The sequence below is a fragment of the Lepidothrix coronata genome, unplaced genomic scaffold, assembly GCF_001604755.1.
Source record: "Lepidothrix coronata isolate B3197 unplaced genomic scaffold, Lepidothrix_coronata-1.0 Scaffold160, whole genome shotgun sequence".
NCBI classification, from domain to species: Eukaryota; Metazoa; Chordata; class Aves; order Passeriformes; family Pipridae; genus Lepidothrix; species Lepidothrix coronata.
This window is the reverse complement of record NW_016690340.1, coordinates 234,428-305,486: the sequence shown is the minus strand read 5'-3', so window position 1 is coordinate 305,486 and position 71,059 is coordinate 234,428. Positions and strand designations below refer to the sequence as shown.

Sequence of the window (71,059 nt, the reverse complement as noted above, 5' to 3'; positions counted from 1 at the left end):
CTTTCAGGGAACAAATGGAGGTTGGAGATTTGGAGAGATACCTGCCAAAACAGGGGAGACACACAGCATCCAGCCCCACCTGAAGGGAACGGGAGGGCACAGTTCATTCCTGGTGCAGGTCCAGGGAAATGACATCCAGGATTAATTGGGATCTGTAGGAAAGAGGAGAAGACAAGGCCAGCCAGCAGAAGGGGCAAAGGGCATCCAGCTGTTTTTTTGGGGAGAGCTGCAATGGGGCAGGTACATGATGGTCTGTGTGTGGAGTGACTGTTTCTGCCACAGCCCATGGGGAACCCCCCTGGGTGGCTGCAGGAGGCTGTGGTGAGGATGGGCAACTGGTCCTGTTCCTGCTGGTGTGAGGTTGGCTGGCAGCATTGCCGTGGCAACTGGCAGCATCCCAGGAGGAGGAGGAAGAGGAGGAAGGGTAGGAAGAGCAAGCCAGCATATCCCACCATAGGGTCTGAACAGGGAAAATTTTGCACCAGGAGAGAAAAGAGCAGCATAAACCTGTGGGGATCCTGGGTGTGTGGTGCCTTTTGTCCCCTGGCCATGGTGGAGGCCCTCCTCCCTGGTGCAGCTCTCCTCCCTGACCAGCAATCCCAGTTTAGTTTCCATTAGATGTGACCATCTTCATACTCCATCTTATAACTCCAAACAATGCATTTTCCTGCTCCGCAGGGGCACCCAGGAAAAACTACCAGTTGGAGACCTTTGGGCACTGGGAGAGCTGGTGAGGAAGAAACACCCTGCTTTGGGTTATCTCATTTTACATTTACTTTTCAGGTGCCCAAGGAAGGGTTACAGTAGGGATACAGATTTCTTTGTCTGAGTAGTAAATCCACCAACTAAAGTGTTTCAGGAAATAAAGGATGATATGCTCTGAGTGCACAAACTCCTGTACACATCAAGCACATACATATGCACACAGCTACTCGTTTCAATGCATGGGGAAATTGAAATTGGTTTCATTTCTTAATGGAAAAATCTGTATTTAGACCCAGAAATGGCTTTCTACACCTTTTCATTAGAGCAGCCCTGATGACTCAGCTGGAGGAATTAAGCTCACCTGTAATTACATGCCTAATGAGAGGTATTGATTAACGAGGTGGGGTCAGGTAGCCCCTGTGTGGGGCAGGAGGGGCTGAGCACAGACCTCGGCATGGGGCAAAGCCCTGGAGAGGGGCCTGGGTGGGCAAGAGAAGTTATGCAAAATGGAAGGTGATACGAGGAGAGAGGACTTTGCCAGGAGGCTCAGCCAGGCTCTCTCTCTCCCAGAAATCAAGCTGTGAAAGCAGTGAGAAGCAGGTGTGAATGGTTTTCTGCCTGCCTCAGGATGGGGCTGGGATGGAAAGCTGGGGTGCTGCAGAGGAAGGGATATTTCTGCATTTAAAGTCTCTCCCTGCCTGCTGGCTCCAGGCCACCGGGGCTGAACACTCACAGTTTGTGCTGAAGTGTTGGAGAACTGAAAGGGCCTGAGGCTGTGCTGGCTGGTCCCTGGCACCTTGCATTTCAAATGCCTTCAAAGTGATGGATTTGATGCTTCCCCTTTTATTTATTACATTTTAAGCAGTTTTGCCAAGGGGGTAGCTCAAGAGAACAGGCAGCTTATTTTCCCGAGGATCCCAGGAGCTGGGCTGTTGTAGTTTCACTCATGGCACAGGCAGGACCCTGCCAACAGCTGTGCTGAAATGTGGGAGCAGAGAGGGGCCGGGGGAGGCCGGGGTGGGATGGGAGGAGGGGTCTGGGCTGGCTAAGGAGCAGGAGGAGGCAGGGAGTGGGAATCATTTGCTGTGCTTCCCTCCTGGCAGCCGGGCAGTTATTATCAACACGGCGCAGCTGTAAATGTTCTCTGAGCGGCAGGGACCTGGGAGCTGAGAGTGCAGCTCAGCTGAGTGTGTTATTGGATTATCAGCTGATTAGAGCTGTTAAGAGCCCACTCTTGAATAATCAACATGGTGCTTTTTGGCTGCTGTGTACCGGTAGGAGGGGAAAGGAGGCAGAGCAGTAGCCTGGCTGATGCTGATTCATGAGCAAGCCCTGATGCTGCCATCAGCTGCCCTGCTTGGTGGTGACCTGTGCTGCCCACCTTGCCCAGAGCCCAGCTGTCCAAGCTCCATACAGCTGCAGAGGTTCTTCCTCTTTCCCTGACACAGGGTTCAAGCCACAGGGGGAGGATCTGGAGAGCACTGACCCCTTTGGGGAGATGCCCATGCAGGGCTGTGCCCACTTGTGTTGGGCTTGTTCCTCCTAGACCAAGTCCCCAGTGTGTTGGAGACTGTGGCTGAGTGTGGTCCTGGAGAAGGGATGTCCAGGTCTTGTGTGTGGTGATGGAAGAGCTGAATCCTTTGACTAAACTAATAGAATGGGAGGGGATCTGAGTGTCCTGTTGCAGAAGGGACTCACAAGGCAGAGTAGGGGACAGGGAGACTTTTCCAGTGACATAAGTGAGGTAAAAAGCTTAGAATGAGCTTGCTGTGATGCACTGTAATGGATTTCTGCTGAGACAAGGCAAGACAGAGGCGCAGGGATAGAGCAGAATTAACAAAGTTTAGGCTGGGAGCATTTTAAATGAACACAACACAGTGTTCCCTTTCCTCTGCCTCTCCTTTGTACTGACAACAGCAGCATTTGAGTGATAGACAGAGAAACAGCAACATGCCTGCTGGCCTTTCTTTCTCTTTCTTTCCCCCTTATTTCTATTTTTTCAAGGTTGGTTTGCCCTGCTACTGAGTCACAGTTTCCCCTGGAGAAGCTTCCTACAGCCACCTTGCAGTAGGAGTCATCTTGCTCTCCTTTGATGTGTATTTTTGTTCCCTGGAGCTGAGTCCTTCTGATGGTCTTTGGCCTGGAGATCACAATTCACCAGCAACTTCGTGGACTGTATTTTTCCCTTCATTCACAGTGCTCCTGTCCCCAGTAAAATCAATGGTGTGACACCTGTGTGAGGGGAGAATTTGATATTACAAGGAATAATAAATCACAAGCTTATCAACCGTACCCTGGTATTCAGGGGTACTGAGAGATAAAGATGGAGAATATCCCTCTCTCCAAACCCTCCTCTGCTCTCTCTGCCTCTAAGCTCTAGATGTTTCCCGTGGGATATATTTTTTGAGTTTACCGAACAGTGAAACCAAACATGTTACAGGCTCAAAAGAACTGGTCTCAAGTTCATGCACAAAAGGCTGTGAAGAAGAAAAATTTTTAACAAGAGTGGGGGATAAGGGAGAAGGAAGAGAAGCCATGGCTTAGATAACGTGATTTATACATGTTATAGTGTATAGTGCAATTCAGGGAAGGGAGAGTGTCCTAAACAGAAAGTGCAACCTGTCAAAGAAGGCTCAGGCTGAAGACTTCTGTGTCCAAGTTTCTTAGAATCATACAGTCACAGAATCCTAGAATGGTTTGGGTTGGAAGGGACCTTCAAGATCATCCTGTTCCACCCCCTGCCATGGGCAGAGACACCTTCCACTAGACCAGGTCGCTCCAAGCCCTGTCCAACATGGCCTTGAACACTTCCAGGGATGGGGCAACCTGATCTTATTCAAAAAGCAAAATCCAGACAGCAGAACTGGAGAACCTTCAAGATGGGTAGACCTTGGCAGACCTCCAGGGAAGTGAGAGGAATGAGGCAGCTCTTGAAACCCCGACATGGTTTCCTTTGGGATCAGTACTCATCTCTGCAGCTCACTTATGGGGCTGTGCTTGTCCATCTCACCTTCCACATTCAGTGGAGCCTCTTAGGAACAGAGAAGTCAGAGGAGACATGCAGGACCACACAGAGAGCTGTGTGCTAGGGCAAAGATCCATGCCTGGCTAAATTCATACCTTCCATGGGAAAGCACTTCTCTCAATAGGGACTTTCTGCCACTATTGCACCACACAGACTGATCCTTCTACCTTCTTTTTTTCCTGTCCAGCGCCAGGACAAGGAGTAATGGATGTTAACTAAAACACCCGTAGTTCCACCTCAACATGAGGAAGATCTTCTTTCCATGGAGGGTGGCAGAGCACTGGAACAGCTGCCCAGGGAGGTTGTGGAGTCTCCTTTTCTGGAGACATCCCAAACCCACCTGGATGCGTTTCTATGTCCCCTGCTCCGGGTGACCCTGCCTTGATGAGGACTTGGACTGGATGATCTCCAGAGGTCCCTTCTAACCTTAACTAGTCTGTGACTCTGCTGGATGACTGAAAGTCTCCATCAGCTGAGCCTGATCCAGTCTTCAGCATCTTCATTCTCCAAGGTCCTTTTGCAGACACTCACCAACAGGTGTCTGTCACAGCCAGAGCCCCCTCCCCACGTCTGCACTGCACAGAGCCCAGGGAAGCAAAGCAGGATCTGGCTGTGCTGCTCAGGAACACGGACCCTTTCCATTATACAATAATTAAATTGCCTGTAATTATGTTCTTGACAGTGAAATGCAAGCAGTAAATGATCCTCACATTCTGCGCTCCCTCCCTCTTCCCAGGACACCACCACCCCCCCTCCAGCTGCCCCTCCCCTCTAAATGCTGAATTATTTTACAGTTGATAGTTCCTTAGATTTGCCGACCTTTAAAAGCTGAACACTACATGCCCGTTGAATTTTAATCAATTTATTTTTTTCGACTGGAAATGTCAGACTTCTGTACGGAATTACTTGGTGCCGGCTGATGTGACAAAGACTCAAAGTTCAGCATCTGAAGGCGCGGAGGAGCAGCGAGTTGCGTGCATTAGCACAGATAATTTGCAGGATGTGAAAATGAGAGCAGGAGTGAGGGAGCATATATTTTTCATTAGCTTTGGTTTAGAGGGTTCGGGAACCTGCATTTATTTCATCCGGCGAACTCTGGCCTCATTAAATCCAGACGGTGGCCGGTAATGACTGGAAGTAAGAAGCTGCGAAGGCCACTAAAGGGCAGGAGGTAAAGGGAGTTCATCGTGGAGCGTGGAGGGGACCTTGGTGGGAGAGCAGCAAACTCTGCTGTGCCCACTCTGTGGTACCGAGCGTGCCACAGGAGGGATGAGGTGCCCAAACCATTTGTCAGCCTCCACTGGTGCAGTTCATTAGAACAGGTTCCAGCACACGCTTCACTCTGGTCCTGGAGACCCTGGGTGTGACCTGAAGAGCCCAGCAAAGGTTTCACCTGCTGTGCCAGCCTTTCTCTGCCTAAGCAGATTAACCTTCTCATTAGCACCGAGCTTGGCTGGCATTACCTGGAAGGATTACACATTTCCCAGCTGGAGCCAAGCCCACATGCAAAGGAGGGAAGAGGCTTAATTGTAAACAGAGTCCTGCAGACTGAGTCCTGCTGCTGGGGTAGCCCATGGCAGTGAGTGTACACGCCAGTGAGGAGCCTTCTTATCTGTACTGGGGTTTTCTGGCTTTGGCATTGCATTTGTGAGCAGTAGCTCCAGCAATGCTGGGGGCTCTCTGCCTCCCTTCTGAGCAGGGAGTTTCTCTACCATCAGTGGCTGGGACGCTCCACATCAGTCCTGCCTTGCGTCACCTACTTCCCCACTATCAGTCATTCAGGCATAAGTTATCACCTTCTGGTTTCCTTCTGTCAGCAGCCTCTGGTGTTTCCCTGCAGTGTTGTGGTCTGCTCCAATCCCGGGCCGTGACAGCCCTACAAACATGTTTCTGTCCTATTAAAATTTAATTCCGTCTTTGGAATAGAGACTTCTCATCACACACAACCGGAAGGATAAATGTTTGCTAAGGTGACAAGGATTGAGTATATTTAATCTTCCTTCCTTCTCTTTAAAAAACTGTGCCCGTCGTTGCCTCTTGGCACAGGTACATTAAAATCAATAATGAACCTTACAAACAGATCTGTGATAAAATATGGTCTTTCCTTCTCCACCGAGCTGTAACAAGCAGCTTTCTCAAAACCATGCACGTACTTGTGTGCAGCAAAAATAATGTGGGGACTGCGTGTTGGTCCAAGGAAAGTTCCAGGAGACTGGGTAGGTTGAGGTGCTTCAAACCCAAATGTCCTGCCAGTGGCACAAACCACATGTACTTAGAGATGCAACTTTTTGGCTAACATGAAGGGTCATTCTTTGTGTGTCCTAATCTTAGACCATCTCTGAAGCTTTGCAATCTGCTCTGTGAGGCCGGGGCCAAGAAAGCTTTGGTCTGACACAGCACCACTGATCCTTTATTATGCCTTCGTTTGCCTGAGATGGATTTTAATTGGAAAATGCCTGTGGGTGGACGTCAGTTCTTTCTTGAGGATGAACCAGGTTAGATGAATTCCTAGCTGGGACAAGTCTAATGCAGAACTGACACAAGGTGAGACACAGGACTGTCACCCAAAGTGTGATGGGGTCTATCAAACTATTATTTACACCAGCCTTGCTCTGATCCAGGCTGAGGCAGACTTGAACCTGTGTTTACCTTGTCTTAGGTAACTCTGCTGATCACAAATACATTGATTCATCTGATGGAACTTGTTATTTGTGCCTTTCCTCTTAGGTTCAGTCCATAAAACTTTGAGATATCATTTTTACCCTGAAGAAGATAAAAAACTTCTTTGAATCTTGAGTTTTGCAAGAAAGAGAACCATTCCCGCTGTGTAGCTTTTTTATTTAGCTTAGAGGTCCCGCTTCTCAAATCCTCCTGTATGAAAAGCCCTCAAAGAAGACAGGGAGCCTATGGAAACCAGCCCAGCCCCAGCTTACTAACTATTCATCAGTCTTCCCTTTAAAGGAGGCAAATGTTGTTATCCTCTTTGCCAAAAGGGAGTGTGAACACATCTGCTCCTCCACCCACCCTCTTGGCACCCCCTCCCAGTGCAAACTCCCACAGCTCACCCTCTGTCACAGCTCCACAGCCCACTACCAATGCCTGTGTTCAAGCAAGGTCTTGCTCTTCGTTTACAGCCCTCTCAGTCGCTCAGATGGTCCCTTCCCTGGCCTTTTGCAGCCTCCCTTTGTTTCAGGTTAAGCAAATGTCAGGCTCATTTGGCAGTTCCTTGCCCCTCCTTGCTGTGCCTCAGCCATTAGTGGTCCTCTCAGTGCTGCAGGAGGCTGACATTTACATGGAGCCAGGCAGGAGATAACAGCAGTTCTGTTGGGCTCTGCTAATCACCAGTTATGTCCAGCCTCAGAAAGGAGCTCAGGTAGCCAAGGCTTATTTTCCTCATTTCTTCTTTTCCTCTCTTTCACGTTCTCACATTCCCATCTGTCTCTGTCTGGTCCTCCCCCCTCCTGCCCCATCACCACTTATCTACTGCCTATGCTGCTAAGGGGTCATTCAATGAAATACAAGTTAAAATAAAAAACCAATTCCATGAAATACAAGTTAAATTTTGGAGATGAGATTAGAATTGTCTGATTTTCTTTTTCCTCCATGCATGATCATCCCTCCCAACTCTCCCCACCCTTTTTGAACCCAGTGAGGAAGATGCCAAAGCCCATTGGCAGAGCTGATGATGAGCAGGGTCTGGGTGTGGGATCAGCCCTGCTCATCTGGGAGATCCTGGGACAAGCTGCCTGTCAGGGGTGAGGTAAACTCAGTAAAGAAAGCAGGTTCTGCCCATTGCATTTTTCTAGTCCAAACACAACATCAAACTGTAAAAAAGACCTGACATTTCCCCTTACTGGAGAATTTTGTGTATATGGGGTTGTTTGACAAGGAGATGGATTAGGTGGCATCTAGAGGTCTGTTCACCCCGAATTTTCTATGGTGCTGCAAGGCTGACATTTCAGGATCAGACCAAGACTGAAGCAGTGGTGTCTGCAGGGCTCTACTAATCACAAACTTCACCCAGATTTGAAAATGAGTTTTGACCAGAGCTATTGATTTCCCTCTCTGCTTTGCTTCTCCAGTGTGTATGCATATGTGTGTGTTTGCAATTTTAACCTGAAATACTGGAAGGCACCACGCCCTCCTCTTCCTGACTTCCCTGCACCTCCCGTTTGAAGCCCCAATAAGGGACTTCATTAAAAAAAAGCAAACTGCAGCAGTCAGGAAGTGCAAGGGGAGGAGAAATCAGAAGAACTGATGAGGACAGCAAGTGTTTGAAAGCTGAAGAAGAGGAGGAGCTGTGGCAGATGTTGCAGATGTTGACAGCTGTTGCTCAGTGCGTGGGTGTCACATCAGCCCACCCCTACAGAGAAGAACAAGCCCACAGATTAAGCCTTTGTGCTGTCCTGTTCTATTTTAGTTGACACCTCTCCCCAGGCCTGTCTGTCCTGTTCTCAGAGTCATCATCCACCACAGTCAGTGCCTGTGCTCCATTCTCTGCTCTGGCTCTCACTGCTGTGTCCGGTGACTGTCAGCCAGCTGTGAACAACTGGGGAAAACCATCTTTATTCATATGACTGAAGTCCTTTAAAAACATGAAATCAATCCAGTCTGTGTTTTGTGTATTAAAAAAAAAAAACAAACCACTTGTTTTGTAGCCTCTCTCTTTTCCCTCCTTGAAATTTGCTTGTTTTCCTGGAATGACACTTTGCTCCATCATCAGAAAGGGAGTGCTGACATATATTCTTCCTTCTCCATATTATACTTCTCCCTGTTAAGTTGTCTTTTGCCAGCCTCCAGCAGGTTTTCTCTGAGGTATCAGGATATTCTGAAGCTCCCCCCTGCAGAAGCAACTTTCCCCTCTGGCCCCAGCCTTACCCATCACACCAAAAATCACCTTAATCCTTCTGGTGCCTTCCTTCCCCTTCTTCTCCCACTTGACCAAAGGTTAGTAAGGGTTTAAAAAGGAAGGGTTTGTATAGGCAGAAGTTAAAGGCCAGGGGTCCCTCTAACCTTAAATCTACCCCATATTTAAATTCATTATTCTCTCTTTATTCTTTCAGTCACTGAGTATTTTCTCCCTGGGACCTTCACCTTATCCTGTATGTAACACTGGACCCTTTTGACAGAGGACTTGTGAATTGTAACATAGGAGACTGTATTCTGTAGGACAGTCATTTCAGTTTGTGCAGACAGTGATCTTTTCTCTTTTGATCTGGACTCCTCTGTGACCCCTTTGATCCAACTTTTTTTCCCACTCCTGCTTCCAAAAGTCAGAAGAAGAAAGTGAAAACCCCCCAGCCCCTGTAGCTACAAAGGTGTGACCCTCTCACCACAAACTCTCCAGCAGCCACCACATGCAAATTTTTATAGCCCATCAACAGAAGGATCTCAAGGCCAAATGGAAATTGAGCAGCTGCTTGAATCGCTTGAGGGGAAAGAAATCCATTCAAAGAGAGTTATTGTTATTATTTTAAACATTCAAATGAATGACCCAATCGATTTCAGGCCTCTTTGTTCTGTGAGCCCTCGCCAGGAATCGCTGAGTGCTCCAGCTGCAGGACTGGCAGCTCTGCCTTGGGGAATGCAAAGCACGGCTGCAAGTGCAGCTTCTCACCCCCTCCAGCCCCTCTGGGGTTGTCATCTCCCTGATCTCCTGTCCTTCCCAGGCCATGGCATTCAGAGGACTTCAGCAGGGTAATGTATTTCCCTGAAAATCCCTCTGCACTGGGTGCAGGGGGAAGAGTCCTGGGAAGTCAGAGCAGAGTACAGCCCTTATCACACTCATGCGGCTCTAAAAAAACCTTTTATGTAGAGAGGCAGAAACAAGTAGGTCACCAGAGGGACTTCTCCTCAGCCCATGATAGCAGAGTCATCTGTATGCTGCTGTGTCTCATATTGGCTTTGCATAATGTGACTAATTGATGGATTTTCATAGTGTGTGACTAGCACTGGACTGGACTTCAGTGCATTTCCACTTTGAAGACTCTAACTAGAGACCCTCAGCTTAATTTTAGTAATCAATTCTCCAACTAGGGCAAGGCTAAGCCGGCCACCCACCTCTTGCAAAGCCACATGTGCCACTCCTCATCTTTATTCTCCTTCTTAGTCCCTTGACCGCTGACCTCAGCAGCAGCAATCAGCCTCTCTGGCCCTGTCATTATCCCTGCTGTAATGATGAAATAATAGCTTGCTGCTTCAGGCTCTCCATCAGGATTGTCCCGAGTGCAGATGGCCTGGAGCGCTGTCCAAGCGAGGGGAAGTGCCAGGGGATGTATCCACTGGCTGCAGGAGCATCTGCAGGCTCAGTGGTCCAGCTCAAATGTCCTTCCTCAATGGCACTTCTGCACACCCCTCGGGGACAGAGCTGCCAGCGGGGTTCCAGATGCCATGTGTATCTCTGAGAGTGCAGGTCCATTCCCTCCCTCTCTGTCCCACAGGAAAGTCACCCTGAATGTGTTTATCAATTTTTTTGGTGAGGTGTAGGATCCTCATCAGGAGTCAGTCCACCTTCCATGCACTGCCCTTGGAAAAACTACTTTTTCTCTCTGTACAGCTGTTTACCTGTCTTATCTTTTCTATGTGTGTCGGTCTTATTAGTGCTGACTGCAAACTTCGTTAAGACTGAGGTTGTCTACTCGAAGTATTTGCATAACACTTATCATGAGAAGACATTCAGCTCCTATATTAGCTGTGTGAGTGTCTGGCTGTATAAGCTGCAAGAACAGGGCACTGCAGGGCATCACACACTGCCCTCTGTTTTGGATAGGGCCTTTCTACAGAGTTCAGCACCTGGAAGGTCCTCGTTTCCACCTGGAAGGACCTTGTTTCCACTTCTTTCCAGGCTCCATAGAGTTGGCATCCCCTGCAAAATTCGAACTAACTTCCCTGCCCAGCCACCTCTTGTTTGTTTGTTATTTTAATCTTCCTCCCCAGTCCACAGTGTGAAGAGAAAGGGCTGATTGACAGCTTAACTGTTTCAAATCAATAGAAAGAGCACTTGGAGATTAAAGCAATTTAAACAAGGTGTTTATGTGGAGCTAAAACTGCACTTGAAGGAAACAAGCAAAGGAGCTGAAGGAAGTGGGTCAGGTGCAGACACAGGGAACCTGCCCGAGCAGAGGTAAGATTACAGCAATAGGCTGGGCTGGCTTTTCATCACAAAGAGATCACTGCTTTCCATAAAAGAGGCCTAATCTCGAAATTGCTTTAGCTTTCGACTGATTGTTCCATCGATTTAGACACAGGGGCCCTGCCCCTCCTTCTGTCCGGATGCTCTAATCTCTGGCACATCTCTCTCTTTCAGGTCCCGAGCCGCTGTTGTTGTCACGGGGCTGTACAAACATCCCTCCCAGGGAAGCACCGTCCGCACCTCGGAGAGGTGACTGTTCTCTTTGCTGGGCTGGAGAACAGGGGCAAACCCCAGCAGTGCTGTGTCTCCTGCCTCTGGCTGATGGAGTACCTCAGGGGCAACTCTGAAACCATTGCAAAGATCCCATTACGTTTTTTAATCAATGCAAAGGCCCTGTCCCCTTGCTAAATTGCTTGATCTCCTCCCCTTCCCAGGCTTTTAGGTAATTGCTGTAGATGAGCACTACTGCATATCAAGGAGAGCTGAGCCAGGGCTATTGATCAATCCAAATGTGCTGTTGGCATGGCTTAGAGGAGCTTTACTAACTTACCCCAGGGGCAGATCAGGTTTTTTTTAGGCAAATCAAGCAAGTTTCATGTTCTTACTGCTTTGCATAGCCCTAATGAGGTGGTAATTGAATCCTTCCTTCCCTGTCACCCGATGTATGATGGCAATATTTTGTCCTAGGAAGTGCCAATCTTTCTCCAATGGCCATAGAAAAAGTCCTGGCAGTTGGTTTATACTATGTGCTTGATTTCTGGACAGCTGAAGTTTGGGGGGCAGGATCCCACTGAGTCTCCCATAAGGGAGCAACACCATATTGAAGTAAATCAGTCAGTTCTCCCTGCATTGACTGAGGATCTGACAATCCTGCAGGAGATGCACAGGAAACCTGCTCCAGAAAGCTGGAACTGGAGAGTGAACAGGTGCTTGGGGAAGCTCGGTGTAAAGGGCAGGAAAATCTGTAATTACAAAATCTTCAGTAGATCTGCAGGTGTAGAACAGCAAAACCTCCTGTCCTCCAATCCAGACACAGAGGTTGTCAGCTTTTGGGGCCACCAGAGAAGACACAAGTCTTCAGGCCAGTTTTACAGCAACCAGGCTGTCCTGGAGCAATTCCCTATTTCTCTCAGTCTCAGGGAGGTATAGTCAGGTCCTAAGTTTTTAGCACGGACTTGAGAGCAGAGTGAGTGGTAAAATTACTGTTTACTTTCTGTGTCACCGGAAACACGCAGTGGGATTCTGCCTCTCTGGCTTCCCAAGAGCATCAGGTAGAAACATCTGCTCCTTTGGTGGGTTAACAGAGAGTGTTTTCAAGGCCACCACAGCACTGATGTACCCTCCTCCTAAGTGTTTGTTATTTTCTTGGTGATAAGTGTCCAGCTGAGATAGTGGCTCAGCTGGTGCCACAGGAGCTGTCACAGCTCCGTGCAGTTGCTGTGCCTGACAAAGGCAGAGCCCACCTGGACGACGTGGTGCTTGCACTGGAGCTGTGTTTTTTGGCTCTTCAGCTCCATGTCAAGCTTTTCAGATGTCCTGCCCTGTACTCTAGGCAGTGCTTGCTCTGAGGCACAGCGAGAATATCTCATGGATTTTCTGGGAGCATGGGCCCTTGCACCTTGGTGTGGGACATGACCAAGGCCAGGTTGGATGAGGCTTTGAACCCCGTGGTTTAGTGGAAGGTGTCCCTGCCCATGGCAGAGAGCTGGAATGAGATCACCTTTAGGTCCCTTCCAACCCAAACCTGTCTGTGATTCTACGATTCAGGTGACTGGAGCAGTTTGGAAGAGTTCAGATTCATCCTGCCACAGATACAAAGAGCTTTACTGCTTTGTGAGTCCAGTTTATGATCTCTGAGTCAGGGATCATGATAATTACTTGACACAGCATCATTTTGAATGTGTTTTACTGGAAGTCCTGCCTGGTGCCTGACCCAGGCGTTTGAAGCAGTCAGTTTGCTCTGCAGGGAGGGGACGGTGGCCTGAGGGTGAAGGGACAGAGCTTTTGGAGATGATTAATTATAAGGAGCTTTATTTAACCAGAGGCTGAAGGTCTGAGTGTCGGTTGCCATGTAGAGTCCAGAGTCACCCAGGCACTGGCAGGGAGGCACAAGCTGTGAAACAAAGCCTCAGCACGGCCTGTCACTGGTGGAAGGTGTCCAGCTGAAGCAGTGCCAGCTTGGGCTCCTGCCATGCAGGGTCCAGTCTGGCAGCTCCTCTGTGCTGTGCAGACAGGGTTTGGCTGGGGACCCTGGGGTGCACACAAGCACAGCTTGTGGGTTTACGACTCTGGATCAGTCTGACAAGGGGACCCTGTGGCTGCAGATCCGTTCATCCACAGCAGCAGGCACTGGGAGCAAGATCTATCCAAATCAACCCAGGAGAGCATGAGTTATACTCTTGAAAAGCTGGCTTTGCCCCACACACCCTGCTTTTCATTTGCTGGCAGGTGTTGGCCATGCAGGTTGCTCGGAGGACAGGGGAGTTTTGCATGGGGACAGTGAAAATTTGGGATTAATTCAGCATCAGCTTCTACAAGAACACCAGCCTCCCGTGGGCTACTCCCTCTGAAATGGGCTGGGAGCTTCCTGGAAATGGGGAGAGAAAAGCATCACATTTGCAGCTTTAACCCCCCTTCCCTGAGGCGTGTGTTGTAAATCCTGGGTCTGTGCCATTCCTCCCTACCCACCCAGAGCCCCAGCACATACATTATCTGCCAGCTGACAGATTCAGCAGTGACAGATTAGTTGAGCTGGAGAAAGGCCATTTGGACCCTGGGACGCTGGTGGAAGAGTCCAACATCCAACAGCAGAGAGGTGTGTGTTCCTCTGGAAATCCCAGTGGAGCCACAAAACCCAGGGAAGCAAGAAAGGAGCCAGGGGATGGATAAAGGACATTTTACTTCAGGCTCTGAGCTGGCTTCTCCTGCCTAAGGCCTTTTTGGTGGCTTGAAGGCTAATCTCTCACCTGGGAAATGGTCTCCAGCACATCCCCACTACTTGGCATCCGACAGTGTTTCCCCACAAATACAGGCAGTAGGATGGCACAGCAAGTTTTCAGCCGTGCAGGGCAGGAAATAACTCACCCTGCACTACTGTGAGCCCATTCCCCACATCCATCATGCTGGCAAAGGCTTCCTCCTGGAAACAGGGAAGCTGTAGGGAGGTGCAAGTGTGGCTGCACAGGTTGGGAGCAATGTTAGGGAGATGTGAGAGCAAAGCAAGGGCAGCTCTGACCCCTCAGAGGATGCATTTGCATTGCCAGCCACTCATCTGTGCCAGTTTGAACCCACTGAGCACTTGGGCCATGAGTTTTGTGTGCTCATGGCATACAAAATATTTTGCATTTCACTGTGTTGCTTGTAAAAAGAAAAATGATTATGTTGGAGCTACAGGATGGATGTCTTCAGCAACATGCTGAATAAATACTGTGCCTTATTTATGAGACTTTAATTCTCCACCAAATTAGAATCTGACTAAAACATGAATCTATTCCCCAGTTCCTGGCACAATACAGAAAACAATGCCTGTTTAAATGCAGATTAATTCAATTTTTGAATGTAAAGACAGGTGGAAAAGGCACTGAATTCCCATGTGTGTCTAATTCTTAGGACTGTGACATTCTTAGGAATGTGACATTCTTAGGAATGTCTCCATTTAGCTGCTGGGGAAAAGGTGCAGCTTAGCACCTGAAGGTGCAGATGAAACATAGACCAAGGGAGATGGAGATACCCAACAAAGTGCCCTATTTCCTCACTGTGTGTGCCACATCCACGACATCTTTCCTGGACTCAAATATGCCCTCCTGTCATAGCCTTCCTCACCCAAACATGAGGAGCTGCTTGTGTAGACAGCAGGGGCATGACCTTGGGAATGAAACACCGTGGTTCTCCCTGGGAAAAAGCAGGCTGTGAAAGGAGCTCCAGATTTCCCAGCTCATCTATCTCATGGATCTGTGAAAATCTAGAGGGTGAAAGGTTGTACAGGCTGCTCCTGGTGCTCTTTGTATCCATGGAAATACAGTTCCCTCGGACTTGCTTTTAGGAAGCTCAGGAAGTGTTGCCTGATGTGGGGCTGATCCCCATGGGGAGGGTGCCCTGCTGAATACCCATCTCAAAATGGGGCCCATGGGGTCTGTGAAATGTCAACCACAGAGGAGCCTCTGTAGGAAGAGGGACTATCAGTTGAAGGCCACCAAGTGCCACTGCTGGCCAGTCCCAGCGGAGAGGGAGGAGATCTGTGTGCAGGGAATGGGGTGGCTGTTGCATTCCAGGGTGCAGGGAACAAGGATTTCCTTAAGCCAATGAAGAAGTGTGGCCTCAGAGCCTGCAGGGAAACACAGTGTTGTTCAGTAAACTGAAGTTCTGCACTGGTGTCCCACTGCACTGCTGAGCCCCTGCACACCTTATGGCGGCTGCCAGCAGGCACTTCCAGGGGTGGTGGCAATCACCCAGCCTAATACAGCTCCCAGGAGTGTGAAAGGTGATGGGAGAAGATGGAGAAATTTCTTTCCTAAGGCTATTCTTTCTGTGCATTCTGAAGTTTGAGATTTCCATTCCCCCATTCACAGGTATAATCACATGCTCTTAATGGCTGTAAAATTACAGAGCTCTTTCTTAACTCCAGCTACAGCACATCACTCTCTGACCTCCTGCAGCAGTGAATTACATGAACTGACTACACAGTACATCAGCTCTGGTGGGTTCTTTTTCTTTTGACCTGTATTAAATTTGCCTAACCATTAATCTAATCGAATAAGACCACAGTTTCCATATTATGATTCTAAGGCAAGAAGAGCAATAAATTCTTTTTCACTAAGGCTCTCATAATTCTAAAATACTCCTGCCATTAACATCCCTCCCCAGGCTAAGTACCTTCTGAGAGTTCCTGCCACATGGGGTAGTCAGAGATAAACCCCATTTAGGCCTTCAGTTACTTTTGTTTCCCTTCAATTTTTCAATCTCAATTAAACATTGACATCTTCCCCAGTGTGAAATGACCCAGAGCACACTGCACTAAAGTCTAAGTATATCCAGGTTTGGCCAAATATTTTCTTCAACTTCTGGGAGACATTAGCAGAAGCTCTTTACCTGATAATGAAAATTTGAATCCAAACTCCCAAAGATCAAGTTTCTTTTTGTCCCCTGAAGCAGTCAAGCTGTCCTGTGACTGTTCTCCAATATCCTCAAGCCTGGAGAAACATTTGAAAGCCCCTTTGCTGTCATAATTTTGATGATCCAAGGTGATCCAATCAATAAAGACTTACTTTAAGTTGAATATGTTGCTAGAGCCCAGGAACTATCCTGGATGTTTCACCTCTTTGGAGTATCAAAGCCAACAGGTTTCAGGAAGCAGACCCTTCCCCTTGTTGGTGAATAACACATTGAAAAGACTATTCCTGGTATAATATTAAACACAGTGCATCTTTCCTTTTGTTCATCACACTCTTCCTTGGATTTTATAACCTTTGCTGATCTCAGACCTCTCATATCCTGTCTGGTCACTGCTCTGCCTCAGTCAGCAAACCCCAACTGCACCACTATCAGATCTCCTAAAAGCCTTTTTGAAGGGGGAAATCCAGACCAGTCTCTGCAATGACACTGCCCTGAGATTGCAGAGGATCTCAGAGCAATCTTAAAAGGCAGCAGAGCATCATTAGCTGTGTTTCACAGATGGCAAGCACAGGGAAGGAAATGATTTATTTGAAGTCATACCTCAAGGCGGAGATAGAGGCAGGAAAGGAGCCCAGGAGTCCTGACTTCCAGTTCCATTAGAGAGTGTAAGTGGAAACCACCAGAGTGCTTACAAGGCTCTCCAGGTACAGGGAACTCCAAGGCTGCTCTGGCAGACCTGGCTGCTGGCCAGCTGGAGAAAGAGAGCACATATGGGGCCCAGCTGAGATAAATGAAATCCTCTCCTGGGAGTCTCAGGCTTAATTGGCTGGTTTATGACCAAGTCAGCTCACAAAAATCTCAGGCCACATCCCTTTGCTGCAGCTGAGCAGGTTGTGAAGTCCAAACCAAGTCCCATTAACACTGCTTGAGCCTCCAGAGACCCTCTTTCTGGTTTGTGCTTAGCAAAATGTGTCCCTTCTTCCATGAGATTAGCCTTTTTTTTCTTTTCTTCTTTTTTTCTTTTCTTCTTTTTTTCTTTCCTTTTTTTTTCTTCCCTATGAACTCATTTCAGTGGCAAGGGAAACAACCAAGAAGAGATTTTTTTGGGGCCATGAGCCTTCTGTGTGGATAAATACAAACATGTTCTCCCAACAGTCCCCCTGCATACACCTTCCATGCCAGCTCCAGGTCCTCAACAGAGACCTACACTCCAGGCTGGTTCTGAAAAGCTCTGTCAAGAAACCTGCTGTCCCCTACCAGATGTGACCAAGAACATGACACATGCACATGGTTTGCTTTTCTCTGTCCATTTGCTTTTCAATACTGGCATCACTTTCGCTTTGTTTATAAATCTCCTTCTTCTCCTTCAATGTCCCCTCTTCTCCTTCTCTCTCTCCCTCTCCCCTCCTCTCCTGGGCTAAGCCATAACATCTCTGTGCCCAGGCAGTTTGGCAAGGGGAGCTGTACAAATGAATTAAGGGGGGTCATGAAGTTTGAGGTATTTTAGTGGCATAATTACAGTCCTTGAGGACCTGGGTTGAGTGCTGGGATCCATCACCAAGCAGAGCAGCTGCTCCAATTCAAGGGGTGGCTGTGGCTACCAGAGTGAATGTCCAACAGGGATGACAATGGAGTCAGGATAAGGTCCAGAAAAACAACAGTCAGGATGAAAAGATCTCCCTGGAGACAGTTGTTCTGACTGATATGCACCAGCCCTTGCTTAATGCAGAGCCCTGTGGCCTTATAATTGCACAAGGTGGTGGCAAAAGGGACAAGGAAGCTCAAATCATTTCAGGGGAGGCACAAGCCTTCATGGCTGGAGAGAGGCAGGAGGATACACCCGCAGCAGGAGCTGTGTGGCACGGGAAGGAACTACAACACTGAGCAGAGGAAAGCAAATATCCGACATGCAACACCCTTGGGGATCAGTCTGTGCTTCCACCATCATGATCCCTCCCTGTCACTATCCTGGGAGATAACCTTGTGCCACCCTCCCTTCTCGTGTGTCTCAGCTAAAGGCAAACTGCAACCCTGCCAGTGGAGACACATCCCGCTTATGCCTTGCTGTAATGCAGCTCCCAGCCTAAAAATCCCACTGAAGACAGACCTCTGACTGGCAATGAAGATGTGTTTCAATTTTTTTTTGTTTCCTTTCCTCATTTTCAGGGCTGCAAGTGGCAAATCAAAACTTTTCTCCAGCGCGGAAACGCAACCTGCAGAGTTTGGTGATGGAAAGGGCAGAGCAGGGCCCTGCTCCCACAGTTTGTTTCTTGTTTTTTTTTTTTCTCTGAAAGTGCCTTGAGTGTTTTAGACTTTTGCTGTTGTCAAAGGTGGCAGACAGGGCAGTGCTGTTATTTTGCTGAGGGAGAGGAATAGAAATAAAAATAATAACCATGTGCCTTCACTGTGACTCGGAGTCGTGGGAGGGAGCACAGAATAAAGGAGGACCCAGGACCTTGTCTGCTGCCACCCCATGTGAATTCAGGGGGTTTTGTAGCATTTTAAATATCAAATACCACCTCAGGTAGTCTGGTGAAGCCTGATACTTCCCTGTCAGGCACCCAGATATGAGAGGAGGTCCTCCCTCTGCACGGGTTTGGGTTGTATTTTGGAAATGGTTAATCACTTGGTGTTACTTTTTTTTTCTTTTTTTTTTTTTCTTTTTTTTTCCCCCAAGGTTCCTAATCCAAATGCTTTGGCACCTCTAGAAATGATACTCTGAGGATTTGCTTTGTCTGGCAACACAGATACCTCCAGCAGTGAGCTATTTCCTCTTCTTTTGTAGACAGGGGAGAGAAACAGATACCTCTGGGGTGCAATTCATCCCGTGCTGGTGTCCAGAGCACGTGAAATGAATCATGCCCTTGACTTGCCTCTTGCATCCATGGACTGGAAAAGGCAGCCCTGTGCAACAAAACCAGACAAACAGCACTGTGGACATCCAGAATGAAGAAAGGAGACTCTCTGGGCACTTCATGAGAGACACTCCTTAAAGAAAGCAACCAGGAAGGATTATTTGGGAAAGGTTACCCAGCTTTGTGCAGATAGTCTGTATACCATTCCCCTCTTCTTTAGCTGTTAACTGGCATGGGAGAAGTTCCAGAGAAGTAAAATGGTTCCATAAGCTGAGGGGATACAGCCCCTGAAACAACTGAGGCGTGAATACAAGTCAGACCAGGATAAGGAGAAATGGTTCCCTGCCTGCTGGTGGAAGACACAGGGAAAAAAGAGAAGGTATTTCATTCTGAGGTTTTCCTTTTACACCTGCAATGACAGGGACTGGCCTTGCTAGCCAGGAGGAGCACTGACATTGCTGTGCTCCCAGGCAGGGCTCTTTTCCCTTGAGTTTTTCCCAGTACTCTGGCACAGAGGCTCAGACTCCCAGCACATCACCTTTTTTGGGGGGCTGGGGGGCGGGAGGCAATCTTGCCTCAAAGGGTGCCCTACTTGGCTTGGGCTGCAGGTCTCCTCCACCCCATCCTCACAGGATGAGAGGAGACACTTGGCTGCTCTTCCACTGGCCTCAGGATGGAGCCAGAGCAGCGCCTGGCCGAGGAGTGCCAGGGGACCCCACCTGCCAGGGAAGGGGCGTGAGCATCCATGCGGCTCGCTGTAATTTCTCTAATGGCTTTCTTTGGCTTGATAGATATTGAAGGAAGCTTGTTGCCCGGGCAATTTCCATGGAGAGATAATAAGAGATCATTTTCAAGTGAGCAAAACTTTAATGGCACATTCTGGTAATGAGGCAGCAAGGAGAGTAATGACCAGAGACCTCAGAGTGCGAGCACGTCGTGAGAGGGGGGAGAACTCTCAGTTCACTGCTCAAGGCAGGCTTCTGAGGCCTGATCTGTGTCCCCTTGAATTCAGCCTGGTGTGCTGCTGACTACAGGGAGAGGAAGATTAAGACCCCAGTGCTGGTAATGGGGCTGGATGGTTCCACAGAGATGCCTCAGTGAATTCAGTGGGGGAGCAGGAAGACTCTGGTGGGGCTCAGGCACCAAATGCTCCAACATTTTCCTTCAGCAGAAGGTAATTTGGAGAAAAAAGTCGAAGGAGAGCTGGATACTCCTGTGCACAATCATGTGCTTTCCCTCTGAAACCAATGGGAAATATTTTAGCCTCTGTGTTTCAAGGCACCATGTTCCTAGATGGGAGGGAAGGGTGTGTAGCAGAGGGTGAAGGTCCTGTCTTGTTTAAGCTCTTTGTTCTGTGACAGGCATCTTCAGACATTCTTAGGAAGCAGATCTAAAATTCAGGGATGGTGGTAACAGCAGAGGGTTGAAAGGCAGAGATCAAGGGGCCATGGATAAGGAAAGACAATGATAAAGGAAGACTAAAAAAAGCACTTATTCCCTTCAGCTTTTGTATCCAAGGAGGAACTGTACCTGTTCCTCTGGCCAATTATGTGAGTGTAAATATGGAACACAGCAACCAGTATAAACATAAAAGCCACTTGTGAATTAGGAGAGCAAACTGTGCCCATGTTAGACCTGTGCAAAGTCACAGAGTGAGAAAGACCACAGGCTGCCTACGGTGCAGGGTTGTGTTTTCTAGTCAGTTCTGAATCTCAGATAAATCAAGGAAAATTTGCCCAGGAATTAAACTACAGAAGAGGCTGTGGATGTCCTGCCTCCTCCTGGAGGTATGAAGCACTGTCACGCCTCTCAGTTCCTCGAATTCATCTCTGCAGCTTGGTTTTGGCATCACTTTTAAGGAGGGCTCTCAATCAGCTGCTTCTTAAGGGCAGCCAAGGCCAGTTGCTGTTTACCTGCTCTCAAAAGAAGGAAGGTGAAGGGTCTGCTTTGCTCCAGCCTCGTTAACAGTTGTTTCATTAATCACAGCTTCCCCTTCAAAACCAGAGACAGTCTGTCCAATTAACATTAAAGCTCTGGCAGTTGCTTGTGACGGTGGGGAACTTTGCAACCATCACTATAAGTCTCACATTTTTAAAGCTGCTCACAAACAAACCAGCCTGGTCTCACCTTGTTAATACCCTGTTTGCATAAGGCCAGCCTCCTTTCTATTCACTTTTATGATGAAGCCCAGCCCAGCCCAGATCCCACTGTGCTTCTCCCACATACCTCTGTCCATCACATCCCACCACGCCCCTGGGATTATACAGGCAGCTCCTTTCCTCTGGATTACATCCCCAGCCAGGCTCTAACACTGGACTGCACCTGAACTGAGCTCCGTGGAGCCACAGGTCAGAAAGAATCAGCATATTAAAGTGGAGGTCCAGCAGAAAATGTGATGAATAATGTCTTGTCTCATAATGCCACATGAGCAGAGAACAGTAGAAGTAGGAAGGTGCAGAGAAAAAGTTACCCAGTTAACTCCAAGCCTCTCAGTCTAACCTTGACTCGAGATTTCAAAGTGAATTTTGAAGGAAAGAACAATTAAATACGCAGAGATAAAGGGGAAATGAGATAAGATGCAACATGGGTTTACGAAATGTAGATTGTGTCAGACGAACATGATAGCTTTGTTTTGATAAGATACCTGATTTTCTAGACAAAGGAAATGCTGCTGATCTCCTTTATCTAGACTTCAGTAAGGTATCTGATAGGTGCCATGTGGGAAATTATTAGTGAAGCTGGAGGAAAGAAGGATTAGTAAACTGTAAGGTGAGGTGCAACTCTCTGGAGGGAATTTACCGAACGAGTTTCTCACAGAACAGTTTGGGAACTGATCTTTTCTTCTTGCGGATGATCTTGGCAATGAAAGCAGGATCCTGAGGCTAAAATCGTCCAGTGACACAGAAATGGAGGTTTTGACAATGCAGGGAAGAACGAGAATACAAGTCTGAAAGAACTAAGTGACCTTGAGAATCAGAATAATGGAAATGAGAGGGAAAACAGAAAGTTTGAGATGACAGGGCATGAATGTGAAGATTTGTGATAGCCTCAGATGTAATATAGGAGATGATGAGCTGGAAATGGTCGAGGGCTGTGTGGTCCAAGTGACTGCAGATTGACTGAGATGCCAGGTAAAGAAAGTCAAATGCTATTCCTGGATGTATCAGGAGGGGTATTTCAGCAAATATAGAAAAAAAATATGGTGTCATTGGCTGTTTCTGGCTTCTTAAGGTCAGGATGGATGCTTAACCTTGCATGAATGCAGAGGAAGGCTGGAAGATGATATGGAAGGTGGAAAACAGAGCACAGAGAGGAGAACAGAAGAGGTAGCAACAACATGTTTAATTTAGTAAAATGCACATTGACATGGGAGAAGTTCCAGAGAAGTAAAATGGCTCCATAAGCTGAGGGGATACAGCCCCTGAAACAACTGGGGCATGAATATGAGTCAGACCAGGGGCAGGAGAAATGGTTCCCTGCCTGCTGGTGGAAGACACAGGTACAAAAGAGGAGGTGTTGAAGTCTGAGGTTTTCCTTTTACACCTGCAGTGACAAGGACTGGCCCTGCTAGCCAGGAGGAGCACTGACGTTGCTGTGCTCCCAGGCAGGGCTCTTTTCCCTTGAGTTTTTCCCAGTGCTCCGAACAGCTTTCTCATTCCTTGTGCTCCTGAGAATCACTTCAGGCTCCTGACAGAGAGTCAGAACATCTGCGTGGGAAACTGAAGTGATGATTGCAGCACACATAGGAAAATCTCAAGTCTAGTGTGCCCAGAACAGGTGACAAAATCAGGAAAAACAGGTCAGGAGAGGAGTTAGCACAGTGTAAGAACACAAACTATCTGTCCAGGGTCCTGGTGATCTGCTTGCTATCCTGTGCTATCCCACTTTTACTGCTCTGTGTTAGCACTTCTTGCCACTTTTCCCCTTCCTTACATCAACATATGAGACAATCCCCTCTGTATTTTGCTGTCTGAAGCCGCCTAAAGTGTGTAAGCTGGAATTTGGAACCTGGTGTGCTGATACAATTTGCGCAGTGCCTGTTTTCCCCTCTCTGTCTGTTGCTCCTGTATTAAAGTCATTTTAACTAGAATAAGCTCTTTTCTTTTGCTTTCTGTTTGCCTCATTTTCAGGCCTTTTGTGAAACTGGGACAAGTGCTTTCTGATGAACTGACTATGGATTTGAGGAGCTCGCTGGGAAGGCTATTTACTGGGTGGGTATGAACTGGGCTTAAATCTAAAGGAACTGTTAATGCCTTGTCTGGCACAGGGCTATCACACGTGTCACAGCTTTGATTATTGCTTCCTGCCATGCTGGGAGGTCAATGTGAGACGAAAGAAGATTGGGAAACAGTCAGATTTGAGCAATCAAGGTGATATGTCCCTGGATGGGGCTGGGAGGGAGAGAGGGGAAGGCTTTGGTGAGCCTGCAGGTTTTTCTTCTCAGCTCTGGCGGAGCAGAACACATGCTGTAATTCCATGTAGATGCTGGTATCGTGGGGAGAAAGCTGTTTAAGGAAATTCTTGCAAAGTTTTTCTCCCCTGCTGTGCTGATTACATTAGCAGGTGCCAGCCATTGGGGAACCTGTTGGGCCCTGAGGAAGGAAGAAACACGAGCTGTGGTTTAGGGACTGTCAGTGACTTGTTGACTATTAAAAAATGCTACCTCTCCTGTATGTGAGGGGATTGAGGGCTGGATTGTGCCTTGGACATGGGTCTGCCTGTCTGTCTACCCCATTTCTTTAACTTACATGCAGGGGAAGCTTGTCCTTGTGATGTACGTGCTCCCCTGTATGTTGGGAACTCGGCTAAATCATAATTATCCCTTACTTTCCCTATCTGCAGCTCCTGGCTCTTTTAGCCTGAGTTATTTTTATGCACAGCACAGGAGAGAGTCTGATGGGCAGGACTGGGACTGGGGGTGATGGTTTAGCTTCAAAGGGGATGTGGACAAGCAGTTACAGCAAGCAGCAAGGGGCACCTTTGCTCCTTATGTTGTGTTCTCGTGCTTTGCCAGTTGCCCCAGGTGATGATTGAGTGTCCACAGAGTGGCTCACACACTCTCCTGGATCCACCCTTGCCATACCTCCTAAAAAATGCCATAATCTGTATTTGTCAGAACGGGCACAGGCAGTGAGAGTGGTCCAAAGTCAATATTTACAGCTGTAAAAAGCATTCAGGAGATTTTAGCATTTAGTGCTTGAATCAACATGGCACAAGATTTGGGTTATCTGATCCCTGTGTCTGATCCCTGTATCTGATCCCTGTGACAAGGAGCGTCCTTGTCCCACTCCATCAAAGCTGAAAGCACAGGTAGTTTCCTGATGGCTTCTGTGTTACCAAATTCTTCCCCTGCCCCTCTCCTTGCCCCAGCAGCTCAGGAGCAGGTCTGTAAGGGGAAGACAGCTCTGCTACAGAACAAGTCCTCTTTCAGAGGCATATGTAGAGTACCAGGCTTTCTCTCCCTGGGTGTGTCAAGTCCTTCTCCCCTTCCTACGGGATCCCCATGTTGGCAGGAGGATGGTGAAACTCCGAGTGTCAGTGCTTGTCCCCTTCAGAAAAGGTCAATGCCCAGCACTTGAGGGCTGTGGCACCACGACCTTTTCAAAGCTTGCACAGATGGCAGTGGCTCTGCAGAGAAAGGCCAGGGCAGGAGGGCAGCTGGCAGCCTCTCTAGCAGTCTGTTTTTGTGGCAAAACGTACAAGTCTCCCAGACACGAACACACTTATGGACAGCTCCTCAGCTGCTCTGAGCTGGTTGACAGCCAGTGACTTCAGTGGTGCTGCAGTGCTTGAACCAGCATTCAGCCAACCCTTCTCCTTCTATTTGCACGATGCTCCTCTGATCCTGAGTGAATATGAGTCAGCAGTGTCCTGGCAGCCCGAGGGGCTGAATGTGTCGTGGGGGTCATCAGGGCCAGCATCACCAGCTGGGTGAGGGAGGGGATTGTCTGGATCTGCTCTGCACTGGGGTGACTTCACCTCGAGTCCCAGGGGCAGTTTTGGCCACCACAATATAAGAAAGAACTAAAGCTGTTGGAGAGTGTCCAAAGGAGAGACTCAGAGATGGTGAAAGGTCTGGAGGGGCCATGTAAGTAGCAGCTGAGGTCATTTGGTTTGTTCAGCCTGGAGAAGAGGGGACTGAGATCAGACCTCGTTGGGGTCTGCAGCTTCCTCACGAGGGGCAGCTCCCATCTCTGATCTCTGTGGCCAGTGACAGGACCCAAGGGAATGGATGGAGCTATACCAGGGGAGGTTTAGGCTGGATATTTGGAAATATCCACCAGAGGGTGGTTGGGCACTGAACAGGCTCCCCAGGGCAGTGGTCACGGCCCCAAGGCTGACAGAGCTCCAGGAGGGTTTGGACAACACTCCCAGAGACAGGATGGGATTGTTTGAGTGTCCTGTGCAGGGCCAGGAGCTGGACTGGACAATCTTTGTAGGTCCCTTCCAGCTCAGGATATTCTGTGACTCTCTGCCCTCTGTGAGATCACTTGACACATTTTCTAATCATGCTCCAAGAGTCTGACTTTGCCCTGCCTGGTGCTTAGAGGGTCCTTCCCCCACGCAGGAGAGGTAACAAATGGAGCCATTTCTGCTCTCTCCACCTGGACTATCCAGTTTTATTATCCATCCTGCACACAGCTGACCCAGGCAAGAGGCTATAGAGCAGAAGGGAGAGGTTTAGCTGCCTGCTGTTGAGTGCCCTGCATGAGGCCACTGCTGGGGAGCACGAAGAGAGGTCAGAACTGAACTTGTAGGTGATGCACAGTGCTGGCTCTCTCAAAAAGATGCTCTGCTAACTTATTTATGCCTTGATATGAAGGCAAAAGTTAAATTATATTTGCTCTTCAGAACCTGTATACATCTCTCTCTGGGGATAAGAATTATCTTCCTCTTGTATCGGTATTGCAAAAACAGGCTGCAGGTGTATGGTTCAGAAAAGAAAAAAAAATAAATTCTCTTGGCCAGGGTCCTAGCAGCCACATTTTTCATGTGATTTTTGGATGTCTGGGTTTCAGGGTGAGATATGAAATTCTTTGCTAACTGTGTGAACTCAGGGAAACGCTTGTGTCCACCCCACAGGTTCAGAGCAAGGCTCGTGCTCGGATGCACAGCAGAAATGGGACCCAGATCCAGAGCTTTTCCAGAGGTGAGGAGAATAGATAAAGCAGACCCCCTGCCCTCTAGAGAGCACACATGGGTAAAATCACCTTACTGGCTAAATGAGATGAAGCATGAAGTAGGTTTAATGTGTGTGTTACATTCTTGTTAATAACAATATCTAATTGAGGCATCTGGCGACAACTTAATGGGCAGAAAAGCAAAAAATCAAGAGGGCTTTATTGAATTTTTCTTTCAACTCCAGCTCTTCAGGTTTGAATGAATCCATCATTGAAGACAGAGCCTTGTTTGTCTGATTCCCTCTTCAGCATAGCAGTGTAAGTTGTAGGTTTATTGTCTAGGAACTATCCCTTAAATTAAACTCGTCATTCTTATGAAGATGATTGCTTGAAGGGGAGATTAACCTTTACAGTGTGATGATGGAAGCTGTTGTTCATTTCAAGAGCCTGTGAAGACTGTTGGGAGCTGGAAGTTATGGAAACTGGACTGGGATTTGGCAACATAGATGAGAGGGGGAATGGAGCTTGTCTTTGATGGGGCTCCTCTCACTGATTTCATTGTGGAGTTACTATGTAGATATTAAAAAAGTGTCCATTTAAAAAGCCTAAGTCTTATTTGTATGTGTGTCTCGTGCAATAAGATCCCTATCCCTGCCTAGGAACTTTATGTGGTCCTAAATCAAAGAGGGGTGATTTATCAATAGCAGATAAATCTGATTTAGTTTTGTTTGTTACATGCTGTGCATTCCCTTTCCTCCTGCTGTTGGCTTGTAGAAGAGGAAACCATGTTGTCCACAGCCTCTTGCGCAGGAAAATCCCTTTGGATTATTCTTCCCATTATCTTTTAGTAAGGAAGACACAAAAGCTGTGACCATCAATATTACAAGCCCCTCAGACTGTGTCTGCACTGCAATCCTAAAGGATAACCTGGCTCATGCAGACAGAGCAGAGCTGGGTGTGCCCTCAGGGAGGGAAGCAGTTCTTCCAGGACAGCGAATCCCAACCCTCCCAAAAGGTGGTATGATGCCAGCAAGGACACCATAGCAGCCCTGACTGAACAGTTCTGTGTGAAATGACACTAAGTTGTTTTCAAGCTCTTCTGTATGTGATTGATCTCCTGTAACAGGACGTACAATTAGCCAGCAGCTCTGCTATTAATAACTATCCCCGAGAATGAGGATGAAATGAATTAGTGTCTCTGTGGATTATTGCCTTTTTCCATCTGACACTCCTCTAGATGAATGACACGGAACAAAAAGGGAATTTTAAGAGTATATAATTGAGTGTGTATTAGGGTTTATGAAGAGATTCCTACAATAACTGTCATGTTCCACCTGACGGAGTAGCTGTTATGTGAACATGCCAAAGAACCACTTTCCTTGCTGTGATCTTTGTTCTCACATGCTTTGCCTGCATTATCTGAAAATCTCCTTTAGCTGATGCCACTGAATGCAGCCTGAGTAATGACTTGAGTGCAAAATAAGGACAGGAATAAAGAATGAGGTGAACACTTACTGTCAGAGGCCTCAAATTGGGCACCAAAGCGAAAGGGGGCCCACTGTTTCAGAGGCAGGTAGCTTCTGCTGCTTCCACCAGTGACAGATTCTCTGGAAATCAGGACACATTGATTTATATCCTGTTGGAAACGTAAGATCCAGGTGCCACTGTGCTAGGCACTGTCAAACCTCTGCTCCAAAGGGGACAGCTATATCAGCAGAGGAAGCACTGGAAAGAAAAGGAGAGCATGGAGGGATGAAGTGACTTGCTTTGTTTGTCACAGTCAAGCTGCTGGCAGAGCCAGGAGAGGGGCTCTCTGGGATGGGTATCCCAGATCCTTAACTGGAGAGTCCTGGCAGGGTTGTCCTGCTGGATGAATGCCAGCGTGAGGAAATGGGATTCCTCAGAAATGAAAACTTACCTCCGGTTTTAAACACGGTTTTGTGGAGGGTGGAGCAAGGTGGAAACGGAGCCTTTTTGTGCCAGTTACTGGCCTTTGCTGAGGGTGTGCTGGGAACCTGTGACACCAGGACTGCACTGCTGCCCTGCTGCCTGTGATACCCAATGACAGCAAAAGCTGTGGGGTCTCTGAGACCATCCCGTGGCAGTGGGAGAAGGGGGAAATTTGTTTTCACACTCTTAGAGGCTTTGTTTTGTGTCACTTGCTGCTCTGACCTTCAACAGAGATATTTGCTGCTCTTAGCTAAACATTAGCAATATATCTTGGCTCTGCTGAGTTGAAATCCTATTGGGATTCGGTGGTGTTGGGGTGCTGTCATTGGAGAAAAGGTGCAGTTTGCAGGTGATCAGGTTTCTCTGCAGCCTGAGAGCAGGGATGACTAACACAGGCTCAGATCCTTCCTGGCACTGCAGTTACAGCTGAACTGCTGACACCTGCCCATGGACATTCACCTGAGATGGTTTGCAGGTCACCCTGCCTTTGCAGCAGCAGCCAGCCCTCGTATCCTTTCACGTCCAACACCTCTCTTTGTATCCCAGCTCTCCCTCCCCATCACCAGCCCCGACATTTTTCCATTGCTACCCTGGGTTTTTCCATCCTATTTTCTTTCTCTGGCCTCGCTTTCTTTTTCCTCCCTCTGTTTTTCAGTTTGGCTTGTCACACACACACAGAATCGCACACTCAATCCTCCCAGAGCTGCAGACCTGCCAGCAGATCTTGGAATGTGGTGGGGCTGAGGGATGCCCTGTCACCTTCTGCCCCTCCACGTCCCCCCCCAGCCCTATTCCCCACCGATGTATTGTGAAGGACAGGTAACCTCAGCCAGGAAGATGGATGCCACAATTACAGTCCCCCTTTCAGCAGCTCTTTCCCCTTGTTCCTTCCTGATGGAAATCGTGGGCAAGAAAAATCTATTATTACTCTCCAAATCATATCAAATATTTATCAGGGTAATTCTCTAGTTATCACCACCGATTGCAAGCCTCCGTCACGTACTAAATCTTGTTAGTGTCATCTCTGGGAACGTGTCTCGTCTGTCTCCTCAGCCGAGTGCTGCATAAACCAGGTTGCCCCAGGGGAACTTGGCTTATGGAAAAGCAGTGGAGAAGGAGGAGGAGGAGGAGGAGGAGGAGGAGATCAAAGATGGGCACAGGCTCCCCAAATCCCCCTTCTCCCAGGACACGAGATGGGTTCTGTTCAGGACGGGGCTATGGGCAGAGCAGGCAGGTTGTCTGTGGGAAGGGGAGGTCTGCTGGGCCACACTGGCTGATCTGATGTGCCAGGTGATGTGGAGATCAGCTCATTCCTAACCAGAAACAATCTGAAATAGGCCAGGCTCAAAAAGACAAGTGTATTAACGTGCCCAGGAGTTACCCAGGGCTATATGGGAAGTCAGTGGCAGAGGCCAGAACAGAGCTCAAGGTCTCTGGCTCTAAAGCTACTGGCTTAATTACATGATTATTCCTTTTGGAGCTCTATGGCTGGTTTGAAACAGCACTGTCCTGGGGGTCCTGTAAGTCAGGGCAACCTTGACATCTCTGCTGGCCGTGCCAAGGACCCTCCCCTTCCCCCCGCTGTGTGCAGGACTAGCAAATGCAGCCACTCTGGCTGGGATTTTTTTGTTGTTGTTGGCACCAATATGTTTCCAGATTGTACCTATTTTTAAACTCTTTATTGGGTCAGATCTGGACAGCTTGGAGACTTCAGCTCTTCCCTCTCTCTACCCCTGTGCACACAACTTATTGCTGCAAAGGGAAGAAATGAGCAGCGAATTCCTTCTGCCAGAACCAATCAATCTGGCACCTGTCATCAGCATCACAGCAGCTATAAAATATTTAATTTCTTAATGATGAATTGGCAGATTGGTTAAAAAAGACAACAAGGAAACAAAGAAAAGGAAACAGACACTCACAATCTGCAGTCGCACTCTTTGCCAGGCTGAGCCTTTGGAGCCGATAGCAGGAATGTGATTTTCCACCCGAGCTACCTGACAGTGCTGTCTATTCATAAAGCCCTGCTGGTTGTTTTGGGGATGTTCCTGCTCAGTCACTGGGCCCTTGACTTGCCATTTGAGGGTCTCACCACTGATTCCTGGTAAAACTCAGCCTTCAGAGGAGGATTTTTTTTTTTTCAGGAAACAGAAGAACAGCTTCTCAGTGGCACAGATCTCACCTCCCTCAGTGCTGTACACTGGTACAAAAAGGAAAAAGAATGCCCAGGCTGGGTCAGAGCACAAGTGCATCCAGCCAGGTATTCTGTCTCCAGCAGTGACCCACACTGCAAGCTTTGGGACATGTATAGGAATAGTTCAATCATAAAGTGCTGTTTCTCTAGCAGCCTCCAGCAATCTGCAGCTCAGGGAGATCTTTGTGTTTTCTAGCTCTGACTAGAACTTTCTTCCACAAGCTTGCCTAGTCAGTTTTTAAAGTTATGCAAAATTTGAGCATCCACAAAAGTCTTCACTCAAATACTCCCATAGTTCTCTTGTGTGAAGCTGAATATCTGAATTTGTTTTCAGCATACTACCTACTAATTTAACTCGGTGCTCCCAGTTCTTGCATTAAAAAGACAGTGAAAAATCATTCTCTCTTCACCTCCCATCCCTTGGACATGTTTGGCTCACAAAACAGGGAGAGGCAGAGAGATGCCTGGGCTAATGGAGACCAGGATTGGGAAGTCTGAGTGGACAGTCTGATTTCACAGGGTATGTCAGCTGGAGTGTGCCCACAGACACCTTCTGCCTCTGGTTCCTGCAGCTGTGAGCTTGGAGGGGAGCCAGAGACCTGTATTATGTCCTGTTTGCAAATGCATAGGGTGATGCTGGTGGGAGTCACCAATTCAGCTGATGAAGCTGCAGTAGAAAGGGGATTGCACAGAAAGCAAGACCCTCTGCTGAAGTTATAGGAATTACTTGCAGAACCAAAAAATCACATCCCTGTCCCCACATCAATTTAAATCCATTCCTCTGGCACCTCAGTAAATCTTGTAAATACAAACAAGAAAACTGCCTGGTCAAAGAGTTTCTTTTACTGTAGCCTGGTTTTGTGGGCTTTAATGCAAATGCTGTGATATTTGGAGATGGTTTTTTTGTTCTATTAACTTCTAAGTCTCGTTATTGGGACCTTTTAATCACACGAGAGTCGCCAGGTTTCACTAAAGCACGTACAGACTTTCAGCCACCACCAGAAAAACCTGGAAATCAGTTCCACAGGCTCGCAACACCCTCCCAAACCCCAGGGGGGAAACGAAGAGGAAGAGAAGGGTTTTTTTTTTCCACTCGCCACCATTTATTATTTTTAAGTCGGTCTCATGGCTGGTGGTGACGCTCCTCCGTGGCGTGACCACACCCACACTGTTCCCCCGGGCTCGGGGAGCGCTGGGGAGCTTGGCAGACGTCAGTGGGTGGCTGGCAGCTCTCGTGTGGAACCTTCGTGCTTCCTCCTCTGCCTCTCCCCCGGCAGCGTTTGGGGATCCAGAGCTCCAGAGGAGCTGCTGGTGGTGGGATGGCAGCGACCAACAGGGTGTTGCAGCACCCGGCTCACTTTACCAGGGGATACCTGGCAGAGCCCCCAAGCTCTGCCCTGGTGATTTCTTTTAGCCCTCCTGCAGACACCCGGTGTAAATACGCAAAACAAATCCTCCCATTTGTACGGGAAGGGCTTAACTCGCTTTCCAGAGGGGTCAGTGGGATTAGGAGCAGTGCCCATCTCAGGGAGCTGGTAGGGGGTGGCAAACTGTCACCTCGGACCTGCCCCCTCCCCGCAGGGTGGGTCTGCTCCAGGGCAGAGCAGGTTTTGTCCAGCCCCTTTGCAAATTCTCCAAACCACAGAAGGATGTTTCTGTTGTGCTGGGCTGGCTGCTTCGGCACGGGGATAAGATGAAATCAAAGGACAGTACTTTCCTGTCAGACAGCTCTTTTCCCTGTTCACTCTGAATCTCTGTCTTCTGCAGATGGTGTTTAAAGTGAAGTTTGCTCCACTGATCCTGGCTAATATCTCTTTGGAAGTTCTGGATGGAAAACATCCTGCTTATCTGTAAGCAAAGCTGTTTTTTCTCTGCCTCAAGGGCCAAAACGTTGCAACAGGCTTGGCCCTTGAGGGACTAATGGATGCTGAGCAGTGAGGCTGCCTGCTGCCTGTCCAGGTATGGGAAGATCCTGAAAAGACACACCTTTTACCCACTGTGCCACCAGCTGCAGGCTTTTTGGGTATGGAGGGGGTGATTAGAAAAGCAGCAATGCAACAGCCCCGAGCTGACTGCAGCACAGTGAGTCTGAAGAGGCATCGCTCTCCCATCTATGAAAATAGACACCACTGCCAGCAAAAAACCTGGGAACTGTGACTCACAGTGGGGGAAGGAAAAGGGACAGGGCTGATCAGTAGCTAGACACCCACATCAGGAGAGCATCTAAGCAAAACCAGTTGCATCCCACCGTTGTCAGAGTGATTAAACATATGCTGGAGTAGAGAAGGGACTGAGAGAATAGTTGGCCGTGGGAAGTTTTTGGCACATGGTAACGGTGTCTGTGGGATGGATGGTGTCAGAGTCCTCTCTACCACCTAAAGCTTTTCCATAAAGCTCTAACAAGGAGCATGAGGTTAAAGAGATTCTCTCTTGCTGCCCAAAATCAGCCCTGGACACTGGTCTGAGGGTGTCACTCTGCCCTTGACTCCTTGCCAGCCACGCTTGGCTGGAAACCTTCCTCCAGATGGAGCACACTAGGAAAGGTGTGGAAATGCAAAGCAATGTAAGTGTATGAACACCTCTAATTTTGCTTATGTTTTTGCTGTCATTTAGACTGCTATAAAGTGAATATAAAATACTGTGATTTCACTCTAATAATGTTTTTTTCATTCACCTACACTGGCATACATTTCCTCCGAGCAGAAAGTTTTGTAAGAATCTGGTTCAGGCAGATCTCTTCTTTTATTATTTGATTGCAAAGAACCTACTTTCTGCCAAATATCTATTTTTTTTCTCATTAAAAAGTGCTAACTGAAGGTGGCCAGCCAAAGCCACGTGTTGCAGTGAAGGCAGAGCTGCGGTGTGAGAGGGAACCAGGAATATATTGGGTGATGAGGTGGCAGCATCACCAAAGCTAATTATAACACGTTCAGTTCCTTGTTAGTTGGATTAAAAAGGTCAAATTTTCTGCAAAAACAAATTTTTCTGTGACAGCAGAAGGGTTTTGGCTGAGTTTCTCCAGGGGAACACTGTCCCTGCTGGACTACCTCACCCAGAGCATGTAGTGGGGTGGTCATTCACCCCTCTGCCCTCTCCTTCCCGGATAACCTGGCTGAGGATGCAGCAGTAAAGCCTAAAAAAGCAGCTTCTCATAAAAACAACCCCCTCATCCACCCACCTCAGTGGGCTAGTTTCATCAGCTCCCAGGATTTCACCCCAGCCCAGGGAGTATACCCTGAGTGATTGGGGTTTTCTTGCATTATCTCATTTTTTTCCCTTTCAATTGGTCATTTCTTACATGTAATAGCTCATTTTTTGCCTTGCAGAATTTTCTTTCATTAGGCTCCAAGGCTTGCTTGTACACCTTGCTGCATGTCTGGTACTTAGGGGGAAAGAAGGCCAGAGCTGTGAGGGGCAGGATGAATCAGCAAAGCTTTGGGATGGAAAGCTGGCAGCAGAGAAATGGGAGAAAACACGAGGATTGAAGAAGGGTTTCATTTGGAGGGCAGCCTGGAGAAGAGGAGACTGAGGTCAGACCTCTTTGGGGTCTGCATGTTCCTCATGAGGGGATGAGGGGCAGCAGAGGGACAGGGACTGCTCTCTTCACTCTCATGACCATGGACAGCACCCAGGGAATGGCTGGAGCTGTGTCAGGGCAGGGTCAGGTTGGATCTCAGGAAAAGGTTCTCCCCTCAGAGGGTGGTTGGGCACTGACCAGGCTCCCCAGGGCAGTGGGCACAGCACCAAGGCTGCCAGAGCTCCAGGAGTGTGTGGACAACGCTCTGAGGGCCAGGGTGGGATTGTTGGGGTGTCTGTGCAGGGCCAGGATTTGGACTCAATGATCCTGATGTGTCCCTTCCAGCTCAGGATGTTTTATGATTCTATGAATCTAGGACAGGAGTTGGGACCTGCCATGGCTGAAGCAGGGGTTATTAAGCAGCAAGAAGGGCCTGCTAGGAAATCTCCAGGATGGGGAATTTTCCACGTGAAATAGAGGGGGAAATCCCCATTTCCCACCCAGTGGCTTCTTTTGCTGAGAGATCCTTGTTGACTCCCCTCTGAGATCTCCGTAGTCTTCAACATCCCTGTAGGACATGGGGCTGATTTCAGCCCTGTGCTGAAGGACATCGGCTGCTAAAACATTTGGTCACCCAGAGCATCGCGACCCAGGGCTGCCCTGTCCCCTGCTCGTGCCGCAGTGGTGGCCACGGGACTTCCCGCAGCTGGGCGGTCAGTGCCGGGACCTGGGACATGCCACCTCCGGGGACACCGAGGTTTTGCTCGCCGGCCCCTCTGCCTCCTCGGAGCCTGCAGGCTGTGGCAGCCGGAGCGTGTGTGCAGCGCGCACCTACAGCACATGATGGCACTGCAGGACCGCAGAACGCTCGGCTCCTTCAGCTCCGCTGCGCTCTTTAACCCCTTCTCAGCGGCGAAGCTGCTGCGGGTGCGGTGGCTTTCCAGGGAAAAGGTGCGACGGGAAGCTTGGGGGACAGCGATGCCCAGTGCTCTGCCGTCCCCAACTGGGGCAAAGCCTTGAGTCCGAGGTGCTGGCAGCTGGAATCACTGGAATCACCTCATCTCCCTGGGACCAGAGGAGACACAAGTACTTGTAGTGCAGCAGAGCGGACCCGAGAGTGTGGTGGTGAGCTGGCATCTGCCAAAATGCACAGCGGGCTCTTCCTCACAGCTGTACGTGGTGGGGTCCCTGCTCTTGGCATGCCTGAGACCATTCCTTTCCTTCCCAAAAGGGACTGGCTGTTTTTAGCCGGAACAGGTCAGTCTAGGGCTAATTTGGGCAGGAGCCCCTGGAAGCCACATGCCCCAAATTCATCCACCACTGATCTCTTCACGCCCTGGGCTTGCTCAGACCCCGTTGCTGCCACATCTCTGGCTTCTCCTCCTGAGCTCCCACAGGCAGAGAGATGGTCTCCAAATGCAGGCTGGTCGGAATTTAGCCCTGCTGCAGGTCTTGCATGATAATATCCTGTTGGCTGCCGGCTGGGGTTTGGAACAGAGAGAGGAAATTTGTTGGTTTGCCTGTTCCTGAAGTTACAGATCCTCCAGCCAAAAACCAGGGAGCGCCGCAGGGATGAACAGAAAGGCTGCAACAGCATTTCCATATAGCACAGGCTTTTTCCTGAAATAATCCCTGCAGGAGAGAAAATATATGGAAGTGACATTCCCGGTATTTATCTGTTCTTATCTACAAAGATTTGAAGAGGTATAAATGCAGCAAGTTCTGCCCAAATTATTGCCAGATCGAAAACAGTGTGATCTCCTTCATAGAGATTGTCTGGAATTGTCTGGGGGGCACCAGGTGGATGGCTCTGGTTTTCCTCCTCCTGTTGTCTCCATAAGAAAAAATACTCTATAGGGCTTTTCCACAAGCAAGTAAACATATATCCAGGACAAAAAGCTCAGAATCATGACAGGAGGGGAAAAAAAACCTATTCCAAGAGAGGAAAAGGACAGAGGGGGTTTGGATCCTGCAGCTCTCATCTGTATCTCTGGATGGAGCACTCTTTACTTAGTATCTCTCTGTTGCAAATGCAGCTGATTGATTTCCTTTCTGTTTCTTCTTTTGCAGTTGTTTATTTTAATAAAGATAGATTTATTTTATTTGGAAACCTGAGGCAAAATGTTCCTGTGTCTCCACCCACCCTTCTGGCACTAAGCACTGATGGTTATTTCAGTGGTTATAATTTGATTTCTCCTTCTCCTGCTGGGTTGATGTGAGAGAAACAATATTTAGAGAAGCTGATTTGTTTTTTCCTTGGGTAGGGGAGACAGAGGCTGGGAGTGGTGTGGGAAGATGGAAAGAAAATCAGCAAGAGTCCACTCACATTTTCTAGGCATTTTTTCCCCAAGTTTGCAATCTCTGATGGACAAAAATCACAGTATAGCTCAACTAATCCAAAGGGACTCATCATAGCTGCTCTCTGCCAATGATTTTAGGTTTGTAGCCTGAGCTGTGATAATTTCCATTTTGCAAGTGGGGAAACTGAGGCACGGAGTAGTAAATTGGTCCTTTTCCCTTTGGATCACCTGTGCAGCCAAAACCAGCATCAGGCACAGGCACTAAGGGCTGATTTCCAAGCCCAGCATATAGTGAGCTCACACAACCCAGAGCACACCTTCAGCACCACTCAGCTCTCAACTAAACTTAGACAAAAAGAGGTTTTCACTAATGCTTTGCAGCCAGGCCCTGAGCAGCAGATTTTCAAAATAGTTCAGCTTCTCCTCAACTCTTGGAGTTTCCTAAGGAAAAGCTCCTGCATTTTGCTGAGAGGAATGTTTTTTTGGCAAAGAAAAAAAAAATCTAACCCTTCATTTCCAGACGCAGAATAAAAACTTCTTTATCAATTTTTTCTACTTTTTTTAAGGAACATCATCCTTCTATTTCCTTTTGTCTTTGATTTTTCTGGCTTCTAGGAACAGGGCTAGTGATTGCTTCTGTGCATAGCTGAAGATAATAACTTTGCTAAATAATTTTTTTCTCTCTTTTAAAGTATACATCAAGATTTCCTGCTGCACAGTTTATGTTTCCTGCTGTGGAGACAAATACTTTAATTAAAATGGGAGGAAAAAAATCATGCAGGAAAAAAAAAAGCTTCTGTGAAAAGAGTCCTAAAAGGCTTGAAATGAGCAAATAAACCCTTTGGCAGCCAGGATGCATTTTGTATATATGTGTGTATATATATATATATATATATATATATATATGTATGTATATTTGGGACTGTTTTGCTTGATGCAAGGAGGGAGGTGTTGGTGAAAGCCAGGCTTTGAGAAGGACCTTTTTTGAGAAAAGGTCTCAAAGTGCTTGACCTACACCTCCTGTTCCAGTCCTGGTGCAGGATAGACGGAATAGCTTGGTTTTCAATAATTGTATTGAGAATAAGAAGAAAACAGGATCTTCTACCTACCTTAGCCCTGCCTCTTTCCTTCACTTTAGAGAAAAACATTAAATTAATCCCCTGTGGTTGCTGTATTTGATTATGGGACTCCTTGTGCCTGTTCTCCTTCCCTGAGCTTTAGCTTGTCCCCAGGGGAAGCACAGCAGCAGCAAAACAGTCAGAAACTCCTAAATGTGCCAGGCTGATCCTAACTCCAAGGATAGATGAGAAGGATGGGAAGTTCCAAGTGCAAAATTACTGCTCAGACCTGAAGATTTTCTCCCTGTCTAGTTAGAGGCTGAAAGCATCACATCTGGTTTTGAATGCAAAGTTTGACAGAGCAGGAGAAAGGGAAACCCTGTTTATAAGGGAAAGCACAGCCTTGTCTGCAGGAAAAACAATAAGAGGACTCTTTCCTTGTATTTTTAAGGAAAGGAAGCAGCCTGTGAAGGGCACTCACTCAATCCACTACCATTCCTACTGTAGGTCTGCAGCCAGCAGAGATGGGTCAGCTCTCTCTGTGCCCATCTTAAGATATTTCTTAAACATCTGATAAGATATTTCTGAAACACTCCCAATATCCTTCCCTTAAAGTACATCCATCCACCCAGAAAAACACCCAGCCTTCCCAAAGCACACCAGCCTCCCAGGGCTTTCCATTTAAAGCCAATCCTGCTGCTCTGCAGTGCTGCCCTGGGGATCACTGGAGCTCCATGGCAAGGCCTGGGGGAGCAGCAGCTGCCAGCCCTGGGTTCCAGAGGGTGGGAGTGAGTAGAAGGATTTGCTTGGATGGATTAATCAGCCTTGTAAAGGTCTTTTTCCAGGCCAGGGTGCAGGGGGAAGAGAGTGGATTGAGAGCATCACAGTGTACCTCCCCCTACTAAGCTGGGATTTGTATGGAGCTCATTTAGGATAATTAGGTGATCACCATCAGATGGGTAATCTGAGCTCTCACTTTCTGCACCATCCCTCTAAGAGAGAAGCACATTGTTCTGCTTTTCACCAGCCTGATCCAGCAATCCTCTCTGAGCTGTGACACTGTCCCTGTATAATTAAGGCTGTCAGTCAAACCCAGAAGCCTAAACACTACAAACTCCATGGCTTAGGAGGACTGATCACAGGACTTTAGTGCTTGGCAGTCAAAGCAGCAATTGCAGGCTCTTTTCCCTTGTTGGAGGGACAAAGTGTGGGACTCTGAGAAGAAAACATTCCTGGGAAAGTGGGTAGGTGCCTCCAGTGTTCCCTGGATGAGCACTGGGACCCACACATGGGTCCTGTGCAGGTGGTGGGATGAGCTGCACTGATCCTGATCACCATTTCTGGTTCTGAGCCTGATTCGTGGGCTCAGGGTGTGGGTGGGACCTGCCTGTGCTGGCAGGGATTTTGGGTGCTTGTCTACTGTCTCGATGGGCTGGAGCACCCAACAAACCAGCAAGGGAAGGGTTTGTCCCATGGCAGCTGCTCTCCTCCGTTCATGGTTCCTACCTGGCAGTGGCAGGAGAGCAGGGCAGACACACAAGGATGGAGCAGCTTCTGTGAGCGTGGAGGTGTCTTGGCTGAACTGCAGCGGGGATTCCCTGGTGCTGATGGGCACTTCTAGAGTTCCTTGTGCCATCCCACAGACTGTTCACTGCCTGTCTCTACCTGGAGCAACAAATGAGACTTCCCTGGGGCCAGTGATTTTTCTAAAACTCAAGCTGTTCAAGGTCCTGAACATCTTGACGCAACTTTGGCAGTAGCTCTCCATCTGTTCCCACCTAAATTCCTCTGTGTAAAAGAGCCCTTTATGTGCTTGGGAAGGGGGAGTAGGGATGGCTGTTCATGGAACTGAAGTGGTCAGGAGCTGGGAGATAGGACAACAACACGGTCATGAGCTCAAACCCCTGTATTTCCAGACCTCTTTAGAAAACCTGCTGAACTATCACTGATTCTCAGGCCACAATCTGAAAGCCTTTAGGAAGGGCTAGTGGGAACTGAACTTTGTTTCTTTGACTGAAAGCATCTTGGTGCTTGCAAGAGATGCTTTGTGTGGAGAAAGGCCTTTCTTGGAAGGTTTTTTAGCCATGTCTTTTGTGTTTGGGGAATTTTGTTGAGAGAAGAATCTGTCTCAGGGCTGCTGGTGGGTGGAGACTGGAAGGCTGGGGTTTATGTGCACATATGCAGGGAGGGAAATAGGGTTAAATTCAGTTAAGTGTTGCACAATGGCACCTCAACACCATTGCAAGTGAGTCAACAGGCCAGCAGAATGATGTGGTGCAGATACACGTGGAAATGTCCTCTGAAGGACAGTCAGAGAGGAGAAGATGCTCTGTCAAACTGATCAGTGTGCAGCGAGACTTTGTCATGGCTGTCATGAGCTTTGTCATGAAATGAATGAATAAATGGAATTAGAAATGTAGCTGGAATTCATCCCATCTCTCCTCTTGTGGATAAACAATGGAGGGATGAACAAGCATACCCCAAATGTGTGCAGAAAGAGGAATTACCAGAAATGAAATATTGCTGCAGGCTTGGAGCCCTGCTCCTACCAGGAAAGAGTTTCCCCCACCTGTCACAGCACTGCTGTGTTATTTTCACTCCAGTCTGCCCCACCACCCCTTACCATTTTGCATTCCAATCCCTTTCTAGAGCTGTATTTCTGTCCGTGGTTCCAGACCTCAGATAACTTGGTTCTCCAGTGCTGAGCATAAGCCCTTTCACATGTGTTCCTGTGCTTTCCCTGTCTGAAGGCCATTGCTGATAATTAGTTAGTGTAAAATGGGAGGAATTTCATTTGGCATTCCTTAAAACACACTGTTCTCACAGCTCTCTGGCCCGAGGCTGGCTGTTCTGCCCACTGTTTCTGGGGCACAGCTTTCCCCTTCGCTGCATGACGGAGGATTATTTCATTAATGAACCTAATGATACTTTGTCTTTGGTCCTGATGATCTTTGTGGTGGTGCTGTGCAATCTTTAATTAACTTTGAGCCTGCCAGGCACTACGAAGATGTTGATAATCTGCAACGAAACAGGAGAAGCTTGAAGGCCTGGTGTGGTAAAATAACCTTGTCCAAGGTCACTCACTGACTCTTGTCTGGGTTGAGGTTCGGTGCCAAGTCTCCTGCTGAAGCAACACTGTAAAATAAAGCTCAATTTCCTTGCTAAAATGTTTGGAAAGTGCAAAGTGGGGTAATCCAGGCAAGGAATGTGAAGTGGTGGGTTGGGTTTGGGGGACCAGGGAGTGTGTGTGGCTGCACTGCTCAGTCACATGGCCCTTCAGGGACAGTTTGGGTTTGTGTTTGGCTTTACATGAGCAGGAGGCACTTCTGGAGCACACAGGGTAGGGACTGGAATTTATTGTGTGGATTAAAAGTGTGGTATCACACGAGGGCTGCCAGCTGGGAATACACACAGAGAGGCACGTGGAAAAGAGAGAGATGCAGAGACCTCGTACAGCCCCTGTCATGGATGTGGGTTTGTTAAAAAGTGTTATTTTTTCTATTTAAAGCTTTCTGATTTCCATGGAGCATTATGTTTTATCAACCCAGAGGCACCATGTTCATGAGCCCTCATCTTCTGCAGCACTTTTTCATAACATGCTCCTTGTTTGAGTTTTGGGGGCTGAGTCCATGCATCTGTTCTATTTTATTCACATATTTTTTTTTTAATATATTGAGTGTGGAAGAAGCTACTGGTCCCAGCTGCAAAGGTGTTGCTGGTGCCAGTGTTGTAAAAGCATGAGTCTGAAATCCTAAACAGATGCTTGTTCTTTTCCCTTCCCAGAGATATGCCACCGTGGGAATCATTGCTTTGAACTTAAACCCTCCACATGTGCCGAGAGGTCAGTATTGCAGCTTTGGTTACCCTGGAAACCAGGACAATGCTGCACCAATCCATTATTACAATATGGGTCACTCGTGGAAAAAAAAAGAGGAGGAAAATGCCTTCCCTTCCAACTAAGGTGTTCTCCATAGGGGAACCCACAAGTCAAAGCTGGGGGTCAAGCATGAGAGGTCTGGTAGCTATAGCTGGTGTTACCCATGGAAATTCCTGCTGGGATATGCCAGGGGAATATGCTGGGACATGCTTTGTTCTCAGAGAGCAGCCTGGCCACAGATGCTGGTGCCTTCAGGGTGCCTTTCATCTGTCCTTGTTTGCTGAGGAGAGTCCTGTGCAGCAGAGTCCTGCAAGGGGCTGCAGGCAGAGTTGGGTTGGGCAGGATCCAGGGCACTTGGAACAGGATGGGGGGCACTGTGAGGACTATTCTAGACCTTCACCTCTCTTGTCCCTGCAGCTCCCTCAGTACAATATCACTGCAGAGAGGAACTGGCTGCTGAAGGTGATGGAGTGATGGAGTGATTACTGAGAGACCCAGCCCTTCCTTCCAGGCCCAGAACTGCTGAGAGAGGGCCCTGTTGCTGCTTGTCCCCTCCAGCCACCACTGATGATCCCAGCTGGGCATTGCCCTTGTTCCAGGTTGTTTGGAGCAGGTCACAGTTTGTCCTGTCACGTGTGGGGTGGGAGATGCAGCCCTGAGATTCAGAGCACTTGCCCTTTCCTTTGTTGACCCCTGGTTTCCACCACTGACTGCTAGGTGGAAGGTGGGATGTTGCACAACCCTTCTGCCTTGGGTCAGCCCCTCCTGTTTTGTAAACAGCCACCCTGTGCTCATCAGTTATTTGTGAAACAAAACTGAGATGCAAAGCTCCTCCTCAGCCCCTGAGAAAGGGAGGGGGTGAGGGTGTCATACCTGCCATGGGATATCAGGCTCCTTCCTAAACAGATTGGAGTGAGAGAATAATATTCATCACTTTGGAAAAGGGCCAGGTTGAACACTCAAGAGATTTCAGTGATTTACTAATTGTTGGGAAACATTAATGTCTGCAGGAAGCAAGAAACATTTCTTTTATTATTCTGTTTGAGAATAAATGCACTTCTGGTTTCGAGGAGTTGACACTGTCTTGTGGGAGGGGGATTTTGGGTCAGGACAGGTGAGAATTACCTTTGCATCTTCCCTGGCCACATTTAATGCTCAGACAATTTCTATGTACACCTCAGGGGCTACCTGTTCTTGCTTTCACCCTTTTTTTTTTTTTTTTGTTAATTGTTTTCCTTAGCATGCTGTCAGAGCTCTCCATGTCTCTTCCAGCTTGTTTTAAGCACAGAGCCACCCTGCCAAATCTACCTTCTGTGCTGAAAATCTTCCACATGCAAGAAGTTACCTTAAACCCCCATTTATGTGTGGCTGGCTCATGTCCACATTCCACCTCTGAGGCCACATCTTCTCATCCTTTACCATTTCCTTCCAGGATGCAGCTGTGTCATATTTCCCCTTCTTTACTTCCCTCATTGCTCCTTTCTTCTTGGCCTGTTGTCTTCATGGGTTGACCTCAGTTTGCTGCCTCTCCAAAATGCTGACACTGCCAGCAGAAAAGAACCTACAGTGATGAATTTACAAGCTGGTGGCTCTGCTGGTACAACCACCTTGCTGCAGCCTCTCAGCCAGGTGTTCACTGAGAAAAAGGCTCCTCCTGCACAGCTATTAGAGGGCAAACTCTAAAAGTGGGGTTGGTCTGCCTTACAACAGCAGGATTTGGGATGCAGGAACATTGGTACAGCACCCATATAACTGATGTTTCCATAGGGTGTGAAACTTCTGCTCTTCCTCCCATTTTCTTCCTCCCTCCCCTTTGCTGTGGTCAGGCTGTCAAGGCACTTCCTGTGCCGGTTGTGTCACTCCTTTTCCTGGGCAACTTCTCTTCTAGTACTTCAGCTCTGCTTCCTGAAAGCTTTCAAGGACTCCCTGTCTTGTGATCTGCAAAGGGTTAATGCCCCTCATGTTGCTCCCACTGCTATTCCCTTGTGGCTGGCCTGGTTCCTCCTTCATTGGAACTGAAGTGGTTCTGTCCTGGTTGGTGCATGCCAACTCATGGCCCAAATTTCTGTCTCTGGGGACAGAAATCCCCCAGAACACGCAAACAGAACTGAACTGAGCTTGGGAGGAAAAGGGTGTTTGAATAAATTCTTCTTTGTGATCTAAACACTGGCTTCAGGTTTTACTCTGTACACAAATAAGCCTTTGCTCTCTAAGTAACACGTAATATCCACCCAGGCTTTGCAGATTCCAAAATGCAGTGTTCCAAATGCATGCAAACCTGCTTTTGGAACTGGCTCGACCACTTTTTCCAGAATTTATTGTTTGTGTGTAATGGAAGTGAGCTCTCAACTGTGTGACAATTTATAGGCTGGCACAGTAAAATGGCTTAAAAACCTTAATGTCTGAAAGCTGATGTATCAAGCTTGCTACGAACTAACCCCAGGAGAGGGTTTGCATTTTCTCTCTGGGTAACGTGCACACAAGAACTTTGCCACAGCCTTCAGGAGCTGTGTCTGCACTTTCTGCCACAGCTGTTGCAACATTTTCCTGTTGTGTAACCCCAAGTCACGGTAGTGAAACCATAAACATGAGGCTCAAGGCTGGTCCCTGCCTGTGGCAGTGCTCCCAGTTCTTGCAGCAAGAAGGTCTGCTGCACAGCTTTTTGCTCTTATGTGTAAGAACTGTCTGGTTTTCCCTCAAAACCAGACCTGTAATCTCTCCAGGTCACCACAATTCATTAGAGCTGCCTCTTGGTTCAAGCTTTCCCTGAGTGTCAGAGCAGTGCTGTAGGAGCCCAATATTTAACTGTGGTAGTGATGGCACTGAATCCCCAAATCAACCTTTCCTGTGTTCAGTTTAAAAAGCCTGAGCTCAGCAGTCCTCCATGCCCTACACACCTTTCATGTTGGATAGTCTCAACAAATCCTTCACCCACAGCAGACTCATTACTATCAAGAGATCTGGAGAAAGGACGTAAATAAGTAGGATAAGACAAAACATATGTAAAGTAGGGCTATGAGACATCATTATAAGAATGTAATGGAGGGGGAAAGAGGAAGAAAATAAGTCCTATTGCATAAGTCCTATTGCTGCTTCAGTAGAAAAGCCAATGTTGGTCTGAGGTGGAAAATCCACCTTTCTCAGGACTGTGGAAGGCAATTATGATCCCTCTAAGCACAGTGTGTTCCATGCCAAGGCACTTCAGACATCCTCACAGCGATGGTGACAGTGGATCCCTGCTCTGGCCAGCCAAGGGGTGACCATGGTTCATCCTAGGCAGAAGGACAGGGCCCTGCTGGGCTGTTTGGTGCCAGCCTGCCTCTCTCCAGGGGTCCAGGGAGCTCCACTGTCACTCACTGCCTGCCCATGAGTGCTTGGCAAGCGAGGCTGGACGCCTCCACCATCTGTGTGAAATCCTTCCAGCCATTTAGATTAAACGTTGACTTCAGTAAAATGTAGGGCTCTTAATGACCTGACATAGTCCATATGGAGTAGCTGCCACAGATAGTGACTGTCTTGACACTGATTAATCACTTCTTCTAGTAGTGTATTTGTCCCTGGTTACTTGACACAGTTCTTCCCTAATAGCTTTTGAATAGTTCTGGGGTATTCATATGACCTTGGCTTTGGGGAATAGCCCACCTGATGACACACATTACCTACTTCAGTGTAGGCTTGGCTGATTTTCATCAAACTGACTTGGATACTAGCTTTGGGGGGTTTTCTTTGCCCTGTGCCCACCGATCTCAGCCCTTTTCTGCAAAGAGAACCACTTAGGCTGGGTTCTGTTTGGTTTAAGTGCCACCATTTGCAACGGGCTGGGCTTGGGCTGTGCTGTGTAACATGTAGGGATTGTGATTCCACCTCCACATCCTTCCTTGACACTTACAGTCACAGGCATGACAAGCAATCTGCATTGCTGATGCTCCTTGGTCTGGAACTAGCAGTTAAATAATCTGTATCTGCAGTCAATCACTGCTCAGACAGAGCCTTGACACTGTCTGACACCCCAGACTAAATGTGGAGTTTCTCAATCTGAACATTGTTCTCTTCTTCAGAGCTGAGAGATCCAGAAGCAAAGGCAAGAGAGTCTTCCAGGCTGATTTTCCATCCCTGTGGTTGCTCCATCCTTGGCAGTGTTCAAGGCCAGGTTGGACAGGGCTTTGAGCAACCTGGTCTGGTGGAAGGTGTCCCTGCCCATGGCAGGGGGGCAGAACAAGATGGTCTTTAATGTCCCTTCCAACCCAAACCATTCTATGATTCCATGATTCTGTTATTAGACTTCACATGAGGAACCATCACAAGTGAGAGTTACAGGCATCAGGGTGCTCTAGGACCTGTTCTGATGAAATCAGTGTCTCAGCTCCCTCCCCATCCATGGTGCTGGGTTCCTGTGATCCAGCACTGTCTGTGTCCTGGGCATGCCAGGTCAGACAGGGGTTGCTGTTCAAAGCAGTGACTCACCAGTTCCAGGAACCAATGTATTTGTGGAATGTGTAGCAAAAAGATCTTAAAGCCATTTTCAGATTTTCCCCCCCCCAATTTTTCTTGTAATTTATATAAATTGTTTTTCCCAGCAGAATGGAGTTAATACTGTTAAATTTGTGAGACATTTCCTTTTGCTTTTCGACTCCACTCAGACAACCTTTCAGAGCTGGACTTTGTGAGTGTAAGGACTGGTGATGTATCAGCTGAACCTGAGGGCAATGCTGGGTCAGCTGGTGTAGCCTGAGCTTCTCCAGTACTCTTGGAAACTCTTGTGTTGCTCCCCATCTTTAGCTCCACAAGTGCTGAGTGCACTGTGTAAGTGGCAGCATCTCAGGAATGCTCTCTCCCATCTGATCCATCACTCTCTCCCATCTGATCCATGACTCACCACCAAAGAGTTGTTACATATGGTACTTTCACTTAAAATAAGACGTGCTTTGTTTAATCTTGAAATAGTCTGTGCCATTTTCCTCACCCTCCATGTGCAGATAGACTTGGGGAACTGCTTGGGATGACTCCTGAGGCAGATAGAGCCCCTCTGCTGGGTAATAGCTGTTGATCTACCTGTGATACTGGGCTAACTGTGACCTTGAAATCACCCCAGATACATACAGTCCTCTCTGTTTCCATGGCTGTCACCAGTTGTCTTGTCCAAGAGTTCAGCTAATTTTTCCTTATGGCCGTAGTTCACGAATTATTTTCTTTTAATATAAGCAAGTATAAGATGTTTTGTCAGTCCAGCTACATTGTGGCTGTCTTAGGCTGTGCAATACCTTGCTTGAGATCACAGAAGCTGTATACACACTGTCTGCTGTCATGTTACTTGTATTATAATAATGTTCAGGAGAACAAAGATTACTCAGGCATTCACTGATTCTCTGTAACACCTCCTTGCTAAGAGATCTTTGATGATCCTACCAGCAAATTGCCGGCCCAGTGAATCATGTTTCATTTCAGATGTTATTCTTGTCACTTTAAAGGATTCCAAGTAATATTTTTGTTTCTTGTGAACCAAAAGAGGCAATTACATGGACATTATGGCTTCCTTCAGTCCTGGCACATTGCTGTGTGCAGGAATATGCAGGAATATGTGTGAGGAATATGGAGTTAACCAGCATTGACTTTCTTAACTGGTTTGATTTGCTCACTTCCATGTTTTCTGCTTGTGCCCCACCCCTTGCAGCATCTATAAGATTTGTCCTTGAACGAATCATGATGTGTATGGTGAAACTCTCACACTCCCTTGTGACAGAAGCAGCACATCCTTTGAACGTCCTTCAAGCTGTACTTTCCACTTGACCTCTGAGCATGGCTGTGGGATGGATTTTGTGATGCTCCCAAACTCTTCAGCATCTTCAGTAAGTCTCCATTGAAATGGTAATTTCTAGAGCACACTTCGGGCTCATCTCAGCTTTAGATAAAAATTAAATGTGGATTGCTTCATTCTGCATATTGAATACTAAAGGATGCACTCGTTTGTTCTCTCTGCAGACACATGATGCTCTGCCAATTTCCTTAATCCAGGCACAGAAGCAGTCAGCAATTGTTTCCATTCACTTTTGATTCCATCTGTAAAAGGAAATACCTGCAATCACCAGAGGCTTTTCAGAACAGGGATTTTGTAGAACTTGTCCAATTTCAACAAACTTTTTGTCTGCTGGCTTAATGGGCTCTATCTGGCTGCACATCAGGGTGTCAGTTTTAGCTCCCATTGTGCTGCCATGTGTTTTTTATCACAGAGATCATCAGTTATTTTAGGATTTCCCCATCTCTCTCTGGCTCACTACTGACCTGCCAAAGTCAGCCCCCTTCCCCCCTGAAACATTTTAAACTTTTCTTTTTGAGTGGGTTGCTCACTGGACTGACATCACAGCTTATATTTAATATTAATTTTCACAGACTTTTGTGAGTAGTCTCTCTTTATTCTATCTACTTCTAGGCTAATATCTCACCCTTCTTTCACATTTTTGCCACTTCTCTACATGGTGTTAATAATACCCAGCAATGCTATGGCTGGATCCCCAGTAACACTTCTTAGTTATCTACAGGAAGACAGGAGTAGATACACGAATGCACCACCATTTATCAGAGTAAATGAGGGCAGGGAGCTTTATTAGAAGGCTCACAGCTGACTTAATATTGCCAGCTGAGAGGTTTTACAAAGCTTTTTTCAGAAACAATAGCTGTGTCTGCACTGGAAATTCAGGATGATATTGAGATGTAGTTGCTTTTGTAGCCAGGCATCAAACACAGATTAAGGCATGACAAGGGCAGGGAGCAGCTCTGAGCCCAGCTGGGGGGTTTGTGCCTCTCCCTTCTGGTGCCCCCAGCACCCACCCTGCCACGGGAAGGGTGAGGAGGGGTGTGATGTGTGTGACCACAACTCTGACCACTGAGAATCTCCAGCATTTACTCCTTGTGCCCGGCCATGATCCTGCAATAATTGCAATAAAGATCCAACCAGATGGATAAAACGTGGATGTATGTTCAGAAGAGCTTAGCCAGAGATAAACCTGTGCTTACCTGGCTTAGGAAGACATCTGCCACAGCTGTGCACTTCACTGCTTGCCAGTGTGGTGAAGCTGGGAGCATGGCAGGGGTACAAAGGCAGGGAGTCATTCTCTCTATCCAGTGCATTTGAATTATGGGATGTGGGGCATGGCCTTCCCAAAACTGTGCTCAGAATTTCAGAAATGTTCCCTACTTTTGCCCATTTGACATGAGCTAAACAGAGGCAACAAACTCAAGCGACAGTGATGCAACCCCACACTCTTTTTGGTTTCTAGGCCAAACTGTATGTGTCATTACTTCCTTTTTTTCTTGATTTTTTTTTTCTTACGTTTTTCAAAAACAATTTCAAGAAAAGCAACTAACTCAGAGTGTGTCTAGAAACCAGGCAGCGACCAGTTTCACTTCCCTTCTCCTTCCCTGCCCCTCTCAGCGATGTGCGGTGAGAAGCAGGAGCGCTGAAACGCAGCGCTTGGCAGGTTTCTTGCTCTGGGTCTGTGAATGATATCCATGCTACCTTCTCCTGCACTCCTGGCCTCCTGAAGATGCCCAGGAGAAGAGCCCTTCCCCTGTGGACACTCCTGGTGCTGCTGCAGCTGGCACTTGTCCCATCGCCGCTGGCAGGCTGCCTCCTCAATCCCTGTCTGGAGGTACGTGAGCTCTAAGTGAGCACAAAATCCTTCTGTTTCTCTGGTGCAACTTTTCCCTCTGCTTGGGAGATTTGTGCATCAAGCCTGTTGTCTGGTCTGTTGTCTTATGAAAGCCCACCTTTTTTTTTTTTTCCATGGTTGTTACCAAGGCAGTTGAAGTATTTGAAGTAAATGCTGGTCTTAAAAACATCTGAGAACCAGAACCAGCAGCATGAACCTCTTCTTCTTGTTGGCTTTCTGTACCTCTGAGGGTGTTGCAGTGCAGTTAGCGTAATAGATTATGTTTCTCTTGGAAGAGATCCAAACCTCGTCTCTGATTTCTGCAAAATACAGTGTTTTTGCCTGATTTGTGCAGCAGAGTGATTTCACCAGAGCCCCAAGTACTGGACACTGAGAGACTGCCTTTTGCAAAGTTTTGCTGACAATTGTTACTCACAGAATAACTTTGGGTTGAGCTGCCTGATTATCTGCAGGATAACATTGCTGAGAGCTGAGCCTGGCCATCCAATGGATCTGCACGTTTTTGCCTTGCTGGCTCTCTCCAAGGTTGCTGCCTCAAGGAACACTGTCCTGTAGTTTTGCACCTGCTTCAATCAGCAAGAAATGTAGCTCCTCCTGGGGAGCAGGACTGGTTCTATCAAAAATAGGAAAGATGCTTGGGATATATAAGATTATTTCCTAAAACTCAGGGCAGCTCATTTAGAAGTTAACTGCCAGGTTGGTCATTCTGCTCCTGCTTTCCTGACAGTGTAGTTTTCTGGCACCTCATGAAGAGCAGATGTTGACCCTGATTGGATCTACCACTGTTACAGGTCATCCCTAACACAACTTTCAAATGCACTGAACTGAACACCTCTGGAGTTCCTGATGGAGTCCCAAACACCACCCAGAACTTGGATCTCAGTTTCAGCAATCTGAAGTCACTGAGGTCAAATTATTTTTCATCAGTCCCTGAATTGCAGCTTCTGGATCTTTCAAGGTAATGAGCTCTTTTATGTGGATACTGGTTAATCTTGCTCCACCAGCTGGGCTGTTGTGGTGGCCTATGTTGAGGTCTAATTGTTTTGGTTGTACATTTTTTTTTTCTTTTTGCTTGTGGCTTTGTCTCTGTGTCTGTCACTTTGCACATCCCCACACTGAAGTGATGTGCAGCTTTTAGTCCAGTTACTGAGTGCACACCCTCCACGCAGAGCTGGGTCTGTCAGTCTGATCTTGTAGGTTGAGATGTGGGAAGGAGGAGGAAGATGTTTTACTTGTCTCTGAACAAGAAAAATGTCAGACTTTTCTCTGTTACAAAAACTCTGAAGTGGAACATCTTGGGTGAGCTGTTTTTCTAATCACAGTTTAGAAAAAAAAAATGAGATGAAGGTATGTTCATTTTCTAAAAGGCTGTTTTAAAATATCAACATATTCTCTTTTCCCTTCTCCTCACATATCTGGGGGAGGAGATGGAGGAGGCTTATTAGCAAATTTGAATTGATGTATAATTTCCATTGACTTGAGACAACAGTTTCTCTGGGTAAATTGTTTCACTGAAAAATGTCACTCAGTTCCATCACAGCTCCAGCTCCGAAGTGGCTGAGTGGCAGAGCACGTTTGCTGTAAGACACTGGCTGGATTATAGGATAATATTGCTGAATTCATTGCAAAATGGCTTTGAGTCTCACATTCTGGATCTTTCCCCATGAAGCCAGAGGTGGCCACCCTCTTTTTCCCCTCTTCCCTTCGCAGAACTGCTGACAGAGCTGTGAGCTTTGCCACGGCTGCATCTCTCTGGTGCCAGTGGGACTGCCCAGGTGTGGCTGAGGTGACAGTCTGAAGGCTGTGAGGGTGCAAGATCCAAGGGAAGGCTGTATCTGGTTGGCTGTGCCATCAGTGATGGTCACCACAATGTCACTTTGGCCTAAAGAAAAAGCCAGAATTCTTTCCTGATGCCTGCATGGATTTTTGACCTTCACCATGGCTCAAGGTCTCTTGCTTTGCAGCTGAATTTCAGATTAGAGAGGGAGGAGGAGGTGACAGGAGGTCTCCTGCTGTGGAAGGGTTCCATTTGCACATCCAGGAGTGCTGGCTCTGCCCAGCACAGCAAAGCCAAACCAACCCCCAGCAGGAGGATGAGAATGCTACAGCAGCACTTAGTGTTAGTGAACATGAGAGGGACAGTGTTTCACACACTTTTATTCTCTTTTCCTGCCCAACAGGTGCCACATCCATACAATAGAAGATAATGCCTTTAAGGACCTTCATAGACTTTCCACCTTAATTTTAACTGCCAATTCCTTCCAGTACCTGGGGACAGCAGCCTTCTATGGCTTAGCAGCTCTGAAAAAACTAGTACTGGTGGAAACCAACATAACCTCTGTGACTGACCTGCCCATTGGACACTTGCATACCCTGCAGGAGCTGAATTTGGGCCACAACAGCATTACTTCATTGAAGCTTCCCAAGTATTTCACCAACCTGACCTCTCTCAGGCACCTGAGCTTTTTCTCTAACAAGATCACATATATCTCCAAAGGAGACCTTGATGCTCTGAGGGAAGGGAACAGGCTCAACCTCACGCTGGTGCTTTCCTTGAATAATATAAAATCCATAGAGCCGGGGTCCTTTGCAAAGATTCACCTCGGTGAGCTGGTTCTGAGGTCCTCTTTTGAGAACTTCAGCGTGATGCACACTTCTCTTCAAGGCCTGGCTGGCTTACAGGTCAAAAGACTAATAGTTGGAGAATTCAGAAACAAATATAGATTGAGGGACTTTCAGAGAGGACTCTTGAGTGGACTGTGCCAGGTCCAGATGCAAGAGTTTGTCTTAATCTGTTTCAAGAAATTTGAGAGTAACACAGACACCCTTTTTGACTGCATAGGCAACGTCTCCACCATTCGCTTGGTGAACCTCGAGCTTGAAGAGATATCAGAGGTTCCTGTGTCCTCCCAAGTGAAACAGCTGGAGTGCAAGAACTGCGATTTTGAGGAAGTGCCTGCCATGAAGCTGTCGCATTTCAAGGAGCTGAGAGTGCTTCGGATTACCAAGAGCACATCCCTGAGAAAGTTTGGGCAGAAATTTAGGGATCTAAGTAAGCTGGAGGTCGTAGATTTGAGTGAGAATCGCCTCGCCTTCAGTGGCTGCTGTTCCCCTCTGTTTCATAATTGTTCAAATTTGAAACACTTGAACCTAAGCTTCAATGCTGACATCAGGTTGACCGGAGATTTCGGTAATATTAAGAATTTGTTATATTTGGACCTTCAGCACACAAAATTATTTGATCCTGGCTCCCACCCTTTCTTTCTCTTCCTTCAGAAACTCATTTACCTTGACATTTCCTATACCAAAACTCATGTTAAATCTCAGCGCACATTTTCTGGCTTGAACTCTTTGCAAGTGCTCAAGATGTCAGGCAACTCCTTTGAGAACAATAGGCTGGCCAACAACTTCAAAAACCTAACTCACCTCCACACCTTGGATATTTCAAGTTGCATGTTAGTACAGGTGAATCAAAATACATTTGATGCCCTCTCTGAACTAAAAGAGTTAAATATCAGCAACAATAAGCTCCTGACCTTAGATCCTGGAGTCTACCAGCCACTCCAAGCCCTCAGAGTCCTGGATTTCAGCAACAACCAGCTGACTGTTCTGTTGGACTCAGCCCTGGAAACCCTGCCTGACAGCCTGGTCCTATTAGACATCTCTCAAAACCTGTTTGACTGCTCTTGTGCACACCTGAACTTTCTGAAATGGGTCAAGGAGAAGCAGGAGCTGCTGCAGAACAAGGAGCTGATGATATGCCACATGCCTGCTGACATGAAGAATGTGAACCTGTCAAGCTTTGACCTGTCCTCCTGCCACCTCAGTGCAAGCAAAGTGGCCATCACAGTGGTCATGTTGCTCAGTGCAGTGGTGCTCCTCCTCCTGATTTACAACTACTACGTCCAACTCTACTACTCGTTGGTACTGCTCAGTGGGTGCAAACACTCTGCAGAAAGGGGTAACACCTATGATGCTTTTGTTATCCACTCCAGCAAAGACCAGGAATGGGTAATAAAAGAGCTGGTGGAACCCTTAGAAGGAGGAACACCTCCCTTCCACCTGTGTCTGTCCTGCAGGGATTTCCTCCCAGGGGTACCCATTGTCACCAATATCATTGAAGAAGGTTTTCTCAGTAGCAGAAATGTCATCGCAGTCATCTCTACCAACTTCCTGGAAAGTAAGTGGTGTAGCTTTGAGTTTGACATTGCCCAGTCCTGGCAGCTTGTTGAGGGAAAGGCTGGAATCATCATGATTGTACTGGAAGAAGTGAATAAGGCCTTGCTGAGGCAGAGGCTGGGGCTGTCCCGGTACCTGAGGAGGAACACCTACCTGGAGTGGAAAGACAAGGAAATGAGCAAGCACATCTTCTTGAGGCAGCTGACAGGAGTCCTGATAGAAGGCAAAGACTGGAATAATGAGAAGGAAAAGCTCAAGTGAAGAGAAAGAGAGATTCCTCTTCTCCTGTCTCCTGTCCTGGCCTTGGCTGATGGATGGTGCTCAGAAGTTGTTTTTTCTGTTGCTGTTCAGAGTCAGAGGGAGCGGATGGAGACACTGCAAAAGCACTACAGAAATACCTGCCTTGCAGGCCACTCTTTCCCAAGGGAACTTTCAAGCTAAGGAGTGACAAGATCCAGAAGAGCTGGACCTACCTGAGCTCCATGTTTGTCCGTGGCTGTCAACCAAAGCTGGTCCAGCAGTACACCCAGGTGTGGCGGGTTGGTGAACAGACCGACTGCTCTTACTGTCATTTGTCTGCCTCTGAAACTGGATTTGGGTCCTGAGACCACTTACACAGTAGAACTTCAGGTTCTGCTGCTTTGAGTGGACCCCAGGATCTCCAGGGGAGAGTAAAGACACAGGATTCTTGGCTCTAAAAATGGTGAGAAACAGAAAAGGGGTTTGAATTCAGAAAGTCTTGTGTCTGCTGTGTTATGCACTGTGAGTAAGGGGAAAAACCCTCCAGGGAGCAGTGGGGTGTCCTACAGCACAGACCACCTGGCAGCTGCTCAATGGAGCTGAGCAGTTATGTCATCAGGGGGGAGGGAGGTTTCCACTGTGGGAAATTTCCCCAACATGTTTCTTTTAGTTTGCTTTAGACCAAGACCAAATATTGAAACTAACCCCTAGAACTCTTATTTATGTCCAGATGGTATAGCATTTGAGAGTGGTTTGAGGTCTTCTTGTGGGATCCAAAAATCAGTGGGACCAGAAGAAGCCATGGAAATGTTTAACACCTCTTAAGTCAAATATTTCTTTGCTCTAACTGCTTCTCCTCCTCCAGGGTTTCTGGATAGACTGTGTGGGACTGCCCTATGTGAACGAAATTGAGCCTGAGCAAAGTGGTTTTGATGTTTAGAGACAGCCAGTTCTAGAATAAGCTTTTCCACTCTTTGGACCAGCCTTAATTCACTGTTGGAAGATGCTGTAGGAGCCTCCATGGTTTGAAATGGACTTCAGATCAGCATGTGTGCTCAGCCTTTCCTGGGGGTCAGCTGCTACCTGGGACAGAACAGCCACTGGATGGGGGAGTTGTGCTTTTGTTTCGCTGAGAATGTGCCTGACATTTTGCAGGGAGAAGAGATAGAGGAGAAAAGTCTGGGTTAGCTAAACTAAATGTATCCCAGCACTGTCCTGAATAAAGAGAAGGAAAGTCTAAATGCCACCAAATCATATTACAGAGCACTCCACTGATGTGTTGGATATTGGATAGTGCGGGAGTATTGCTCTCTATTTACCAAAGGCTTTGGATGGGATTAATCACTGAATTACTCTAGTTTTAAACTTGCAAATCCTTCTATAATCAATGATGTTCTGCAGAGGTAAAACAGAAGCAATTGAGTGGTGAATCAGATCTGATATTTATTCAGAAAGAAGGCCTGATCCAGCTCACTTTTCTGAGCACCAGTCAGAGGCATCTCCATGGAAGCCGATGATCAGGGATCAACTTCAGACACTATTTGAAAGAGAGGGAGAGCTGGTTCCAGGCCTTGTGCTGGCAAAGGCAGAACCACAGCTCCTTCTCTATGTGCTGCATCAGATAACACTACCAAAAACCCCCACAGCCCTCTCTAAATTTTTTTTGTGCCCCACGAAATGAAGCTTTAATAAAACCAAGCTCAGTGCTGTGCTCCCTTGCCCAGAGAGTTTGGTTTGCATCTGCTAAATACTGTTCCAGCAATTCCCAAAGTGTGGTGCTCCTTCCCTGTGACTGGTGGGTCCTGCAGACCTTCCTCCTCACCTTTCCTCCTCCACATTCCACTGCCTCCAGAGGCAGAGGCTGCTGGAGCTGGTGGGGGACAGTAAACCAGGGCACAGCTCGAGGTTCCCTGCATTGAGTCCAAAGCAGAGCACAGAGGACAAAGCAAATATTAGCCCGGACTTTAGCAGCTACAAGTTAAACTGGGAAACAAAAGAGGGAAAGTTAAATAGAATGGGAGTTCCTGCTCCTGAATTGAGCAGCACTGAAACTGCATTTCTCCTTCACTCTTTGTGGCTCCTCAGTGTATGTGTATTTCTGGCACAAAGCACAAGAGTCCTGTGATTCTTGATTGTAATTATAATAATGAGTTTCAGAAAGCCTGCGAGTGGTTCTGGGCATTATAATAAGGATTTAGGACAGTATTGTTTAAAAAGTGAGTGGAGTGTTTGTTTGAATATCAAAGCAACTTTGGGAGAGCTGGAGTGATGCTCAGATGAGGCTCCCACATGTACACTTTAAAAAGGAACTGGTCACTTGTTTTTCTCTTTCTATTCAGAGTCTCTACAGCAGAACTGGATATGTGAGTTGCCCCAGGTTTCCTTATTGCCCACGAGAAAGCGCAAAAACCATCATAGCTTCTGGAAGTGGGAGTGAGACAGAGCAGTGAGATGAGACTGGAAGCTGGGTGGGGTGTTCAGAACACAGTGGGGTTTGGGAGAGGCTCATCCTCTGCAAGCCCCACTGCCATTGTCACTCCTGCTTCTCTCCATGCACGTAGAGATCCATATGATTTACTCCTCATACTCTAGAGAGACTGGCTTTCTAGATCCTTCCCCAACTCTGTTCCCTTCTCTGGACACGCTCCAGCCCCTCAATGTCTTTCTTGCAGTGAGGGGCCCAGAACTGGACACAGAACTCGAGGTGTGGCCTCACCAGTGCCCAGTGCAGAGTGACAACCACTGCCCTGGTCCTTCTGGCCACACTACTTTTGATAGAAGCCAGGTGCCATTGGCCTTCTTGCCCACCTGGGCACACACACTGGCTCATGTTCAGCCTCTGTCAACCATCACCCCCAGGTTCTTTCCCTTTGGGCAAGTTTTCCAGCCACTCTTCCCCCAGCCTGGAGCGCTGCAGGGGGTTGTTGTGACCCACATGCAGGACCTGGCACTTCTGACACACAAACTGACATCTTTTATTGCTGAGACCTTCCACAACAGAACCAGGACCATCTTCCTTTTGCTGCATGGCACAAGGAGGCTCAGGAGGAGGGGCTGGCTGGTGACAGGCACACTCTTGGTGGGACTGGGTGCCAGGACAGCCATGGGCTCTGCTGGGTGAGTGCTCCAACCCTCCCCTTTCCACAGTCCTTGTGGTCACTAACCAGAGATTTTCTCACTTTGCCCAGAGAGGGTGTGGAGGAGTCTCCATCACTGGAGATATTCCAGATATTCCAGATGGAGATATTCCATCTGGACATAATCCTGTGCAGTGTGCTCTAGGATGACCCTCCTTGAGCAGGGAGGTTGGACCAAAGGACCCACTGTAGTCCCTTCCAACCTGACCCATTTTGTGATGCTGTGATTCTGTGACCTGCCCAGGCAGTACCTGTCTGCTGTACATTGAGGTTTATGAGTCTAGGATGAAAAAGGCTGTGTGAACAATTATATTTTCAACATTTACCCAGCAGAGAAATAGTAGATTTCTTTTTGGAAGACTCAAAACAGCTTTTCCCACTACAATAAATGGGGGAAATACTGTGGTTCACGCAGAAATACACACAGTCATTTAGCTTCATTGTAGGAAGCAAATTTCCAAAGGAAAACTCAATGTTCACAGACAATGTTTTGAGCTGGAAGGGACACACAAGGATTATTGAGTCCAACTCATAAGTAAATGGCCCATATGGGGATACAAACCCATGACCTTGGTGTTATTAGCACCATCCTCCAACCGAGCTAATCTGTGACTCTGTGACCTTTATTGTAGGAAGCAAATTTCCAAAGGCAAACTCAATGTCCTCATGTCTCCAAACCTGCTGGTGTGCGCTGCTGGTTGAAAGTGTTCACTCTGCAGCAGATGCCTTTGATATGATTTATTCATTTGGGTGAATAAAAGAGCAGCCAACCCGACACCCGTGCAGGTCTGCGTTCATCTCTCATGTAAATAGCCCAACATATTCCCGTTATTAAAGCATCTATTTTACCCAGGTCATAAGAACAGATGGACAAAAAGCTCCAAAGGGCTGTTGCATCCAAGTTACTTCATTTGTCATGGGGATGTGCCCTGATTTCACCATGTGCTTCATTTGACCCGTGCAGTGTGTCAGTACAAATGAAGCTCTGGTCTTCCCTGCCCTGCAGAGGGGGATGTCTCAGGGGCAGGACCTCGTGATGTGCTGGCACTGCCACCAAGCAGTGGTTTGCAGCGAGGGCTCTGCACAGAGCAAGCCCTCATTAGTGTGATTGCATTTGTGGTCTCCACACTGCAGCAGAGACATTAGGTAAAAGCTGAAAGCCAGAGCCACGTGCAGTGCTTCCCAGCCTGGATCTGGCTGGCTGCAGGAGCAGCGCTGCGGGAATGCTCCCTTGGCCTCCCCGAGCATTAGCACAGACTTCCAGTGTCAGTTAAAAAATCAACAAAACGAGAAAAAGCAGCTGGTTTCTCTGGACCAAATGATACTTGACAGGAGCAGGTTGAAATTTCTCTGGAAGAGTGTTTGTCCTTTGGGAAATGCTATTTCGTAGGTGGCTTATGGAATTTAATGAGGTAGCATAGTGAATCTATGGAATGGGAATTGTCATAGCAGACTTTCTGGTTTAGTGTTGCATGGGGCTGTACTGTTGGAACAGACACTGTGCATGGAAACAGTGATTTTTAAAAAATGTTTTGGAGGGGTTGGAAAAAAGGATTTCAAGTAAAAGTTAAATTGCTCCACAACATCGTTTTAAAAAAGCATCATTTTAGGCTTATGCTGTTGTTTTTTTAGAGTACATTTTCATTTTGAAATTTGTTTCTATTTATATAATCTGACAAGCCTCCCAAAACAACAGTGAAATGTGAAAATGTTTTCCACGCACCCAAATTAAAACCCACAGATTTTATTTTGTGGGAAAACTCACAATTTTTTATTTTTTGTACCATGCTGAAAAGCAGAACTTCTGACAAAGTTAGGAGGGTGCTAATAACACCAGAGTTGTGGGCTGGATCCCTGTATGGGCCAGTCACTGAAGAGCTGGACTTGATGATCCTTGTGGGTCCCTTCCAACTCAGAATATTCTGTGATTCTGTGAATGTGGTATTAAAATCAACCCCATACAAGATTCAAAGAATTGCTGCACTGTTCGGTAATCCAGGAGAAAATGGAAATTCCTCTTCCATGACAGCTCTTACCCTGACCCTCTCAATGTCAAACCTTCACCTGCCTGTATCCCACGTGCAGTTCAGGCTGTAAAAAACACTGACAAATCCCTGGAATGAATTTCACTAAGTGCCTTTTGCAAAACATCTTGAGTAGGTGCAGTCGATCGATACCAAACTGCCTGAGCCTGAGAGCAGCTGAACACGGGAGGAAAGAAGCAATTCCTTAATAAGTTGCTCTTTGCCATCTCAGCCCAGGCTGAGAACTGGGACAAATGACAGCAAAGCATGATTTGCAGAGAAGAGCCCATCTGCCAGTAGCACTCACCTTCCTCAGCCTCAAGGTCACGTAGAGGGCAAAGTCAATAATCCACCAGCCTGGACCTCGCTGTGCTGCTCTGAACACAGAGAGGAACACTACACAATTAAGGACAGGTCTGTTAAAAGCCTTGAAAAGCAAGAAAAAGTCTTCAGGCACCCTGCAGCAGCCTGGGATACCCCTTCTATGGCATCCTTTGCCAAACAGCAGCTGAGGAGTTGCACAAAGAGCAACACTGAGGGCTGGAAGGGTGACCAAAGTCGACCTTCTCTACAAATCAGACGCGTAGCAGAGATATTCAGCCCCCACACTTCCTAAATCCACCCACCAGAGCTGTTCAAAATACATTTGTTACTAGTGGTGGGGAGCTCATTAGGTGAGGAAAAGGATCATCCCTTAGAGCTGGGGCCCGCAGCCTTCCAGGGAGAGGAATTCCAAGGAGAACAACTGCAGCCTCCCCTGCCTGCAGCTCCTTCTTCCCTTATCGCCACATCTCGAGTACTATGCAAATAACAATCGGGTATTGTTAGGCAAAAGAGATTTAATTGCAGCCTACACTCCCTGAGAGGGTAAGATCGGCTTTTCTCCAGATCTACTCTCCTGTCTTTATCTTTTCTTCTCCCTCTGTCAGCCTTTCCCTCTCTTCGAAGTTTCTCTTTTCTCCCTTTCGGCTCCCGGCCAGCAGCCAGTGACCAACCCAAAATGTATGAAAGAAGGGAGGGGTGTCCTTGTTACTTCCTTCCCCCCCCTACATTTTTGAATAGCCTTTAAATCCTTTGGAGTGTTTTGTCCCACAAAAAAGGATTAGCAGTAATTCCCCTGCCATCTCTTGCTTCCGACGCTCTGACAATTCATTCTCCTGAGATCCCCTAAACTCACCGCTGAATACATTAGCCAGAGGACACGGAGCGGGCTGGAGGAGACTGATCCCCCGTGTCCCCCCTCCCTACAGCCTGGTGATCCAGTTCAACACATCCACCCATCCACCACAGCCCCCTGGATCTGCACTTCTACTCCTCAGTAACCCAAAACAAACCCAAACTTGCCCGGAGCGGCCGCGCTGGGATGCTCGGGGTAGGCGAGCTCTCAACCGTGGCATTCACGAGGCAATGCCTGGAAGTTGCTCTCCTTTCCTTATCTAAGCAATGGATCAGGTGTAAGCCTGTGGCCCCACTCCTGCTCCGAGCTGGAATCTCTCCGTTTTCTTTTCCAAGCAGTGTGGTCTGTTGGGAAGGACACGCTACCACCGCTGCCTGGCTTTGGATGCTGCCGATCCCTCTTAGATGAAAAATGCTGCCTGCTATCCCTGCCCTGCCTCGTTTGCTCTGTTGGTAAATTGGGGTTCACAGCCTGCACCCTGTGATTTACTGAAGTGAAGCACTGAGACAGATGAAATCTAGATCAGAGCCTGTGAAAACAGCACTTTCTGTTCCTCAACTCCATTTCCCCCATCTTGGGAATTTTGAAATCCTCCTCTGCAGCTCTTCCCCGGGCCAGTAAACGTCCATCTGAAGTCAGATTCTCCCAACCCCTTTCCTGTCACTGGTCCTGCTTGTGGTCACATAAGTTTTACTTTCTTTAAGGGAAGTAAGGGCAGTGACAGTAGCAGAAAAAAAAAAAAAGAAAGAAAAAAAAAGAAAAAAAGGAGCAAACAAACAACAAAAAAAGAGCAGTATTTGGTCCCCAGAACCCTCTTTGCATTCTCTTGAGTAGTAAAGCCCTCCCTGCCCAGGTATTTCTTTCTGCCATCTCTCCTCTGATGCTGTAAGTATTAAAATAAGCTGTTAATAAAAAAAAAAACCACAAGCTTCCCCCTCACAACTCCTCCTGAGACTGTGGCCCACATCCTTCTGTCCTGCACAGAGTCAGCAAGTTTTGGTTCCTCATCTTGTGCCCCCTCCAGTGGCCCAGATCTTTCTCAGTGCTGAGCTGGGAAGCTCCACTCTGCTGGTTCCCCCACCTCTGCCCCACTGAGGGCAGGTGAGGGGCAAGATTCACCCCTCAGCCTCAGACATGATTTGTGTGAACTGTTTTTTTCCCAGCCTTGATGGAAATAAAAAATGTTTGCCTGCTGAAAAGTGCCCTGGATGGGAAACAACCCTTTGTTCTGGCTGGGGAGATGCTCACAGGGCTCCCCTGTGTGATGGGGAGGTGCTGAGGGCTCTGGAGGTGCCCTCTTGGCATCCTCAGGGCTGTGACAGGGAGAAGAGGATGACAAGAGGTTGGGACAGGAGCCTGAGCCAAATGTGGGGAGTTTCTTGCCCTCCTTGATAGCCATTTATCTTGGCAAAAAGGCATGTTTTATAAAGAGCATCATGAAAGCAAAGTATATCATGATTTCGGTGTGAGCAGACAGCCCTGAGATAGGAGCATCCCCTCGGATTTGCCTGCCGGAGGTTATTTACCTCGGGAAGCTGCTGAATAAAAGATACACAAATACAGCAGAAAGTAGTATTATTTGCTCTTTTCAAAGCATGATGGGAGGCAGAAAAACATTATAAGGGGTATCTCTGAGTCTTGCCAGCCTGGATTTGTCAGGGCAGAGTTTTCACGGAGCGCTCTCCGGGTGACCCAGTTTCTGAGACACAGGCACAGACACACACAGGCTCCTGCACACACACCCCGAGCCACAATCCACAACTTTAATAGCTGTGTGACATACAAAGGAGATTTTGATGCAAAGTGAAGCTGACAGAGAAGTGGAAGAAGTATCTGGTTTTTGCCTTTTTTTTTTTTTTCCCCATCCAGTTCCACACCAGGATTACAGTCAAGGTAGTTTCAACCTTCAGCAAGGACTGATGTTGCTGTGGGTTCTGCTTTTAATGACATTTAACAAGAAGCAGCAGCTCCGGGAGGGGGAACAAGGGGTTTTCTTTTCTTTTCAGGAGGAATTTACTTGGGCTGTCAGGATTAAAGGCATGAAGTGAATACGTATGGTGCTGCAAGGGGGGCTTAATGGCTTTGCCTGCAAAGGGGGCTTAATGGCTTTGCTGCTGGTAACCACAGCACAGCTCTGAGGCAGGGTTTGCCAGCCCTGCCAGGCATTCCATGAAACAGCTGTGTGGGTGGAAGAGTTCAGTGCAGGGTGTGCCACAGCAGCGTGGTCACGCTGGGGTGACTCTGTGCCATGGGTGGTTTTCTGGCTGTGTGGATGGTGTGGGTGACATGAGGGTATCACTATGTAGCAGTGATCTCTGCCTTGGAAAGCTCCCCCTCGAGGGTGAGGTGGCTGCTCCAGTCCAGCTCTTGGATGTCGCTTCTCTCACCATGATTTTAGCAGACTTTTCTACAGATCCTGCAGTGAGCAGGTTCTGAGCCTGGTGGGTTTGACAGGACCCCGGGGCAGGTGCAGGCTGGATTGATGCTCCAGGTTGAGTATCCATCTCTCTGGCTCAGTGCTGGCCTGGAATGGGTCCAGGCATCCCAAAGAGCTTCTAAATCATGCCAGATTGATTCTAGTTGGTTCCATGTCCTTAAAGCAAAATATAGAGACTAGTTGCCTTATTACTGCAGCAAAAGGCTAAAATTTAAACATCCTTGTCAAATCCAGAGCTTATTTTTAATAAAATTGTATCAATTTAATAATATCAGATATTATCAAATCAAGGAACTATATGTTGGAGAGGAAGGAACAGCAGGCAAAACAACCAGAGGAGATGAATGCTGGGCCAAAGTGCATCCCTTCTCGGGCTCTCCCAGGATTTGCTCATGGCAGTGAGAGTCCTTGGAGTGATGTTTTGGCTTGGACCTCCATTTAGAAAACACTTTTTAGCTGTGAATAAGCTGGTGATGCTTTGTGTCCCTCCAGGACAGTTATAAATGGCTGGATTCAAACATCCATGGAGAAATGGGGAAGGCAGCACTGAGTTACTGCAGCCCTAATCATGTGAGCTGGCAGAAGGCAGTGGGCTTAGTTCCGTAGAGATGGTGCCAGATAAAGAGGAAAATAAAACGAGAAGGTGTTATTGTCTGTGCTGTGTGGTGGTGATGCAATTCCCACCTGCACTTCAGTCGCCTGAACTTTAGCAGATGGTAGCTGTGTTTGCTGGACTGTGCTGGGAGACCTTGTCAGAAATCCCCCCACGTGTGGAGCCCTCCAGTCTGCTCTTTTGGAGAGAGCCAGATGCTGAGGCTCTGGCAGGGACCTTCTCCTCCCGGGGACTGACAGCTCGCTGTGAAGGGACCTGGCAGAAGGTGCTCAGCCTGTTCAGCAGGAGGGTCTGGTGAGAGACCCAGGCGGAGAAAACAAGCCCTGGGTTGTACCCCTTGAACAGGGTGGTGGCAACTTGCTGCAAGAGAAATTTGGTGAGCCTGGGGGGAAACCATTTGTCTGATGGCATGGGGAATTCTTCATAAGCCAAGATGAGGCTGTGGTGGGGAAGAGCCAGTGCTCAGTGGTGAGCACAGAGGCACGCCAGTAACTACACAACATCCAGTGGGTTGTGTGTGTCGGGGAAATACAACCTTGAGCTCCTGTTTCTCTGCCCAGCCCCTTCTTGGATGGGAAGCCCTCTTCCCCCACCCCTTTAGGTGAAGGGGAGAGCACCCACCATATCGGGGACCCTCTCCCCCATGGGACGAGCTGGCTGGGAGCTCAGAGCAGACACACCAGGCACCAAACAGGCTGCTCTCCCCTGGCTTGGTGTGATGGAGTGGTGATGGCTCTGTGCTCCGTGCCTGCTCTTTGCATCCCATATCCAAACACGGCGCAGGGAAGTGACAGCAATATGTGTCCCCCTGACACCGGGGGAACGCAGCGATATCGCTGTGAAAATGAGGTTCAACTCTGAACCCTTCCCTCTGCCAAGGAGCTATGATTAGAATCTCATCTCGCTCCCTCTTGCTCAGCACCTGCAGAAGAAAATCCCACCCAGCAGCACGGAACTATTTTTAAAGGCCTTTTTCTGACGGGCTGGGAGACGGGGCTGGTGAGAATCCTGCTGGTGCTGTGGAATTCTTTCAAACGCCCTTGCAGGAGAGGATGGAGCTAGACTTGGGGGACGTGGCTTGGAAAGAAAGGAAGTGGCAGAATTATTTTGCCAAGGCTGAAGCTTGTGCCAGCTCTTCGCCTTGGAAAGCTGCATTTCAGCATCTTCTATGTCTGTTTTTTGGGTTTTTTTAAGGTTTGCTGTACCTGAGTCAGTGAGATGCCTCCAGCTGTCAGAAACTTGCTGTGAGAGACTCTTGTGCTTTGAACAGAGGGGCACAGGGGTCCATGCCATGGGAAGCGTGGGCAGGAGCATGTCCCAGTGCTGGTTTGCTCTCCTCCCACCCAGGGCTGTGAGTCAGGGGGTTTATCTGCAGCTTCTGGGCACCCCAGAGTAAGAGCTGGGGAAAGCAAACAGGCAGAGAAGAGCGAGGGGCTGAAAGATCCATGAGCAGCAAATTTTGAGCTGCCAATGCCAAAATGGTTTATTCACCTACATTTTGTAGGTGAATAAATGTACCAAGAAGCCCCAGAAGTGAATGGGGATGGAGATGGACTGTAAGTGTTGAAGCAAAGCCCCACTTTCCTCTTGCTATGCTGCTCGTGGCTGGGGTTTGATGCTGTTCAAACATAATTTGCTCTCCCTCTCTGAATGGAAGCAGAGAAGTGTATTACATTTATCTTAATAAAACAAGTGCCTTTGCAAGCAGTGGAACAGAAGAAGCCTGGTTTTCTACAGTCATCTCCCATGTGGTTCTCTGGTGTCTGATAGAGTGGCTGAGCTCATATCACACCCTGGGAATGGGATGGAAAGTGGAAGGGCAATGGGAAGAAGTGCTCATTTGAGTATATCCTCCCTTATAAAGCCTGTTAGGACCTAATTCCTCTGAGATGTCTCTTCTTCCATCAAATGTGATTGCAGGCCAGCAGGTTCAGAAAGCTATTGTGCAGTGCCTGTAGGGCAGGAAACCCAATCTGGTAAGCCTTGTTTCCACAGAAAATTATGTCAAAAAATAAACAGAACTGACCTGAAATCCCTACAAATTACCTGTCATTACATCCCACAGAGTTTGACCCACATACCTGTGCTTTTCGTGCTGACATTTATCACCAAGGTTCTGGAGCTGTGATGGAGATTGGCACTAACCTGAGGAAAAGGTCCCACTTAGAATGTACCACGGACCATACAGTCTGCATATGGAGCTTGCAGCATTAAATAGATGTACCAGCCACAAAACCACTTCCCATTTTGTGTAATACAGGCCAACAGAGATTTGAAAAATGTTCCATTTCTGTATAGAAAGACTATTTTTAAAATTGAACAGTAAGTTAGTTCCTCTATTGACTTTCAATTTCCATCCTCTTACATTTCCATAGCAACTCTGACCATTTATGCATTTATCTTCATATTTAACTTTCCTCTCTCATATCATTTCAAGTGGACTCAAGTGCTGCAAAAGGGTTAAACCAGTCTTTCAAATATCTCCCTGTTTTTAAACAATTACTTGAAAATACACATACATATATATATATATATATATTAGGCTAAATTGACAAGTTTGTGGTTTAATGAAAACTGTCGCTGGAATATTTGCCCTGCAAAACCCTTCAGGGCAATGACAAGAACGAGTCACAGCCTCTCTCCTCTCACCTTGTCTTCTGTTATGACTGTGTTCAGAATTCTCCTATGGAATCTAAACTTGCAGCTGCTGTGGCTGTGCCAGTCACAGGCTGGGTATTGGGTAAGCTCAGGCTTTGGCAATTCGGGCTTTTCTCCTTTTTTTCGAGTGTTTGCATGTCTGTTTGGGAGCAGTCAGGAAGCAGGAGTGCTTCACAGATTTCCTGCTTCTGGGCTTGGGGCAGAGATGTGAGTTCACCATCTACAGAGCATGGATAGAGTTCCCACCAACATTCTGGAGGGGTTTTGGTGGGAATATACTAACCTCTTTTGGGACTTTGCTGTCCAGGAGAGCAGTAAGACAAGTGGGTGGCCTTGGGCACCATGGGGAGCTCCATGCCTGATACTAAGGGCATAGTTGGCTGAGCTCCTTGGACAGCAGATTAGTCTTGAAGTCTTGGGTAAAATGCCTGCTTGGGGCACCGGGAGTAAAGCTTTCAGGTCAGTAATCCTTTTTAAGTTCACACTTGTAATTTCCTCTCTGTAGTTTCATAGTGATTTTAGCTGCAAACTCTTGTGGATTTTGGTCCTGTAAACCTCTTGACTTTCAGTTTTCATTGTCAATCCTGCTTCTCCTTTAATGCCTTCCCACCCCTCCTCTGTCAGGTTGATTATTCTTACACAGGAAGGATGTCCCCTGTCCCCATGAAAACAACAGATGGCTTAATTGCAGCACGGAGAAATATGGGACACACTTCCCTGGAGTGCTGGTGACGTGTTCCAGGAGATCACAGGGGTGAACTCCCTGCTTTGGGTCAGCTTCTGCACCAGGGCTGTGTTCACCTTGGGCTCTGATAGCCCCCAGAGCCTCTGCAGCAAGGACCTGACGAACTGACCAAGGTGCTTAAGTGCCAAAGGCATTTTGAAATTTTTATTTTAATGGGCCTGAGAGTCCAGATCTCATTGACTTTCAAATCGACTGTGCAGATCAATGCACAACACCCTGACAAGGCAAGGTGCTTTCCTACAGAACGTCCTCCTGTGCACCAGCCAGTCCACTCTTACATTGCTCCAGCAGCTTGGGATTCAGGTCTAGTTTTCTCCTGCTGGGGGATTTCTGATTTTCCTAGAGCCAGACCTTCAGGTTGTTTTGTGCAATGATGTAAATAAGCAACTGGTGGAACTTGTGAAGTTATTTAAGTGCCTAATTCCCACTGAAACCTGCTTTGATGCACCTGAAAATCCTATTAAAGCACTTGCCTGCACCTTTAAGCACCTAAACATCATTGAAAATGCATTCTTTGATCACTTAGGGATGGAAGGGCAGAGTGTTTCCAGAGGATTTGTGCCTCTAACTCACTTGCTGCTCCCAAAAGAAATCTCTGGTTTTGTCCGCATTGTGCCAGCGTCCCATGTCACCTTCCCCTTTCATTCCATCACTTGTGTTGTTCCTTGGTGAAGGACTCTAAATAATTCCTCCCCCTGCCTTACTGTTGACACCTTCCTGAGTATTTGCAGGCCGTTATTAAATCACCCCTTTACTCATCCTTTATCTGAGCTGTACATAATTAGTTCCTTTAATCTTTCTTCATAGGTCAATCCTTCTAAACCCTTAATCATCTTTATCTCCTTTTCCTGGAGCCCCTCCAATTTGCTGACAATTTTTTTTTTTTTAATTTTTCTTTTTGCATCAAGAAACAGCAAAACCCCCAAGTTCCAAGAGCTTTTCAGGCTGACTGAGGGTGGTGTGGGGCTGGGGGGTTCCCTGTGGGGTTGTCCCTGTCTGCTTCTGGCCCACCCTGGTGAACAAAGCTGGGGTTGGAAGGGATCAAACCAACCCTGTCTCATCCCTGGAAGTGTTCAAAGCCAGGTTGGATGAGACTTGGAGCAACCTGCTCTAGTGGAAGGTGTCCCTGCCCATGGCAAGGGGGTGGAATGAAATGATCCTTAAGGCCCCTTCCAACCTAAACCATTGTATGATCTCCTGGTAACAAGAATTTGGCTCTGCTAACAAGGCCTGGCTCTTCACACCCTGTTCTTTGCCATGACAAATCTGCTCCCTTTGGGGGACAAAAAGAGGAGTAAGATTCCCAGGTGTCTCAAGTTCACTGTCCCAGCACAGAAGTTGAGCTGCTGCGAAGCACAACTGATGTTGGATGAATCCACCTCCTCCTCCTAAGGGTGCTCAAGGCTGGCAGGTTGGAGCTTTGCAAGGGGGTCCAGGAATGAGTGTCTTGGCAGCTTGGGAATGGACTGGAGGTACTGGACTGTGGGGATGTGGGAAGGCAAGGACCACCACTGACAGCTGGTAGGACAGAAAGACTCTTCTATTGCTTGCCCTGGTGCCAGACACAGAGGAGAGGTGATTCCTCAAGCACTTCACTGAAAGGAGCTCTTTTACCACCTTTTATGTCACTACAGACGAGTTTATCAGCCCTGCTCTCCTGACAGCACTTAGCAATGCAGATGAGCTCCAAGTCTGGCACCTCTATCCATGTGGGCCACCCCACCAGGCTGTTTCCCTTGGCTGTCAGTCCCATACCCCTGTGACTTTCCACCTGTGTGAGCTCTGATCTACCTCCTGCTACCAGGGAATGATGCTGCTGGGTTCCCACCCCTGGAACTGCATCCCAAACACTGACATGCTGTGCCAGCTCCTGCCCAGCTCCATATTCCTGCCCAGAATAGCACAGCCTGTTTCACTTTGCTCGTGAAAATACTATTTCTGTGCTTCGCATTTTTTTTTAAAGTTTTTTATTTAAATTATATTTGTTCTGTGCCAACAGGATGGGGGAAGTGAAGCACCATGGAAGGGATGGAAGGAAGAGTCCTGGTCCCCAGCCTGGCAACAGTCCCAGCCCTTCCTGTCTGGAAGCACAGGACAAGGGCCCCAAAAAGAACAGGCTTCCTGGGGGAACAGAGGGGATCCATGACCACTTGGAGTCTCTTTAGGCAGTGCTTTGCCTGGCTGTCTCATCCAAAACAAACACTTGCCATTCCTCACTGGGAAGCACAGCTTCTTCCTCCTGAGCAGCCACAGCAGGCTGCTGCCTATCACATACTTTGCTGAAAAGCAAAGGCCACCTTCATCTTCTCTCCTTTTATTAATCATAATTTGCCTCTGGATTGAACTGCTCGCAAAACAAACTAAAGTCATGAGAGGGTGGTAGAAAGTTTCAGCTCAAACCTGTTTTGTGGCACTCCTAAAACACTGGAAGCCTAAGCCTGTTCCTAACTGGGAGCTGTGAGTGACCATGACCAGCCCTGGGGAACAGTCCCCCAGGTTTCTGTGTTCCCTGGTGCAAGAGAGCACTGACAGAACCACAACCACAACTGAGAGATAGGATAAAACCTGCATCCCGAGGTTTCTTTCACTCTGCAACGACTTTGCTTTCCCTTTTTCCACCTATCCCAGCAAAACCTTGCAAATGGGGCATGATAACCATCCTGAGTCCTCAGAGGATGGCTGAAGTCAGACCTGGTCTGGCACATCACAAGCAAGGTGGAATCTGGCTGGCTCAGTAAAAATAAACCATTTTCATGCTGTGCTGTGCACAAGGGGTTTCCAGTGACCGTGATGGGCTCCAGTTATGGTGTGATAGTGTGAGGAAAGGATGAGGCTGTGACTCTTGTGGAAGTGGGCAGGTGGGGTTAAACAGAAACTATCCCTTCAATGTGCCCAGAGGTGTCCACTTGTGCAGAACAAGGATGGAAAGCTGCATGTTTATGCAAGTGCACCAGGAGATTGTGAGGGAGCTGCTGACAGGGAACTTTTTGCTTGTCAGGGATGTGAAATACTCAATCAATGCAGCAAGTGTCACCCTCAGCCTAAGCAATGGCTGGGGGCAATGTCACCTTAGAGAGGAGATGAGAAGTAGTTGTGGTATTGCCATCCCTTTCTTGTGCCCCTCCCAAAGTTACCAACACAGTCTGAAGTCCTCAGGGAGCTCATCATTCCTGTCTCCCTGGTACCAGCAGCAGGCAGGCAAGCCCAGTGATGCCTCTGGTGCCCTGCATCACTGGGGAGTTCTGAGCCCATTCCCTAAAGCTGAACAAGGCTGGTAAAAGGAAGACTTCCAGACCATTTCCAGTCTGGGAGCCTTGGAGGGGATCAGGAGGATCAGATGCAGATGTGCTGCCTGGTGTGTCAGAGAATCCCAGAATGGTTTGTGTTGGAAGGGATCTTCAAGATCATGTAGTTCCACCCCCTGCCTTGGGCAGAGTCACCTTCCACTGGACCAGGCTGCTTAACTCTCCATCCAACCCAGCCTTGAACACTTCCAGGGAAGTGTCCTGCACACACACACACACACACACATGCAGGGGAAGCACACACTAATTGCCCCAAGCACAGTGGAGACACTCCTTGCTCACATGCTCTTCCAGGAGCCCTGCTGTGTCCTCTCCCTGTTCCTGAAGCAAGGGGAGGTGAGGACTGCCTGTGTCATACCATTGCGGTGGCTTTTATGGAGCCCCATCCATCCATCTCCTGCTGCTTGGAATTGCTACAACCATTTCTAGCCCCCTCTGAGCTCTAATGTTTCCAGATGGGACTATTAGGCTCCCTAGGAGTGCAACTGTAAATATGTGCTGAAATGCCACCCGAGCTCTGCAGTGCAGGAGCATTGCTGCCACCAGCTCTGCCACCAGCTCTGCCACCAGCTCTGCCACCAGCTCTGCCTGGCTCTGCTCAGCTCTGCAGTCCCCAGAGGGGCTCTGGCTCTCTGAGGGCTCCAAATCAGCAGCACTTTGCAGCAGCTCTGTTATCAAATCTTGCACTCCATAGAATCATAGAATGGTTTGGGTTGGAAGGGACCTTAAGCATCATTTTGTTCCACCCCCCTGCCATGGGCAAGGACACCTTCCACTATCCCAGGTTGCTCCAAGCCCTGTCCAACCTGGCCTTGGACACTTCCAGGGATGGGGCAGCCGCAGCTTCTCTGGGCAACCTGTGCCAGGGCCTCACCACCCTCCCAGGGAGGGATTTTTTCCTGATATTTATCTAAACCTGCCCTGTGTCAGTTTGAAGCCACTCCCCCTCGTGCTGTCACTCTCCCGAGTGATGTTACAAACAGCAAGAAAAATAACGAAGTGGATGCAATTATGGCATGGCTGGAGCAGGATGGTGCCATCCTGTCTCAAGTGGGCATGGTCACCTTACTGGACTGTTTTGGGATTGCATGCCTATGAGTCCTTGGAATTTGGGAATGTCTTCTGTAACGTGAACACCCTCCACCACTGAGAGCAGCCTAATTTTTAGCAGAACCTTCGCCATAGTGGGAATAACAACCTTATCAGTGTCTTTTTTTCTGTCAATAAAAGTGCCACCATTGTGCCCTTCCCGAGGTGCTTTATCTGCACGTTTCCCTTCCGGGGAGGAGCATAGCTGTGTTTCTTCTTACACCTCAAATGGATTCTGGTGGCATTGCCAGCGCTGGATTTCCAGAGGCAGCTTGCAGAAAGTGAACGTGCTGTTTGTCCAGCACAGCAGCCCTGCCGGTAACTGGTGTCCATGCCCCTGAGCGAGGAAACGCTGTGGTTTCCCTTCTCCCCGTGCAATGACTGCCTGTTGCAAAAGCTTTCTTAGAAAGGGTGAATTTCCAGACTCAACTCGGCTGCAAAACTCCCTGTGATTTCGAATCCAAATACTGTGTCGCCAGCGTTTTAAGGAACTCAGCAGGGAGAGCAGCAGCAGATGCCTCACTCTGGGAGCCGGGTCTCGGGAAGCATTCAAACTACCTAGTTATGGTTCACTCGGGGTGCTGTTCCACAGGGCTCCTCTGACGCTCCTCCCTCTCCTCCCGACATCGCGGCGCAGAGTGTGGTGGCTGTGACCTTCTCTTGACATGCTGATGAGGGATTCTCCCGAGCTGGGAATGCAGCAAACACTTCCCAACAGAACACATGCTGGTTCCCAAATTGTTGCTGTCTCAAGGCACTTTAAATACCTGTGTCCATCCCTCCAGGAGAGGGAAAGGGACATGGCTTTTAGGTAGAAGGCACCAGGGCACTTGTTATAGGATCTTCTTTATTAAAAGGGGAATTTTTGATAACAGTGAATAGAGGAAATTACAATCGGAGTTCTCACTTTTTTTTTTTTTTTTTTTTTTGCAACCTGGGAAACAA

At 47.8% G+C, this 71,059-nt stretch overlaps 1 protein-coding gene across 1 annotated transcript; it reads left to right on the top strand.

Annotated features, from left to right (window-relative positions):
• The first annotated feature begins 48,278 nt into the window (after positions 1-48,278).
• Positions 48,279-54,562, top strand: TLR4 (toll like receptor 4). Its single transcript, XM_017829195.1, has 3 exons — positions 48,279-48,489; positions 49,302-49,468; positions 50,691-54,562. Exons 1-3 carry the CDS (start codon positions 48,385-48,387, stop codon positions 52,948-52,950), a joined length of 2,532 nt encoding a protein of 843 aa, XP_017684684.1. The 5' UTR covers positions 48,279-48,384; the 3' UTR covers positions 52,951-54,562.
• The last annotated feature ends 16,497 nt before the right edge of the window (positions 54,563-71,059 follow it).

Coding starts and splice junctions, on each gene's coding strand:
- TLR4 (XM_017829195.1), top strand. CDS start 48,385: ATGCCCAGGAGAAGAGCCCTTCCCCTGTGGACACTCCTGGTGCTGCTG. Junction 48,490..49,301: donor TCCTCAATCCCTGTCTGGAG/GTACGTGAGCTC, acceptor CCACTGTTACAG/GTCATCCCTAACACAACTTT. Junction 49,469..50,690: donor CAGCTTCTGGATCTTTCAAG/GTAATGAGCTCT, acceptor CCTGCCCAACAG/GTGCCACATCCATACAATAG.